General features: G+C 34.4%; 5 protein-coding genes and 1 pseudogene across 5 annotated transcripts; 1 reads left to right on the forward strand and 5 right to left on the reverse strand.

The window, feature by feature from the left end:
• Positions 1-10,512: 10,512 nt before the first annotated feature.
• LOC134272633 (uncharacterized) lies at positions 10,513-11,719 on the reverse strand (annotated as a pseudogene).
• Positions 11,720-22,145: 10,426 nt separating this feature from the next.
• Positions 22,146-23,281, reverse strand: LOC134272635 (uncharacterized). Its single transcript, XM_062754844.1, has 5 exons — positions 23,257-23,281; positions 23,039-23,101; positions 22,830-22,916; positions 22,527-22,739; positions 22,146-22,387 (listed from the first exon to the last, which is right to left on the reverse strand). Exons 1-5 carry the CDS (start codon positions 23,279-23,281, stop codon positions 22,146-22,148), a joined length of 630 nt encoding a protein of 209 aa, XP_062610828.1.
• A 152-nt stretch (positions 23,282-23,433) lies between these two features.
• Positions 23,434-25,716, reverse strand: LOC134272627 (ATP-dependent DNA helicase RecQ-like). Its single transcript, XM_062754840.1, has 3 exons — positions 25,485-25,716; positions 24,153-24,175; positions 23,434-23,597 (listed from the first exon to the last, which is right to left on the reverse strand). Exons 1-3 carry the CDS (start codon positions 25,703-25,705, stop codon positions 23,434-23,436), a joined length of 408 nt encoding a protein of 135 aa, XP_062610824.1. The 5' UTR covers positions 25,706-25,716.
• Positions 25,717-27,326: 1,610 nt separating this feature from the next.
• Positions 27,327-30,835, reverse strand: LOC134272636 (uncharacterized). The gene is made up of 3 exons (XM_062754845.1): positions 30,824-30,835; positions 28,675-30,108; positions 27,327-27,398 (listed from the first exon to the last, which is right to left on the reverse strand). The coding sequence occupies exons 1-3, from the start codon at positions 30,833-30,835 to the stop codon at positions 27,327-27,329; spliced, it is 1,518 nt and encodes a 505-aa protein (XP_062610829.1).
• On the forward strand, positions 30,834-34,584 carry LOC134272628 (uncharacterized). The gene is made up of 4 exons (XM_062754842.1): positions 30,834-30,960; positions 32,984-33,118; positions 33,259-33,294; positions 34,502-34,584. The coding sequence occupies exons 1-4, from the start codon at positions 30,834-30,836 to the stop codon at positions 34,582-34,584; spliced, it is 381 nt and encodes a 126-aa protein (XP_062610826.1).
• Positions 34,585-38,872: 4,288 nt separating this feature from the next.
• LOC134272637 (fibroleukin-like) lies at positions 38,873-48,195 on the reverse strand. The gene is made up of 4 exons (XM_062754846.1): positions 48,067-48,195; positions 42,793-42,889; positions 42,319-42,486; positions 38,873-39,144 (listed from the first exon to the last, which is right to left on the reverse strand). Exons 1-4 carry the CDS (start codon positions 48,193-48,195, stop codon positions 38,873-38,875), a joined length of 666 nt encoding a protein of 221 aa, XP_062610830.1.
• Positions 48,196-72,089: the final 23,894 nt, after the last annotated feature.

The raw sequence follows: 72,089 nt of genomic DNA on the forward strand, positions 1-72,089 counted from the left end.
CAACCTTTAGGATTTTGGAGTAAGATTTACAAATATTATTTAAATGCACCACACTTAAAATTTCTAAAAATATACTTTTGTTTTTTATTTCTTAACATGAAAATTAAAATCAATGGATTTTCATAACTGGATGTCGATACTTTATACAATTATAATTCAACATCCATTATCCTTACAATGCATACTTGTATATATATTGTCCTTTCACATATAAAAGGCTTAATTTCTTCATGTAAGTGTTTTAAAGTAAACAAAAAGGGAAAATGCACTGACCCATTGCATATTCATTTACAAAACATTTTCAGGGGCGTGGTAGATGATAATGATCAATGTGTATTTAAAACATATAAGATATTTTTGTTATCATTTACATTTATGCTGCAGATTTAAATAAAATAATTTTTAAATCCCTTATTAGTCCAATGTTAGTCAAAAAATCTTAATCAATTTTAAAACACTACTGTAAGTGTTTGAATATAATGCCTCGCTGATGTTAGGGCTTGGTTCATTTAATCATATTTCTATGCTATGCAACTTTCAGTTTCCGCTGTAAAAGACATTTTGAAGAAAGGAGAAAGCAATTCATCAGTCAAGAAAAGAGTTTATTATTCTAATACATGCTCTTCATATCCACAAGAAAACATAAAAAAATATATTGAAGCCATGTTTGCAAAAAAACTTATTGATTTCTGTATAGATATTATAGGTTCAGTACTGTCACGTTCTTGCTACATGTAGCAGTATATATGAAGCTTAGTTGGTAAATTTTTATTTACATTTTAAGCCTAATTGGGGTCAATTCTCTTTTCTATATCATTCATTTTTTAACAGAAATTAAAAAAAAATTATATTCATACAAAATGTTTAGTCTATAGAAGAGTCCTTCTATTGTAGTTCTTTTTTTTATAATTACAGCTTTACAAGTGGCTAAACTTTGGAGTTTGGAAAGAAGTACAGGATATATACTAAGTGGGGAAAGTTTCCAACTTCAGTTTTACTGATACTGACTTAAGATCTCTGTATGGCAATAGATGGGTGACTGATCAGGTCTGTATTCCCTTTCATTCTCAAAAGAATTTAACTTTTAGTGGATTTATTTTTATGTGACAACTCCATATATTCTCTTATTCCTAAAGGTTGTGGATGCCTATAATAAGAAATAAGTGCTTCTGCTAAACAGAAGAGGATTTAAGGATTGTGATGGATACGATGAATCCAGCTGCTGTCACGCCAATATATAACTGGGAGGCCCAGGATCTCTTTGAGGAATGGCGCACGTCAATACAACATGTGGAATTCTGGAGAAAGGGCCCATTGAGCAAAAATAAGGAAGATGAACACTGTAATTACCTGATGATATGGATTGGCGACAAGGGAAGGGATATCTTTTCAACGTGGAGCCTGTCAGAGGAAGATAGTAAGAAATTCTCAGTGATAAAGAAGAAATTTGAAAACAATGTGAAACCGAAGTCAATTCTTTCAATAGCATCATAATATTTAGCATCTTTTAATTATTTCACGACGAGATCGTTTCTCAATTTATGTTTCTATCAGTTTCTGGATTTAAACTCTATAATATCCGGTTTCCTGTCCTGACATATCACACACAATCGGTATTGTATTGTTATTTTCATTAAACAATATCATTTACGTCTCATAAAATTTGTTAATTCAAACATGAATTCAGTGTGTGGACTGTTAATGTTGAATGCATATTACTTTGGTTTTTATTGTGCTATTTTCTACTAAAAAATGAAATCAAATATATCATATATTTTTTTGTTTTTTAAAGTGTGATTCCACGCAAAAGAACTAATCTTTAATGTATGAACATGCATGCGTGCAATAATCCGTAACAAAGAAGAGCAAAGAAATAAAAGATAAAAAAAATTCTAGAGAAAATTCGAGTTTATGGATAGCATGGATCAGATTGGACGTGCCAGGGAAATAGCCAAACGAAGACTAGTGGAACTTGAAGGAAAGGAACAGCAGAGGGAAAGAGAAGCAATGCGAGCATTGGAAAAGAGGAATCGAGAACTAGAAATGGAAGTGAAGAGACATAAAGATAGGGACACTCTCTTCTTGGAAGTGTAAACTTTGTCATAGAGACAATGACCAATATGTAATGTGACTTGGAGTGAAGTGAACACTTACAACACATAGTTGTAACCATTTCTTTTTGTTCTTATATATATTAGTTGATGTGAATTTGTTTGTACATTTTTTAAATAACTAATGTGTTTAAATATTTTACTTGCAAAATGTTAATTCTTATGTATTAATTTTAGGTAATATGTTGATAAGCATTGTAATTTCTTATCATTCTTGACTAATGTGAAATGCACATTACATGTAGATCTTAAGGGAGGGAGAGTGTGATGGTTTTGTCTTATATTTATTTTAGAGTTATTTCCCTTAGCCCGTTCGGGTTGCGTATGTGCGTGTCGGAAATATAGAGCCGGTGGGGTTATTTTGAGTTAACTTGTACTAGAACTGATTAGACGTACTTTTGGGGATCGGGGCCATATTAACTAAAACTAGTGCTAATTGTAACGGGAACCGTTACAGATGTTCCCCAAATGCTCCCCAAATCCCTTTTGATGCCATATTCCCTGTAAGCTTCATTTAATAAGACAACATCTGTGCATTTTTTACTTTAACAACGTTTTCCCAAAAGGATACCAATTATATTCAAATTTTAACATTGCGCGCGTGCTCATGTAAATGCACGTGCGTAATGATCATATAATCTTGTCTACACTTTCTATATATTTAAATATACTTTATATGAAAACATTTAGTCCAAAAGTATTTTAAAAATCACTCATTTAAGTGTATTTTTAATATCACTCGTTCCAAATGCACGCACGTGCGTGCACGTGCATGATGACCATACCCTCTTGTAGAAGGCCCTTATATCTATCTATGTTCTAAATTCCATCCTGTTTGGTTGAAAACCAAGGGAATTATAGCCATTTCAAGTTTTGGCCAATCAGATTGCATCACACGTGCATCCACGTGATTTCAAGAATCTTTTTTCTAAATCATATTGTAGAATATCCTAATGCATGACTATGTTCTTAATTTCAAAGCATTTCGTCAAAAAACAAAGGAGATATAGCCATTTAAAGTTTCAGCCAATCAGATTGCAGCACACGTGCATGCGCGTGATTTCTTGAAATTTTTTGCATACCATATTGCAGGATATCCTAATGCGTGACTATATTTCAAATTTCAAAGCATTTCGTCATAAAACAAAAGAGATATAGCCATTTAAAGTTTCAGCCAATCAGATTGCAGCACACGTGCAGGCGCGTCATTTCTTGAAATTTTTTGTATATCATATTGCAGGATATCCTAATGCGTGACTATGTTTTAAATTTCAAAGAATTTCGTCAAAAAACAAAGGAGATATAGCCATTTAAAGTTTCAGCCAATCAGATTGCAGTACACGTGCATGCGCGTGATTTCTTGAAATTTTTTGTATATCATATTGCAGGATATCCTAATGCGTGATTATGTTTTAAATTTCAAAGCATTTCGTCAAAACACAAAGGAGATATAGCCATTTAAAGTTTCAGCCAATCAGATTGCAGCGCACGTGCATGTGCGTGATTACATGAAATTTTTTCCATATTATATTGTAGGATATCCTTATTCATGACATTGTTTAAAATTTCAAAGCATTTCGTCGAAAAACAAAAGAGATATTGAGATTTTTGTTTCAGCCAATCAGAGCAAAGCGCACGTGCATGCGCGTGAGTTCGTGCTAATTTGACAGTGTAATTTTATTAACACTATTAATATATCCTCATGTAATGAGTTTCGAAGCATTTCATCAAAAAATGTAAAAGTTAAAGCTATATTAAGTATATCAGTCAATTCACTCATTTCACGCGCACGCACGTGCAGGCGTATGCGCGCAAAATGACCTTCGTTCCGCACACCTACACTACACACCTATTAACCCTAAAAAGGTTTTAGCTCAGTTGGGTGAACAGTTTCTGAGAACACTCGCGGACAAAAAAGTACCGGAGAACAAATAAGAAAAAAAATAATAATAATAATAACTAGGGCTAATTGTAACGGGAACCGTTACAGATGTTCCCCAAACGCTCCCCAACTCCCTTTCGGTGCCTTATTCCATGTAAGCTTCATTAAATAAGACGAACTCTATGCCTTTTAGACTATAACAATGTTTTCCCAGAAGTATATTCAGTATATTCAAATTTATGCATTGCACGCATGCGCATTTGAATGCATGTGCGTAATGACCATATCATCTTGTCTACACTATTTATATACTAGAAATTACAGCGTTTCATCCAAAAGTATTAAAAAATACGTTTTAATCTAGTGTATTTGTAATTTTACTCATTTCACGTGCACGCACGTGCATGCATGTGCATGTCGACTGTATCTTCTTGTAGGAGTCTGTTATGTTTGTCTATGTTCTAAATCCCATCCTGTTTGGTTGAAAAACGAGGAAGTTATAGCCATTTTAAGTTTAAGCCAATCAGATTGCAGCGCACGTGTATGCGCATGTTTTCACGACAACTGTTATATATCATATTGTAGGACATCCTAATTTGCATGATTATGTTTAAAATTTTAAAGCATTTCGTCAAAAATTAAAAAAAGATATTGCGATTTTTGTTCCAGCGAATCAGAGCAAAGCACACGTGCATGCACGTGCATGCATGTGCATGACGACCATACCTCCTTGTGGGAAGTCCATTATGTTTGTCTATGTTCTAAATCCCATACTGTTTCGTTGAAAAACAAGGGAGTTATAGCCATTTAAAGTTTAAGCCAATCAGATTCCAGCGCACGTGCATGCGCGTGTTTACATGACAATTGTTATATATCATATTGTAGTACATCCTAAAGTATGCCTATATTTTAAATTTCATAGCATTTCGTCAAAAAACAGAAAAGATATTGAGATTTTTGTTGCAGCCAATCAAAGCGAAGCGCACGTGCATGCGCGTGAGTTCGTGCTAATTTGACAGTGTCACATTATCTACACTATTAATATATCCTTATTAAATGAGTTTTAATATATTTCATCAAAAAATGTTAAAGTTATGGCTATATAAAGTATATCCGTCATTTCACTCATTTCACGCGCCCGCACGTGCATGCGTATGCGCGCAAAATAACCTTCGTGTTGCACACCTACACTACACACCTATTAACCCTAAAAAGGTTTTAGCTCAGTTGGGTGAACAGTTTCTGAGAACACTCGCGGACAAAAAAGTACCGGAGAACAAAGAAGAAAAAAAAGAATAATAATAATAATAATAATAATAAGAAACCGAGTAAAAACAATATGTTCCCAAACTCCGTTTGGGGAACATAATAATAAGAAACAGAGTAAAAACAATATGTTCCCAAACTCCGTTTGGGGAACATAATTAACGGTAATTACCAATTATCACGACAGTGTCTATATCGTGCATATAATTTCAATGACTATTCGCACGACCGTCGTGCATATAATTTCAAATACTATTCGCACAACCGTCGTGCATATAATTTCAAATACTATTCGCACGACCGTCGTGTGAAACATAAAACATGCATTGTATTTATCTTTACTTGTTTGAAGTGCGAGACGGTTCGTCCCCACAGACCGTTCGCACTGAGGCGTTTCGTCCCAATTAAGATGGTTCGTATGTACGACCAATAACTTGGTTACACGTATCCGATGTATTTAGTAATTGTCACTTGTTGACAGAAATCATTTACTTGTTATTGGCTTTTGAAATTTGTTGATTTAATTAAACCATTTGTTTCAATCAATTAAGGATATGGATTCTGAAAAAGAACATGAACAAAAGACCTGACGCACTGATTTCATGCAAACATCTCAGTGCCAGTGGTGCCGATATCTTGTATAATTTGGGAAATATTGCGAACAAATGATGCACAACCTAAATAAAATTAATTTATTTCCTAACTATATTAGGAAATAAAATCGAGAATCTCTCCTTATATTATTGTATAAAAATGACCTCAATACATACATATTGTCTGTCAAAATGCATTTGAATTTAATTTAAAAAAAAAAATAATTGTCAAACCTGTTTTTTTATGAACTTGTGTTACTTAAAAAAAACGAAACAAAATTTTATTAATTTTACTTAATTACACTGAAACTGCATGAATCAGACGCCAAATAAACGTAAAATTTATATCTGCACATGGATAACTATTTTAAATACGTATTTTGATTAATGGAAAGAAGGTGATTTTTTTTGTGAGAACCGTAAAGTTTCCTCTCTTCATTATATATATATGATCTATACTGAGTATATGGTATATATAATGATATGTACTAGAAATTTATACAGAATTTCTATCTGGTGCTGACATCTTTATTCATAAAAATTGATGATGATGATGAATTAAATCTTGCGTATTCAATTAAAGTTCTTTATTTGAGAAATGCAATAAATCAAAAAGAAAGTTCAGTTATATATGCTACGGTAAGTGTCTTTGAACTGGATATCAGTTCCTTTGCATCTCCCATAGTCGATCAGTTCATAAATTTTATTGTTGGCATTTTTCCTCCTTTCCTCTATCCTGGTATGTAATTACCGTGAAACATTATGTCAACTATTTATTAACTAAGTTGAAAGAAGAAGAAATTAAATTCCAACGGTTGTCATAGTATGATAAAATCATTATGCAGGTGTATAGAGATCTCAGTTGAGTCTCAGAATCTGTATGCAGTTGTAAATGGGAGGAGGCTAGGTCAATATCCAATCACTTTGCTTACAAAGAAGAATTACTATATCCCCAGAAATGAAAGAAAGTCGCAATGAAAGAAGAAATATAATTAATGAATATTAGCCCTTCTCCAAAGCTGTCGGCTGATATCGGGTGGCTGATTTTTATGCCCCGCCATGAATATGGCCGGGGCATATAGTGTTTGTCATGTCCGTCTTCCGTCCTTCTGTCCTTCTGTCCTTCCGTCCTTCCGTCACACTTTGCGTTTAGCTCTGTTCAAAGCTAAGTTTCAAAGAAACTATCCAAGATATTTTCATCAAACTTCATATGCTGATAGATATTGATGAGAGCTATGGTTCATCTAGGGATGAACACTACCAGACTTGCTTCGGATGCTGGATTTGACTGACATTTTCAAGACGAGTGACCAGGTAAAAGTTTTTGGAACAGGTCCATTCCTAAGGAACTATAAGCCCCACTTGGACCAAACTTGCATGGATGATGCATCTAGGGATGGACACTACCAGACTTGCTTCGGATGCTGGATCTGACCTACATTTTCCAGATGAGTGACCAGGTTAAAGTTTTTAGAGCATGTCCATTCCTTAGAAACTATAAGCCATACTTGGACCAAACTTGCATGGATGATGCATCTAGGGATGGACACTACCAGACTTGCTTCGGATGCTGGATCTGGCCTACATTTTCCAGATGAGTGACCAGGTTAAAGTTTTTAGAGCATGTCCTTTCCTAAGAAACTATAAGCCATACTTGGAACAAACTTGCATGCATGATGCATCTAGGGATGGACACTACCAGACTTGCTTCGGATGCTGGATCTGACCTATATTTTCATTTCCAAGTAACTGTAAGCCCTACCTGAACCAAACTTGCATGGATGATGCATCTAGGGATGGACACTCCCAGACTTGCTTCAGATGCTGGATCTGACTTATATTTTTATTCCCTAGTAACTATAAGCCCTACCTGAACCAAACTTACATGAATGATGCATCTAGGGATGGACACTACCAGACTTGCTTCGGATGCTGGATCCGACCTATATTTTCATTCCCAAGTAACTATAAGCCCTACCTGAACCAAACTTGCATGGATGATGCATCTTTGGATGGACACTACCAGACTTGCTTCGGATGCTGGATCTGACCTATATTTTTATTCCCAACTAACTATAAGTCCTACCTGAACCAAACTTGCATGGATGATGCATCTAGGGATGGACACCACCAAACTTGCTTCAGATGCTGAATCTGACCTATATTTTCATTCCTAAGTAACTATAAGTCCTACCTGAGCCAAACTTGCATGGATGATGCATCTAGGGATGGACACTACCAGACTTGCTTCGGATGCTGGATCTGACCTATATTTTTATTCCCAACTAACTATAAGTCCTACCTGAACCAAACTTGCATGGATGATGCATCTAGGGATGGACACCACCAAACTTGCTTCAGATGCTGAATCTGACCTATATTTTCATTCCTAAGTAACTATAAGTCCTACCTGAGCCAAACTTGCATGGATGATGCATCTAGGGATGGACACTACCAGACTTGCTTCGGATGCTGGATCTGACCTATATTTTTATTCCCAAGTAACTATAAGTCCTACCTGAACAAAACTTGCATGGATGATGCATCTAGGGATGGACACCACCAAACTTGCTTCGGATGCTGAATCTGACCTATATTTTCATTCCTAACTAACTATAAGTCCTACCTGAACCAAACTTGCATGGATGATGCATCTAGGGATGGACAATACCTGACTTGCTTCGGATGCTGGATCTGACCTATATTTTCATTCCCAAGTATCTATAAGCCCTACCTGAACCAAACTTGCATGGATGATGCATCTAGGGATGGACACTACCAGACTTGCTTCGGATGCTGGATCTGACCTATATTTTCCAAACAAGCAATTCAGCTGCATCACTATTCTGGATATTCTGATAAAATTTTAAACACATACTAATTTTCATGTTGCTTTACTGATATATCCTCGGCGGGGCATTCATGTCCTATGGACATATTTCTAGTTTTTTCTTGTGACGTTTACCTTGGGTGGCAGTATTAACAAGACTTTTGACGTTGAACTTAAATATCTTGAGTTGTTTTAGCGGGAAACTTTAGATATGTTTTAAGTTAGATAAGATGAACGAGGGAGATGAATTCAATTCATTTGAGGAGTTTCAAGACAAATTACTACAATGGTCTACAGCTACGAATGTTATCTGGGTTAAAAGCCACAGCAAAACTGTACAAAGTGCTAACCAAAAACTATCCTCGAAATCAAAAACTTTTGACCAAAAATTCAAGTTTAGAAACGTGCTGTACAAATGTAAACATGGAGGTGCCCCGATAAGATCAGGAAGAGGGTTACGACCAAATCAAAGGTAGGATGATGCTGTTTTTGTTTGCAGTTGTTTTATTAAAATAACGTACAAGACCGCGTGTGGAATAAGTTGAGATCACCACTCATAAGAAATCGATGTAGTATATATCAATTATAAATTATGTAATTTTTTTTTTATAAAAAACGAAATTATATAAGTTCTTTAATTACTTATGTGCGTTTTATTTTATTTAATACGATTTATATATGGGTGAAAGAACAGCATTTCTCCTTATCTATGAAATATTAGGGAAGGCAAAAAGTATAGCAAGACTGAATAAGAATTTCTTATAATATATACTGGTGTTTAAATCATTTATTGATTAAACAGCTTAAAAACAATATTGGGAATCAAAAATGAAAAATGTAGGGGGAAAAAAGGATATTGGGTTTTCTTTTCTTTTATGATATGTAGAAAAATGGAATTGAAACTTAAGCCACAATATCATTTTAACATTTGTAAATATAATAACCGGATTGAATTTAAAAAGATATAACCATAGAATAGTTTAGATTCGATATTTACTGTATGTTTTTTTTTATTTATAAAAATACAGCACCCCCCCCCCTTTTTCCTTGATATTGTGTTCCTGCTATTAAATTGTTAAATTGAGTATATATCTTGGCTAATATTTGTGAAACTTTTAATATATCTCGATCATTATATCTACACCATGCATCATTACATGTACATCGTCGCTAGCATCATTATTATTTTTGATTAGGCACCAAATACATAAATACCTGTCTCTATTTATACAAGAGGTAAAATGCAATTTTCTGCAGTCATGAATTAAAATTTCTTTTTGGACAAATAATTTTGCATGGGATCCGGGACCATATTTTTGGCGTCAGATTAGCAAATGAGGCACCAGTATGATTTTAACTGACCAATCAGCCGAATGAATATTGCATTATGGGTTATTACGAATACTACAGGAATTTTACAATTGAAAAAGGAGAAAATCTTATGGTAAATGAAAAGCATTTTTAAAAATATTATTTTCATGCTTATAATAACAAACAATTCATTTGTTAAATAAACGGCGGAAGTCTAGGTTTCTGAAAGTCATACTGCACAAGCGATTTGCGTCTGTTTTAATTCCTTTGTTGTACTACATGTATTTCCAAGTGAATTCCCTGGCCGAACACGTGATCCAAAACGTAAACAAAGTTTTGTCCATTTTAATGCATAAGAGGTGCTGCTCGTTTTCCTTACCCTTGAAGCGCTGATGTTTTAAACTAGACACAAACTACATAGTTTCTTATCTTTGTATTTTGTTCGTAAATACTTTTTTTCATTTTGCACTTCCATTAACATGATCGCAGATTGGCCTAAGTACGTGTTCGAAGTAAAATTCATTCAACGATTGGTTGAAATTTCAGGAGGCGTCTCCCCGCTCCATGTTCACCATCATCATGATAGTTTTCAGTCACTTTATCGTTTTCACGGAATCTGTAGACCAAGATTCTGCTGTCAACACTAGCGACATAGGGGTCAATGCAGGCCTTCTTGTAGAAGTTTTGGACACTTTCTGCCGAGTCTACCTCAGATCCAATGGCAAAAAATTCAGATTTATTTTTTTGTATATGATCTACGCTTTTTGTAGCAATGTCATCCAATTTGTGTGTTTCAGGCGCTTCAATTTGTAATACGTCTGCATTGGCGAGCAGCGGAACTTCCTCGCTATATTTATCGCCATTTGGTAAAGTGAGGCTGTTTTTTGACATTTTAACAGTAATGTTCTGTTTTTTGAAAGAGTCTGATTTGTCAAAAAGTTTATTTCTAGCAGAAACGATGGACAGGGGTTGTTGAGGGGTGATGTAAAACGGTAAGGTAACCCTCGCTATTTTTTTCATTTTCTGGGCGCTGAGAATTTCATCTTTTTTCTTACCGTCAACCAGATTGGCAGTAATAGACACTGGCCGATCCGAGTGCTGGGGACGAACTCCGTTTCTGTGAATTCTAACGAATTTAACGTATACCCCTAGTGTTTGCTTAATAATTTCTGGCATAGTAGAAGCAAGGTCTTCATTTTGGGAGTATGGATAGTTATGTATTAAAATATTGTCACGCATAGACCTAGCTCGCAAATCAGTGATTTCATTGTCCATCACAGACATTTTTCTGTCAATCCTAATAACCACTGATCGCAGCAGCTCTACCTCTCTGCGCAAGAAGCGTTTTCCGACCTCAGTGTAGAAATTTCATCATAATTACATTCTGCTTGTTCACAGACATACTTAAGTTGAGCATTAAGGCTGTGTTCTTCAGTGTCTAAACCGTCAGTTTTGTTCTTATTCACAGACCGTGATCTATCTACACTGCTCTTTTCACTATCTAACGGGATCGACTCGGGAAGACCTTCGCTTTGTTGTGAGCTCGTATTGACTGCGTTGCCTGTCCCCTGAAGTGAACTCTTATCAGACACTTTCTTTGTATTATTTGATCTCCCTCTTCTTTGCATTTTCGGGGTATAAAATTCACAGAAAATTATACAAAATATATCCAGACACTCACAAACATATGCTATCCAAAATTCAGGTAAACGGAATCAAAATCCCAACAGATTAGCACCCAAAATAGACCAAAACACCGGACAGAAATTTTAAGCGTCCATCTCGGTGGGTGTCACCTGATCTCTGAATTATAATGATTCAGCACAGAATAAGGAGTTTAATACTATAAAAATAAATGCAATACAAATATAACATAATTCTCTAATTCCGCGGCCGAAGCCCACAATTTCTGTAACAGGATGGTGGTTACTTTAGTTAAAATAGTCCCGAGTGTAACAAGATTCCAAATCATGATATAAATGAATAAAGAAAACCATTTTTAAATTTATATATAATTTATTTGATGATAAAAATAAACAAAAAAACAACAAATAGAAAAGGGCGTGCAGTGGACATTTCTTGTAGACTTTGAAGATGATGGAAATTAATTTCAGGAATGAAATGTGGGAAACATAATAGGTGAATGAGACTCTATAAAGAAGTAATCAATGAAATTGGAGTCAAGTTCCCGTCGATATAATACTTATAAGACGATATACTATTATATGGAAAATCAGGCGGACAGCGTCGGGAACTTCCGGATCCTAGCAGAGGAGAACGGGTTGGCAAGAATAACTCCTGGACAGTTCTCCTGATTTGTATCGATTCCAGGACAGTTCTCCTGACTTGTATCGACTCCTTAACATTTCTTCTGACTTGTATCGACTCCTTAACAATTCTCCTGATTTGTATCGACTCCTGGACATTTCTCCTGATTTGTATCGACTCCTTTACAGTTCTTTGACTTGTATCAACTCCTTAACATTTCTTCTGACTTGTATCGACTCTTGGATAGTTTTCCTGACTTGTATTGGCTACTGAACAGTTTGGCATTTTTTATGAGACTTAATATTTGGTGAAATAAAAATCAATTTTCCTTCTTAATTCAGTTTGCACCTAGAATTGCTATAGCATAAAATTACACAATTGAAAAAGCCCCCTCTTCTCATATTTGAAGATTCAATCGTTAATAATCTACTCTATATATTACATAATCATTACATATTAAACAATATACAATCAATGAAGCATTCTCCTCCAACATCCTGCTAATCTGTGCCATCGACGAAAGGAAAAAATGGAGGACACTGCTCCCTTTTCCAGTCTTGAACGTTCACCTGAAAAACGTGAAGCTGCTTAAAATGTTTTCTGTCTAAACAATAGTATTCTCTTAAGTTAAACATCTTATACTGTAACCAAACTTTTAAACGCAGCGACTTTTATTCGCGAATTAACGGGGGTAAACTTATTCCCGACGATTATATTTGCGATCAAGCCTTAAAAAAACAGCATCTGCATAAGAATATATAGATGATCACCTATGTTGCTATCAAAACTTGTACGGTAGTAAGCTGTTCTTACTCAACAATTTTAGGTACCAGACCATGTTAAATCATGTATGACTGGTTTTTTTTTAAATCAATATTTTTCACTGCCTTTGCAGATATATTTCAAAACGTATGAATAACGGACAGTGTATAAAAGAAGAATCGACTTTATTCCATATCCCCACCCTGGAAGACACACCAGAAAAAAACCATAGAAACTAATGGAACGGGATATTCATTATTCCGAAAACCACTGGTCTAACCAAGTTACAATGAGTAGATTTACAGTTGTTCTGCTGTATATCAACACGATGCGCGATTCCTTGGATCTACCTTTGCATTTTGTGTGTTTGATGTTTTTGCAGCTCACAGAATGGAATAATTTCCTAAAAAGTAAGAAGAAACATCATTAAAATGCATACTGGGGAGGTGTATTAGCTAAAGGGAATTGCAGCCACTTGATTTCTGGCAAATAAGAAGCTCACATCGGTGAATGTTATTCATATGTTATGCAAATTTTATATCATACTTTATTCTTTAAATAGTTAGTATTTACCCAGAAAATACTTTTCTTGCAAGTTCTATATAAATTTAATATTCTGATTTGAGAGACAGCTGTTTTTTAGCTCATCATTTATCCTGATTTTTCGTAAGAAAATATCAGTAATTATTTTCATATCATCTCGTTTTTTGTCAATTCTTATTGAAAAGGAAGTTCTTATCTCTGAGTTTTTTGTTTTAAAGGTCTCTGTCAGGAGGTGTCGATCTGTTCTTCAAAAAAAGTTTTAATTTCAATTTGTTGTTCTTTGAAAGTATTTTCCATGGACTTGATTGCCATATTTGCAGTCCCTGTTTCAAATGATTCCACTATTGACCATTTTACAGAATTTGTGGTGCTTACTGGAATTTCTTATTGTAATGCTTCAAATAATGTTATGTATTATCGATTATTCTCTTTAAATTTTCATTTTTTCCGTCTCAATTTCCTACTAAATGCATCTGAATTAGGTAAATCGGGATAATTACAACCACCGTTTAATTTCGACCACAAAACACAATTCTGCACAATAACTTACGGCATTATTGAATTTAGTTGTCAATATTAACGAAAAGCAAACACATGTATTGAAATGGCATCAAGGTAGTTTTTGGGCCTCCATAATTCTGGTACTGTTACAAGCAGTTGAGCATGTTTTGTATCTTTCAAAACTTTAGAAAATGGATATTCTGAAAGATTTCAAGCATCTCTGAAGGAGTTATGTCTAGAGGAAAATTACTTTGTTATATGCCTTACATATTTTTGAAATCATGCACATATCAATTTTCATATGTAATCTTTATGTTTTTAATATTAAAAACTTGAATTTACTTGTATTTATTTTCATCTACGAATTTTCATATTGTGTATTTGTCTGTAATTGTAAATGATGAGGTACTAGTATCCAACAAATGCATCATTCCCAAAAAACCTATTTGTCTTCAAAAGTTATAGAAACTGTTTTAGTTAGGCACAACTCCAAAGTGTTTGTAGTAGTACAATATGTAACATTTGGCGACTTGTTTATACGACTTGTTTCTGCTTGACGACTTGTTTTTCTCCGAAAAGTATGTATAATAGTAAGACAAAACCATAAAAACTTTGACGCCTTGTTTTTCACCGAAAAGTATGTATAATAGTAAGAAAAAAAACATAAAAACTTTGACGCCTGGTTTGTCACTGAAAAGCGCTTGACACCTTTTTATGTACCTGACATTTGATGTGGGGAAGGGTTTAACACACATTTTTTTATATTGGCACACCTGAATACACACCAGACGTCTCGTTTCAAAAATGTTTGGTATCTAGTTTTTTCATGTACTTTGATATCCCCAAGTCATTGAAACATGACATTTCATCAGTGTTATAAACATAGAAAGGGCACGTCTCAATTAATTTACACAACTAAATACACACAAGAGTATATATATATATATATATAGATAATCTTTAGAGAAAAGGTAAAGACGCTGAGAAAAGTTTCGACCATTTATTTTTTAAGTAGAAGAAACTTTGTTTTACAGTGATCTTATTTTTGAAGATGTCTTTTCTTTTAAGATACGGTGATATTTTAAACATTCCTGACGCGGATTGTATTTGTCACCAAGTAAATTGTTAGACAGTGGAAGCGCATGGATTGTCATAACAAATAGCAGAGAAATATCCCTTCGCAGACATTTACCGAAAACGCTATCGGAACCTGGCCACAGTAGAAACGAAAGGAAATCCGGGGACTTTAGAACAAAGAACTATTTCCTTGTATAACCTATGTTGAACCCAAATGTGGTTTTATTCATTTAAATTACTGATAGTAGCGTACGTTCCTCAAAGGTGCTAACTGCATATATTCAGGTTTTTGAATGAATTTTGATTTAGGACTAGAGGGTAAAGAGAGTTTAGTGTCGTTGATAAAAGTGTCAACATTTATATCATTCATCCATGACAATGAGACGGTATTGAAGTCCACTAAAATACTTTCTCTTTAAATTTCAAAATTCGAAGAAACTTATACAAATGCTTTTTAATGCAAGCGTACACATTCCGTAGTTTAATCACTATGACTTTAGACTACTACATGACGTCATTTGATTTTTTTTAACAGATAAAACATTATAAGAATCATTTGGCAAAAGCACCCGTCGATGATCCGCGATCAGACAGTTCAAGTGTCGATTTAAAAGTCGGATTTGGATATCTTAAAGCATTTAAAAATACCCCCACCCCCTTTCAAGTTGGTGTATGATAAGATACGTCCCTAGCGTCCCATACAGATAAGTCAAAAAGTGATATACCAGGTACATGTATTTCTCAGGATCAAATTTCATGCACTAGTAAATAAACTCACTAGGTAGTTTCCTCTATTAAGACGTCCACCGTTCTTTTTCTTTCAGCATTTACTCCCCAGGAATAGGAAGTGTTGAAACATTTGGGTCTTCTTCAGTGTCGACTTCTGATCTAAAATATCTAAAACATGTATAGTATTATTTAATAATTATTTAATCATTTCCAATCATAAACCTCTTCTTTTTTGTATATAACAGTTGAAAAAAAGTCATGAAATATACAAACACATCGGGAAAAAATTATGAATCGAAAAATATACTCCCATTCTTAAAAAAAGAAACCTTTTACCGGTGAAAAATAAGACTGGGATTGAAGTTCTCCAAAATGTGTCTAAAATATAACGCTCAGCTCGAATTGAATTGATAACTTACATTATATTCTAAATGGGTGACTACAAGACAGACCAATAAGCCTGTCATCATCTGCTAGCACTGAGCCATTTTGTATTGATAATTTTACACGTATACCTTAGTGTTTTTCTTATCACCTTCTGTTCGTCGCCTGTCCGACTGTAAACTTTTACATTGACAACATCTTCTCAAGAACTACTTGGCCAATTATTACTTAACATAGTACAAATCGTTATTGGGTAAAAAGGAGTTATAAGGAATCCAAATATTACATTTATGTATCTAAGAAAAATCTTTGAAAATCTTTTTAACAACCATTGAGCCAGAGAAATTGAAACACATAAAGAAGCATCCTGGGATAGTGTAAATTCTTGAAATCAGGACCCTAGAGGTATGGCGGGATCACTTTAGATATTACAGAGGTAGAATCTTGTGAGGAACAGCATGGCAAAGGTTGCTCAAGTGAGCAATGTGACCCTTAAGCATATTGTTATGTAACCTTTATTTTTTTTATCATATCTGATAACTGTTATGATATCAAACTGAACCAGCATCATAGCTGCACTCCATTATGTCAGACATCTGTACTTCCTTCTGGACGGACCTTGTGCAGGATTTCTTGGCCTCTTTTTCTATAATATCGCCTATGATATTACCTTTTTGCGATGGTTTTCTGATTGGTGGGTGGATTATCGCAGCCATTCGCAGGTTGTTAAAAATTCATTGAAGTGGCTTGGTCCCATGCAGGAGTTGATCATACCTGAAGGAAGAAAAATGCAAGATATTTAGCTACAAGATAAATTTTAAAGATAACCTTACTACATAAGAAGTTTGAGATGACAAAAGAAAGTGGTTGTTATTAAATATTATTTTTACAGATTGAATCAATTGCATCTGTCAATATTTACTAAATCGTTATCAATATTGAAAAATGAGGAAATTTATAGAACACTTGTGATTTATAATCACCGTCCTAGTAGAGACAAGGGAGAGATAGTGACTTCTTATGCCTATTTATAATTCATCCAAATAAGGGTAGTGGCCAACTTTTTCAAAGACAACTTACTATCACTTCCAATTTTTTTTTTTACATTCCTTGCTTTCACTATGCTATGGTAATAAAGTGGAGGGGCCAACCATTCTATCATTGCACATTTACTATAGTAAAGGTTATGTTTGGGGCACCCCCCCCCCCCCTTGCTTTCACTATGCTATGGTAATAAAGTGGAGGGGCCAACCATTCTATCATTGCACATTTACTATAGTAAAGGTTATGTTTGGGGCACCCCCCCCTGCCCCCCGGATGCTACGTCCCTTGTATTAACCAAAACTATATAAATACCTTATTGTTGAAGGTTTCTGATAGAATGTTCGTTGAGATTTGCTCTTGTGAAAGGCAAATTTTCGAAAAGATGGCGGGTTTGTCGAGCTCTGTGCATTGGTTGCCAGCGACGTTTGAGATGACTTGTCGTCGTTCTTTGACTAACTACCCTAGAGGCTAATGTTGACATCACGTCTTCATTCAAAATTTTGCTTATGATTTCTCCGGCTTTGTCCAATTGCATCCGTTGAATGCATTCAAAACACTGACTTGAGTGCCTCATCAACATCGACCCAGGTGACCAACAGATTGTTTCAAAGGCTATCAGTCCCAGTCTTTGTGATTAATAAAGGGGTATTATAAATTTGTTTAATTGCTAACATCGATAAGTGTACAGTTGTATTTACTTGAAGAACCAGCAGGAGTGGGCATCTGCATGATACCTGTCATATTCATTCTTGTTCACTTCGTAGGTGCGCGCAACGGGCGATCGCAGAAAACAGTTTGACATGTCTCTTTTATAGAAAATAAAACAATATTTTTTTCCAAACAAGGCCCCCCGAGAAGCATGAAAGATACATTAGTAGATAAAGGCATTGCATCATCAATAGGTAGATAAAAAAAAAATCTTAAAGTAAATTGCATTTAAGAAAATTAAAGTAAAGTATTTCAATTTTAATGCTAGTATATCTATCAGTTATACATTAATCGCAAAATTTGCTTTCAATTGGGTCTTTTAATTTTGTGTAAAGTTGGTGAAAAATAAAAAAAAAATACTGATTTTTTAAACCTGGATTTTCATTAAATTGTTTAAATTTATTTAAAATTTAATATGTTGTATTCACATGTAATGCTCTATTCTCGTTCTACAGTTGTCGTTCTTGCTACTGTACGAACGATAACTCTTAATTGTTTCAATTATCTGAAGCAAAAGAACTGTTAAAGGTACTTGGACACAGATTTGAAGTTGATATTTTTTCTATAATATTACGACTTATATATTTTAATAGCATTTCACACAAAAATTAATTAAAAATTTTATTTCGTTTAAAAGTTATTAAAAGTTTAATTTTTTTGGCGCGTTTGATTTACACATCTTTGCACTTTCACAAATTTTAACTTTATTCTTAATCCTTATGAAAATTGACATTCTAGTTGTTTGTTAATGAAAAATATTAATACTATAATCCAGAAAATTCAGAGTAGACATGTTCGAAAGCAAAACAAACACACAATATATTGTCAGTCCGTGTAGTTGTTGTGAGCAGACTTTGGCGTTTAAACGCACCCGGTGAACCAAAACACCAAACAATAACAAAACTTTCCCGCTGTTTACAAAAACTGTGTACATAACACGAGTGTGCTCGATATGCTAAACTATGTACACAACGGAATGACAATACTTGTGAAGGAGTTTTGCTTTCTAACATTTTTACCCTAAATAAAATTATTTTCCGGATTTAAGTTTCAATGTTTCTCATTAATACACAACAAGATTGCCACTTTTCCTAAGGATTAAGAATAAAGTTAAAAATTGTGAAAGTGAAAGGATGTGTCAATCAAACCCGCCAAAAATTTAAAGTTTTAATAACTTTTAAATGAATAAGGATATGGAAATAACGAACAGTATTCAATCTCAACGTCCATTAAACAAATATACAAAACAAGAGCAGAGCAAACACGGACCTCCGAAACATCAGAGGTGGGATCAGGTGCCATGGAGGAGTGAGCATCCCCTGCTGACCGGTCACACCCGCCGTGTGCTCATTGTCATAATCAGGAAATAACGGAAAAAAATCCGTAGTCAATTCAGTGTATAAATAATGGACTAACAATTGGTATGAAAAACGTCAGTCAGCATTTCATTCAATGATAAATTGTATTTGCTGACAAGGTAATTGTATCGACCATAGAATTTACGAAATGATGACTTTAAACGAGACTTTTGATATTCTTGTTTCATCAACTTGCTTGTCAATAATTTACCTCGTTTAAGAAATTGTTCATACGTAGAGCATGCTCTTGCGTATCGAATCAACTGAGATATAAATACTCCGTATGCAGGTGATGAAGGTATATTGCTGCATAAGTAAGGGAAGTTGACGATAGAAAAGTTAAAGTCATCACGTTTATCATATAGCTTGGTTGTTAGATTACCATTTGTGTCTTTTTCAAGTAAAATATCCAAGTATGAAGCAGAAGTGTCGGACTCTGTGGTGTCTTTTATCTCAAGCTCACCAGGATATATCGTGTCGACGTAGGAATGGAAATTATCATTATTAATTGACAATACGTCGTCGATATATCTAAATGTCGAGTTGAAGGCCACAGCAAGTGTTTTTTTCTTTTCATGCAAAAGATTTTGCATAAATTCTGCTTCATATGAATATAAAAATAAGTCTGCTAATAACGGAGCGCAATTTGTACCCATGGGAATTCCAATAGATTGTTGGAATACTTGGTCTCCAAAAACCACATAGATATTGTCAATCAGAAACTCAAGCATCTTCTTGATGTCAACTTCAGAGTACTTATGTGTACAATCAGAATCTGTTTTAACAAAATAATTTTTCAAATGACCAATGACGAGGTAGGTAAACTAAGATTTTAACTAAGATGAAATAAGATTTTTAATTAATTGTTGTGTGAAATGCTATTAAAATATATAATTCGTGATATTATACAGAAATATTCAGAAAATATTAACTTTAAATCTGTGTCCAAGTACCTTTAAGTACCCCGGGTACTTACAGTACATCGTCGCTTTTACTGTAATATCCCCCCCTCCTCCCCCACAGCCACTGGCCAGAATAACCCTTTGGGAGTTCCGGGCATTTGTGCCCAAACAAATTGTCTGAAAAATAAAACAAATTTCATTTAGATATTTTTCATTTACATTATATTTGCCCACGTTTTAATTTAGCCCTTGAGCAAATTTAAAACTGGGCAAGTTCTTAAGATTACAACATCGAACATGAAGGGTAATCAAACGAAAACAAGTATTATATCTCATTCCAAGGGATTTCCTCATCTTATTAATATTGCCAACCAATTTGACATTGTTTCTCAAGTTAGAACACGAAAAGGCTTTCAAAGACTCCCAGAGTACAAGGCTGATGTACAGAAAGTAATGAAGGAGTTGAAGGATATTGGCGCTTTGGAATTAAAGACTGGTCTAAAACTTGGCTGCAAGGGCCTGAAATGTAATAGGGACCCTTTTCGTGAAACCTATCATAATCTGCCTTCCTTGATCAGAAGACACAAACCTTCGGTTCCATTAAGCAGACAAAGAAATCCGAATTACTAATAGAAGTGTATAAAATGGTATTAGTGAACTTATTTTTGACATAAGCATATTAAGGTTCATTGGTACTCTGATAAGAGAGATAAGAGAGACAACTCTTAATGGCATAAATGTCTATTATTATAGATTTGCCAAAGTTAAAGTGCCTTTTTTGTCCAATTTTGCCCTGCAAGCTATGATATAATTGTTTGTAATTTAGTTATAAAATACATTTTTGTTGGAAAATCATTAAGGTTCAAGCAACATTTTATAGGAGCAGAGGGTTTATGAACCTGAATATAAATATGAATTATGAGTTTTTAAATGCTTGTAATATTGTCTTTCATTGATTGCAAACAGCAAAATACTGCATTTAGCTAATATTGTACCTTCAAAATTTCATATGAATGCCAACTTTCATTAAACATAAATATTTATGTATCATGTATTTTTTTTTTTATTGGAGAAGTTGAAGGAATATTAAAGCAGAAGGCCTATGAGTCACAACACTCATTAGAGTTACTATGGTCCTTTTTAATCATCATATTTTCCCCTATATTTTCTTAATATGCACAACTGTGACAGCTCACCCTACCAAAATAACTGATAACACATAGCTGTGGAAATTTTGACTCTGATCGAGTTTCAAAATGAATGAAGGAATGAATGAAGGAATAATCTTGATAGTACAAAGTCAGCGAAAATTTTACATCTCAGTTGGCACATTTACCTTTGGAAAAGCCAGTAGTTGTGTATCCTGTGTTTGAAAAATCTGGTAACCAAATTGGTAGACATGAGATGGAAAATTACATTTATTGAGAAGTCATAACAAACTTAATGGAATGTACATAAATATTTATTAGGAAATCAATATTACAAGAATTGGATATGCATTTTTATCAGGACAAGGTTGTACATATGTCATCATCTAATGCTTGACGTCTCTTGTGATGGGTCAGGATGCAGGCAAATTCATAACTGAAATCTGACATCTTATATACAATACATTGTATTCATAAAAAAGTGCTGAGATAATGCAGAATGTAAAATACAAATATCCAAAGTTAGGTATGAATATATTTAACTAATATCTATGCCCATTCCAAATGCTGATGTAGCAATAATAACTCGAATTCACTTTCTGATTTTGCGAGTTCTTCAATAATACATTTTTTTTGGCAAACTTATAGTACTAAAATTACCAGCAGATACTAACCAGTACATGGCCGAGGCAATGTCATTGTCTACCTTCTTTACACACAATTTGGTATTATATATTCACATAATCTATAGAAGCATTAAAGCCATCATCTGAAAATTCATCTTCATTATAATACAAATCAGTGTCGGTGTCACTATCTTCCACAGCATCATCACAATTAGCACATTCATTTACCTCTAATAAAGTCTCTAACTCGCCCTTCTCACACCCGCCACAGTCACACTTCTCCTCACACATATCACAACAAAGATGAGTGGTTGTTTTAATACAATTAACTAATTCTGTTTCTTCTAAAAAATGTGACAACAGATTCTTCCTTCTACAAGAATTACAATCCAAAGAGTTTAACCTCCTTGTCAACATGTCTAACTTGCTGAGAGTTGTATAAAAGAGTGGCACATGATGGTTGGCCATCCCTACCTACTCTACCTAATTCTTGTACAAAATCTACAATGCTTGTAGGTGGGCCATACAAAATAACAGAATGACAAGAACTAATATCTATGCCCATTCCTAATGCTGATGTAGCAATAATAACTCTCAATTCACTTTCTGACTTTGCAAGTTCTTCAATAATATATTTCTTTTTTACACTCGGCGTTTCTGAATGAAACATCTCTATTTGATTTTTCTTGTCTAGTTCTGAGTACACATAATGATACACATTAGCAACATCTGTGATAGATTTACAATAAATGAGAATTTTTGGCAAACTTATAGTACTAGAATTACCAGCAGATACTAACCAGTACATGGCTGAGGCAATGTCATTGTCTACCTTCTTTACACATAGCTTAATGTTCGGTTTGTCCGGACAGACTGAAACAAAATTTACATCGTCTGAATTTAAACATAAAACTTTCAAAACCCTTTTCTTGATCTTTTTTGTACATGTTGCGCTCAATGCTAATATGGTAGTAGATGGATGTAATGTCCGAAACTCTCCAATATGACGGAACCATTTTCTGAACACGCATTCCTCTTCATCACTCTCATCTCCACCCCTGTTCAAAAAAAAAAATTGTTAAGAATGATTCAGTTAAATCAGCAATTGACTGGTCTGTATTATGTGGTTTTAAATTTATTTACATGTAATCAAATTCATACAAGTTTACCCACAGTTACAGTATGCAAGCATAACTCTACCAGAAAAAATTACCCTGGTACTTATAAAATGTGTCCATTGTTGATAGATAAGATTTAGAAGTAATATTTTTAAGAACATTGAGAATGATAGGGAAATTAATGTCCACATCTCAGCAAATTTAAATTTACTGCCATAAATTCTACCATTATACCTGGAAATTTTGTAAAACAGAAAGTAAAAAATAAATACCTACCATGTAGCTATTGTATGAAATTCGTCTATCACCAGCAAACCAACATTCAACTTCTGCATGTGACATCGCCACTGAGGGTCTCCAACAAGGGCTTCAGGTGAGGCAAAAATGATGTCAACATCCCCAGCCTTGATCCTCTCATCTCCTTCTATAGAATTACCTGTTCAATAATGTTTGCAATGATCAATATTATTGTTAAAAATGAAACACAACACACTGACGAAATGTAAATATTTGTCAATATGCTGCTGCTGCAAGAAAAATATTCATCTCAATAGGACCAAGCGACTTTAGTTGATACCTCTATTGAGAACTTGTTGCTTTATTTATGCAGTTGTGGTGTAATCACAAAATCACTCTTAGATTAAGCAATTACTGGGGCTTAAATCACATACATAACTGTTTTTACCTACCGGTAATTGAGGTTGATTTTTTGTAGCTATTCGTTTGCGGGGGGTATAATCTAACTGTGTCTCGGTACAAGCCCTCACCACATTTACAATGTGTCCCATATACTTGCAATGTAGCAAATCGGAGGGGATCCGCTCCGAAATGATTTTGAAGAGTATAAAAGGATTTGCACAGGAAATAACTACCAAATTATTCAAAACAAACCTTTTTGAGATTGCATATGCCTTTTATCCCAAAAAATAATCCATTTAAAGACGAAAATCCAATGAATTTTTTCAGCATTTTTCTCTCGCTTTAAATTTACCTGCCATGCTTACAATCGGAACTCTCTGGATTGTTTGTAGTAAACAGTTGTAAATGCACTGAGTACGAGTTATTACCCATGTTTATTTTGCTACATTACAAATACACAGAACAAATTCTATATTGAACCAGGTCCTTAGGACAATATCATTTTAATGATAGAACGTTCTATATAATATATCCTACCTCGTGCGTGCTCTGAGGCATGGCTGAGAATGATTTACTTCACATTGTGCTCAATAATTCATTAACAACATATTAATAATTGTGTTAAACAGAACTGAACTTATTTGTCATTTTATTCAAGGAGTAACTGTTCTGTTCTAACTGTTTTAGATAGCCCCAAAATTTTCAGAACTTTGATTGCAATTGAGCAGTAAAAGACACTTCTCTAAGTGGGATTTTTTCATGAATTGTTTTCAGACGAGTTCAAAGTTGAAAATGCTCACTGCATCATTATAATATTTTTTGTACATCCTAAGAAAAATTATTTTTCATAGAAATAAATTGTTTTGGTAGCTTAATAAAGCTACCTCAGGTATAAAGCAATTACCGGACCTTAAAAATAGTAACTGATTGCGATGGACCTGTTACTGAATGCATTATCTATTAAATACCTTTATACTCTACTCTGAGGCCTGCCACCCCCTTTAACAGGTCCAGTACAATCACTAGATTTAGCTACGTAGGTAGAATTACCTACGTAGCTTTATTTACCTACCTCAGGTAGCTTTATTTAGCTATTTTTAGGTAAATTTTCAAAAGTTTTCTTTTTATTAAAAAGAGACAAAAAGTCGCAATTAAATGACTAGTGATATTTTTAATAGGGTGGCTTTAGAAAACAATTCAAAGCAGAGATAGTTTATACATTGCTGCGTTTGGACAATTTAGAGCAAAACATGTAATTCCATTGTTTGGTTATCTGACCATACGGTGAGGGTCGGTGAGGCATGACTGAGTATGATTACTTCACATTGTGCTGAATAATTACCGACCTATTATCATGTTAACCGGAACTGGACTTCTTTGTCATTTCATTCAAGGAGTAACTGTTCTAACTGTCATACATAGCCCCAAAACTTTCAGAACTTTGATTACAATTGCGCAGAAAAAGACTCTTTTCCAAGAAGGATTTTTTCATGAGCTGTTTTCAGATGAGTTCAAAGTTGAAAATGATCACTGCATCAAAATGATATTGTCTGCAGACCCCGAGAAAAATACTTTTTAATAGAAATAGATCAATTTGGTAGCTAAATAAAGCTACCTCAGGTAGGTAAATAAAGCTATGAAGGTAAATCAAGCTACGTAGCTAAATTTAGTGATTGTACCAGACCTGTTTAAACGATTCACTTGGTCCTCCATCAAAGCCACAAGAGGGCAACAAACCACCACCTTGGGTGTCTCTGCATGGCTCTCTCTCAATACAGGGATGTACATCTGATATGGTAGAGACTTCCCATAACCTGTAGGCAAAACAGCAACCGTGTGCTTCTTACTTAAAATCGAATCCAGTATCTCTTTCTGTTGGTCTTTTAATTCATTCACATTAAACATCTCAACCACGTTGTCGTATGACGCCATCTTGAATGTTATACCGACTGGATAAAGAAACAGACAATTTCATTGGCTGAATTTTAATTAGGAAAGGTTATGACATGAGGTCACCAGAACGTGACCTGAACCGGCTTGCGTTAGATCCTTTCACGAAGCGACATATCAATATAACGAGGAGCGAGATGAAAGGTCTAATTTTAATTAGATTGTAAAGAAAGATGATAGTTTAGGGTAATGTAATTTTCATGAGAAAAGTATACTCACCACAAGCAACTCTAAAATTCCTACCAAGGTCAATTCAGTCTTCAAACATCTTAAAAAATGCCGCCTCATATACTTTGGAGAACATGTGTTTGTATTAAGTTTAAATAGAATACCAAACCCGACTTAAATTAGATTTTGTAAGCTTTTGCTGTTTGGATGTAACGAACATTTAAATAACGAACATTTTTACCAGTACGCTTTTTGTGTAAATGCAAGGATTGAATGGGTAATTTTTCTTTTGGTATCAGCAATTATTACTGGTTTTATTTTTATTTTCATAGACCTTTAACACTTTTCACATAAAATACTATTATTGATTACAAAATGATGGTAACGGACATTTAGAATTTAACGTATTTTAGATAAGTTTTAGCAATATATATTCCTCATAAGAAAAATAAAGAGATAAAAGACAACAATGATACATAAAATGCTTCTACTATATTGGCATAGTTTATTAAAACTAACGATGAACTTATTTTTCATAACATTAATAACGCCCAGATTCCTTTTAAACCACTGTAACGGACATTTACGATTTTCTTCCGAAATGAAGACACGTATAAAAATAGCTAAAATTTTAATCTGCATATATATTGTGGTGTAATTTACATGGTTTTCATTAATACATCATAATTTTAAATATTCTAATGCATTTTGAATCTTATAGAATCACTTTTAATGAAGAAAAATAGATGATGAATTTTTATAATCAATAATGAGGACAGTAACGAACATTTAAAATTTCATATTATGAAACAGAAATTTCGGAGTAAAAAAAGTTTATGGGAAAATGTAATAGATTTGAAACATTGCTATAGATGTTAACTTTCTTCTGCCATATCATTTTAAAGTGAATCTTTTTAGTAGCTCTAGAAATATTGAAAGGACATTGATTGGTGCTCACTAGTGAACTTGAGTGTGTTGTCAATATAGTAGTAGTATTCTTTTTTCCTCCAATAATTTTTAAGAAATGGATTAAAATGAATTCACGGGTGTTTCGTCCTACTTTAACAAACAGGGATTTTACTCTCCCTTTGTAGTCCAACTCATTTTGGTGAAATACGTCTTTTTAATGTCCCTTTATGGTACTCTTCTATGTTCTTCTAGCCATCGTTTGAGGATAAGCACAAAGACAGGATGCAATGATATACATAGTGAAGCTTTGTCTTTGATATAATGCCTAGAACTGAATCGCAGGTCTCCTTCCACATCTTCGATTTATAGGCGTGAGGTGAAGTCTTTCTTATTCGGTCATTTTTTTTCGTAGCTCTCTTCTGAATAGAAATAATTCTTCGGCCCATGTGGGTTTGCTAGTTCATGCGACATATTATGGTCAAAGCCAAGCTGTAGTGCCTCAATGTCCGTTGAATTTTTGTACAGCTTTACAAGTACCCCCGTCCTTCAGCAGCCCCTCATCAAACAGCTCCTGAAAAGCAATTTTTGAATGGTTTCAATCTGATTTGAACCAATGTTGTTCATGTCCTTTAATTCCATATTTTCATCTAAAACAATCCCGAAAAAAATGACGTGGTTTTCTGGTCTCATTTTGAAGATTCTTTTAAACTCTCGACATGCTTCCTATCAATACTCATCAAGCATCCCGGTGTTCTTTACATGGACGTCAACATAACCATTTATAAAAGAAGTACAACTCCAATGAAGACAGATAGCAAATGAAAAGAAATTAAACATTTGTTCATCCAAAGTGAAACACTTTTAGCTCTTTAATATGTACACGATACAGTAAGATCAGATATATATAGATATTCAAGTAAAAATTAGATTAATATTACATGAAGTTAGTTTAAGATGTCTGAAAAGATATCAATTTAAGGCTATCTTCAGGCACGTAGCAACAACAAAGTGTACACGGGCAATATTCTAGCCCTCGTTAAAAATATATGATTTTCCATTATCTCTAAATATGCAAATTAATATAAAAATTACTATGGATTTTATTCAGTTTTTAAAGATATATCATGACTTAGGATTCTACTAACAGAAAAAAATACTCTTCATAATTAGATATAGCGATAAAAGTATTTTTTCAAAGCTGACTTCAACACAGATCGTAAATTCCCGTCAGGAACTGCTGCTTGTCAAAAAGGTTGTTGGACTTTTTTTCCATGTAAGGATTGTTGTAACAAATCATTAAATCAATCTTATAATTAATTTTTATATATTATCTATCTAATGACATACTTTTATTATTTAAGATAAGATGTGTATGGTTCGAATGAAGCGGGTTTAACATATATAAAACAGTAGCAAAACAAAATATTAGATAAATACTTGCAAATTTGGTATACAGCATGTATGGATGAAGGGAAACAAAAATCTTGAGTTTTAAGTCCCTGCCACCTTTTGGCCTGAGGAGCAAGGCAAAAAACCAATAACTTAATGAAATCTTTAAAATATTCCTATCTTTACTCCTGGACATCAGGCAAACTGTTGCCATAAATGTTATTAGGAAAGATGAAACTCGTGTGGAATCATCCTCAGGTAGTGAAAATTGAAATGATGCCATGTTAGTATTTGGGTAGTCCTTTTTAACTTAAAAAAGTATTATCACCACTGCCACCATATTGAGTTTGACAATAACTTAACACAGGGTTCGGTATATACATTTATTTATTCTGCTACAAACTACATCCAGCAACGTGAGTTACAAGATATAAGTGAGTGTCCGAAGTTCCTTTTACCATCTGATTGTCCAGGATTCCTTCTACCACTTGAGTGTCCAAGGTTCCTTCTACCACTTGAGTGTCCAAGGTTCCTTCTACCACTTGAGTGTCCAAGGTACCTTCTACCACTAGAGTGTCCAAGGTTCCTTCTACCACTGGAGTGTCCAGGATTCCTTCTACCACTGGAGTGTCCAGGATTCCTTCTACCACCCCAGTGTCCAAGGTTCCTTCTATCATTGGAGTGTCCATGGTTCCCTCTACCACCCGAGTGTCCAAGGTTCCTTCTACCACTTGAGTATCCAAGGTTCCTTCTACCACTGGCGTGTCCAAGGTTCCTTCTACCACTGGCCTGTCCAAGGTTCCTTCTACCACTGGCGTGTCCAAGGTTCCTTCTACCACTGGCATGTCCAAGGTTCCTTCTACCACTGGCCTGTCCAAGGTTCCTTCTACCACTGGCGTGTCCAAGGTTCCTTCTACCACTGGAATGTCCAAGGTTCCGTCTACTACTGGAGTGTCCAAGGTTCCTTCTACTACTGGAGTGTCCAAGGTTCCTTCTACCACTGGAGTGTCCAAGGTTCCTTCTACCACTGGAGTGTCCAGGATTCCTTCTACCACTGGAGTGTCCAGGATTCCTTCTACCACTGGAGTGTCTAAGGTTCCTTCTACCACTAGAGTGTCCAAGGTTCCTTCTACCACTTGAGTGTCCAAGGTTCCTTCTACCACTGGAGTGTCCAGGATTCCTTCTACCACTGGAGTGTCTAAGGTTCCTTCTACCACTAGAGTGTCCAAGGTACCTTCTACCACTTGAGTGTCCAAGGTACCTTCCACCACTGGAGTGTCCAAGGTTCCTTCCACCACTGGAGTGTCCAAGGTTCCTTCTTCCACTGGAGTGTCCAAGGTTCTTTCTACCACTGGAGTGTCCAAGGTTCCTTCTACCATTGAAGTGTCCAAGGTTCCTTCTACCACTGGAGTGTCCAAGGTTCCTTCTACCACTGGAGTGTCCAAGGTTCCTTCTACCACTGGAATGTCCAAGGTTCCTTCTACCATTGAAGTGTCCAAGGTTCCTTCTACCACTGGAGTGTCCAAGATTCCGTCTACCATTTGAGTGTCTAAGGTTCCTTCTACCACTGGAGTGTCCAAGATTCCGTCTACCATTTGAATGTCTAAGGTTCCTTCTACCACTGGAGTATCCAAGGTTCCTTCTACCACTGGAGTGTCTAAGGTTCCTTCTTCCACTTGAGTGTCCAAGGTACCTTCTACCACTGGAGTGTCCAAGGTTCCTTCTACCACTGGAGTGTCCAGGATTCCTTCTACCACTGGAGTGTCTAAGGTTCCTTCTTTCACCTGAGTGTCCAAGGTTCCTTCTTTCACCTGAGTGTCCAAGGTTCCATCTACCACTGGTGTGAACAAGGTTTCTTCAACAACTGGAGTCTCCAAGGTTCCTTTTACCACCTGAATAACCAAGTTACTTCTTCAACATGAATTTTAAAATGTCTGAACATAATTATTTAAAGACACAATTTTTACTACACCCCCCACCGGTCACGGTAGCATAGTGGTAGAGCGTTCGCTTCGTGATCGGGAGGCCCGGGTTCGAATCTCGTTCGCGATGCCGCATCATACCTAAGACGTAAACAAAGGTAGTGACTGTTCCTTCGCCAAACGCTCGGCACTAGAAGTGAAAATCACGGATCTTTCGGTTATGGCCTTAAAAACGTAGGTCCCGTGTCACCGTAGGCGCTGGCACGATAAAGAACCCTCACTGCTCAATGGCCCTGAGTGCCGAGTATAGGTCTAAATTTGAAGCCCTTCTCCGGCATACGGTGACGTATCTTTATGAGTGAAAAATTTCAAGTGAGACGTTAAACAATAATAAATCATTCAACACCCCCCCCCCTAACCAAAAGTACTAGTTGCTAAAAAATCTTCTTCTGCAGAACAGCCAGGCAAGACCCTGAGGCAAAGGGCGTGGCCTCAAGGTCACTTTGAAGTTGACCTAAATCTACAATTTATAAAAATATTTATATTTTGCATACTTCCACAATAATTATGATTGTTTCCCCACAATAAAATGAGTACTAGTAATTATGTGTTTCAATGTTTAGTAATTTGGTAACTTTCATTTGTAGCTGAATAAATCTCGTTCTTTATCATCCGGTACACATACCTTGAGACACATGAGACGCAAGGATGCTAAGCTGAAACGAAAGCGCCTGAGAAATGCACAGCCAAGCGTGAAAAGAAGAAGACTGGAACTGAAAGTTGAAAGGCAATATAAGAATACATCGCAGTCTGTTCTTGAAGGTACATGTGCAAGTACATCTATTTAATATTGGCTAATTTTTAGCGGTTTCATTATCTTTAATATATTTACTCGTACATGTATATTGATACAATAAGGATATGGAAATAACGAACAGTATTCAATCTCAACGTCCATTAAACAAATATACAAAATAAGTGCAGAGCAAACACGGACCTCCGAAACATCAGAGGTGGGATCAGGTGCCATGGAGGAGTGAGCATCCCCTGCCGACCGGTCCCACCCGCCGTGTGCTCGTTGTCAAAATCAGGATATAACGGAAAAAATCCGTGGTCAATTCAGTGTATAAATAATGGACTAACAATTGGTATGAAAAACGTCATTCAGCATTTCATTCAATGATAAATTGTATTTGCTGACAAGGTCATTGTATCGACCATAGAATTTACGAAATGATGACTTTAAACGAGACTGTTGATATTCTTGTTTCATCAACTTGCTTGTCAATAATTTACCTCGTTTAAGAAACTGTTCATACGCAGAGCATGCTCTTGCATATCGAATCAACTGAGATATAAATACTCCGTATGCAGGTGATGAAGGTATATTGCTGCATAAGTAAGGGAAGTTGACGATAGAAAAATTAAAGTCATCACGTTTATCATATAGCTTGGTTGTTAGATTACCATTAGTGTCTTTTTCAAGTAAAATATCCAAGTATGAAGCAGAAGTGTCGGACTCTGTGGTATCTTTTATCTCAAGCTCACCAGGATATATCGTGTCGACGTATGAATGGAAATTATCATTATTAATTGACAATACGTCGTCGATATATCTAAATGTCCAGTTGAAGGCCACAGCAAGTGTTTTCTTTTTTTCACGTAAAAGATTTTGCATAAATTCTGCTTCATATGAATATAAAAATAAGTCTGCTAATAACGGAGCGCAATTTGTACCCATGGGAATTCCAATAGATTGTTGGAATACCTGGTCTACAAAAACCACATAGATATTGTCAATCAGACTAACAATTGGTATGAAAAACGTTAGTCAGCATTTCATTCAATGATAAATATTGTAATCGCTGACAAGAGGAGCGCAATTTGTACCCATGGGAATTCCAATAGATTGTTGGAATACCTGGTCTACAAAAACCACATAGATATTGTCAATCAGAAACTAAAGCATCTTCTTGATGTCAACTTCAGAGTACTTATGTGTGCAATCAGAATCTGTTTTAACACAATAATTTTTCAAATGACCAATGACGAGGTAAGTAAACTTACGAGTTCCATTTTTGTTGAAGAAGCAGCTGTCAATGATATCAAAAAGCCTGGATTTTAATTTGTCGTGGGGAATTGTTGTGTATAAAGTTGAAAAGTCGTAAGTTTTTATGCTGTTGATTTTTGTAAAGTCTTGTGATTTCAAATTGTCCAAAAGTTCTTTAGAATTTTTAAGTATCCACATCTGATTTACACCACTTCTTGAATATATTGTTGTACAGTACTCTTCAAGTTTTTCCTTCACTAGTGTCAATATTTTAGTGAGAAGTAACGAAAGAGGCTTGGTTGAACATTTACTGGAACCTGCAATGTATCTTTGTTTGTAAAGACTCTTATGAAGTTTCGGAATCCAATATATATAAGGTAGTTCAAATTCATTTTGGCTCTGTGGAATATTAAAAGTATTCAAAACTGACAGGTGATTCTGAAGAATTTCTTCCTTAGATAGAGAAGAATATGTATAAGTAGGATTACCACTTGTAGAATTAAATCCAAGTTCTTCTAGAATGCAATTTATATAATGAGCTTTACAAACGAAGACAATGTTGTTACCTGCTTTGTCGGCAGGAACCAGTACGTACTGATCGTGTATTCTATCTAATTCTTTTTTCACTTCTGGTTTATTGAACACAGAAGGATAGATGGTTTTCACTTTGCCCCTCAATCTTTTAATACGTGACTTTAACATGGATCTGATACATTTAATCCATTCTGACAAGGTGTCAATGTCTTCTTTTTCATATCTATCCCATCGTCTGGAAAAAAAGAATTGTTTTTCAAGGAGATATATATAAGCCAAACATCTGTTTAGAGGCTGAAGAGAACATAGACATAGATGATATTGAACTGGATGCCCCTGTTGATAATATGCATACACGTCCGATGGTGTTCTTTGATTTGGAAACGGGAGGATTACGTTTGTTTATTTTTTGAATTTCAGTCCATGTAAAATTTATAGATGTTTGTTAATCGTACAATATATTATCAAAATCCTCTGTTATCCTAACATTGAATATTCCAATATCATAAGATCACACATTTTGATTTTTACTATAGGACGAACATCTGATATACTCCTAATGGACATTTTCGGTTGGGTGAACTTCTACAGCTGTCAGCGACTATGGATAAAGAAGTGTGGAAACCATGTTGTGCCAAAATAAACAAACAAATGATATAATTAATTGATCAATCAAAATGGTTACAGTGCAGGGAAATAATTTTGTTACAGCATAAATGCTGATTTTGGTGCTTCCTTTGCTTGCTGATTTTGATGCTTCCTTTGCTTGCTACCGGAAGTAGGATTATCCTGCTGGAAGTGGATAATTCAAAAACAGCATCGCTATTTTAAGCCATTAAAAATAATTTTGGGGGTAATTTTAATTTGTTATTTGTATTAAATGACTTTCATTTGTCTGTTTTCACTTTGGTCAATGCTAGCTTCTTGCTGATGCTGATCCAAGTAATGCTGTTTTTTTAAATGCTGATGCTGATGCTAGTTCTATCCTGATCCTACTTATGCTGATCCTGATGCTGGTTTACGTAACAAAATTAGTTCCCTGCACTGTATTAGATACATTCGATTCTGCATTTCTTAATGGTTCAAAATAACAAAAAGTATTCCACAGAATATCATGTATAAATCTGCACAATATACCGAATGCCAAAACCAGAATACTACTAAATAATATAATTATATTCTTTACATATGAACCACAGTATTTCTGACCCTTGAAAAGAATATAAAAAATCTTGCAAGTAGGTTATCAGCATTGGCTCGTGCTAATTCGAAAGTGAAATTTGGAGTTTGGCAGTAAATTGTAATGAATGAATAAAATTTAGTACTGATAGATATTGGAGCCTATTTTACTTGTCACATTTCTTCGAGCTTGTTGATTTTTATTCTTACTGGTCTATCCCCCCACCCATTTAAAAAAAAAAAACGATGCTACCTACCTGAATTAATTTTTCTTAATGGTGTTTATCGAAATGCTTGGTTGTGCCCTAAAACTGGAATAGTTTTTAGAGGCCTGGAATTCCTTGACCAATTTTATTTTATTAGCCCATCTATATTTCTAAGAAGGCAAGATGTATGGTATGTAAGTTTCATCTACATATGTTTTGTAGTTCATATTAAAAAACCAAAAGGGATTATTGACGATCTCCCATTCAGGGTGTAAACATAGTAGTTTAAATTACTTTCCATACATTGTACTTGACATAAAATATCTTTTGCGCATAATGCGCTCCGTACTGAAGATCCGTAAATGTTCACCCAACCGAAAATGTCCAATTGCAGCAAAGTGCCAAGAAAAGAAGCTCTCAGTTTATGTTTTGCCGACTCGATCCATCAGCAAGGAAGCATCTGAAGTAACCTGTTAGACGTTTGATGGAAATAGCCTTTGCTATAAGGGAGACGCAGTGGCTGCAGTTACTCCACCCGAAGCACTCACCAAGTTTCTGATATCTTTGGAGTCTTTTAACCATCCAGTATTAGTGGGGCATAACATTCAAAACTTTGACATACCAATTTTGCGACACCATTTAGGAGACTGTGATCTTCTTGAAAGATTTTATAAAACTGTAACTGGATTTTTTTGACAATCTAAAGATTTCCAAGAAGTTACTGAAAGATGTCCAGCTTCCTAACTACAAACAAGAGACGACACTAGTTCACAGTCTATTAGGAGAGGAATGTGGGGCCCATAATGCAATGGCAGATGTAACTGCATTGGAAAAATTATATTACTCTAATTAATGTTTGTCAGAAAGTGCAGTGTCTGAAAATGTTTTTTTATTTATCATATTACACATGAAAAGAGTCTTTAGAGCTATTGTTAAGAGGCAAAGTTGTGTCAGCTTCAACACTTCGAAAATTGGTTCTTTGTGGACTTAGTTTGCCAAAACTGAGACAAATTCATGCTAGTGACACAAAAAATAGTATTAGATATATATTTTCAGAACCACTGAAAGAAAATTCTAAGAGTGTAAGAATAACAAAATCATCAAAGATTATTCAAAAGGTTGTGGATTAGCTTAGTATTTAAGCATACATACTTTTATGGACATATGTATATATTGAACTGACTTGTGTTATAGAGCGTGGAGAGAAAATGTAGTCATATGGAACGGTACAGAATGTGAGGTTATACACAATTATTTACTAATCATACTGACCCCCCCCCCCCCCGAATCAAATAGTCGTCCTCTTATCTATATTTCGTAAATATTTGTTGCAGTAGACAAATTCAAAAGAAAATCAACTATCTTGGGACTTGCTACAGCAGGAGGGAATTAAACAAAGTTGAAGATTCGAAAAAGAAAAGGTTCAGGAACAGAGAATATTTACAAGAGTAAATGACCAATGTTTCAGCACCTGGATAGATTTTGAAAGCCCCATGTGAAGAAAACGAAGTGAAATCTAGGAATATGCTCGGCACTTACGACATTTCAGCAGGGAGGTATCTTTATCGTGCTACACTTATTGTGACACGGGAGCTTGGTATATATAGGGTCTCATCCGAAGGACCGCCCCATTTAGTCGCCTTTTACGACATGCAAGGAGGTACTGAGGACTTATTCTAACCAGGATACCAAAGGGGGTTTTTCCTTGGAACTGCTGATTTGAAATTTTGTAGGGCATCAACAAAAGAAATTCTGACACAATGCTCAGTGACATATTGGAAATGCTCTATAATAAGAATTATGAATATTTCATCTTCAATTTTATCGGCATTCTCAACCATAGAAATCCATTTCTCTGCCACGGCATAAGCTGCATCTCTTGCACATCTGCCATGCCTAATAGAGATGTTCATGATATGAGTGAAAATATTATTCAATTTCCATTGGGATGAAAGTGAATAAATTAAACAATTATTTTAATTGGGTGTCAGAGTTATTCTAAGATACCCTATATATATCTTTTCAGTATCAGGTGGTGTTTCAATTCTTAGTACCGATCACTGTGTGATGTACAAACATTAACGCACTTCAGATTCTCACGAATCTCAAATTAATAAGAATGCAGGTTTGTACATTATTGAATTAAAATTTAAAATACCAATGAATGTTGACTTTCAACTTATCGCACTGGATACATTGAATTAATATGCTGTCTATCACACATAAATACTAGCTGGTATTAAATGATTTAATTGCTTTATATTTAAAATTAAACAAAACAGTATACTAATTTGATGCAGGTATAGTATAACATGTATGGATACCTAACGGTCACATTCGAAGGAACAGTTTCTATGTCCCACAGTGGGATTCAAACCCGCGACATTAGGATCAACTCTCTTACATTTGACAAAATAATTAGTGGAGAGTTGTTGTTGATCCATTTTTTTAACAAAATGCAGTGCAAAGCGTCTTGGTTGGTTGGGGGGAGGGGATAACATTGATACTTAATGTTGGGTAGTAAAGTTTAATTTAAGGTATTCAATTGTTTTTCAGCTCTATTTCTTTTAACAAAATTATGGGGGGGGGGTCTGTCTATTTTTTAACAAAAATCAACTTGCAAATCATTTAACTTGGTAGGGGATTGGGGCATAATATGCATACGTAATTGGGCAGTTTCCCTTATACCTAGTAGAAACATATCACGTATGCTACATGTACAGGTTTCAGTAATTTTAATTATTTAGCTACCTTATTAGTATATTTCACAGTTCAAGGCAATATGCATTTATTTCGTTATGAAAAATGACAATGTACATTGAGAGTTTATTTGAACTTGTTGCATAGGCGTCCGACCAGGGGGGGGGGGGGCTTAGTCTCCCAATTTTTTTGCAAATATAGAATAGACAATTTCTTTGCATTGAATATTGGGGTTTACCTTTATTGTTGGCTTAACCCCTCCATTAACACACCCTTTCAATTAAACGTCCACGCCAAAATAAAATCTATTTAGCCCCCCCTTCCCCTTACACTAAAACCCATGATCCTGGGGCAATGAATTTCAAAATATTGGTAGAGGACTCATTGCTGATTACAATCATACCAACAGTTTGATTGCTTGATGTCTAGAAGTATAGAAGAAAACTTAAAAAGATTGCATAAATTTTAGTGGTTTCGCCCCCATCCCTCAGGATCCCAGGGAGCAGGAGCCATGAAATTCATAACTGTTGTTCCCCTTCACCCATAGATGCTTTGTGCCAAAATTGGTAGAGGGGTTGCAGAGAAGAAGCTTAAAAAGTTCAAATGATAACGCACGGCGCACGCCGACGGACATAAACGGATAGCAATAGGTCAAGATATAAACAGCGAAAAAACAAATCTTCTGCAAGTAAACACGCACTAACAATTTCATATATTATCTTATTTTCGATTCGGAAAAAAGTAAAAAGAAATTGATATGAATGAAAAAACAATCCATGTATCAGGAAATCTTCAACGGGATCATGAAAATGACCATCATCGTATAATCCGTTTCTTAATCCTCGTTTGCCGAGAGGGAAAAACCTATTAAAATATAAAAAAAAATCTTCATACATTCGTTTTATATGACAAATGTTATATTGATTGATTGTAGTGGTATTCCAATCATCGATTACTATCGAAAATCAGTCGATTGCTGACATAATCCAAGCAATCGATTGCATTTTTAAAATTCTGATTAATCGGTTTATTATATTATATTATTTTTTAGCATGATAGTTTTTAATCCTAATTTTCAATCCACAACATTGCTTTTGACTTATTTGTGTAACATAATGGTGCAGATAAACAAACTCTTATATTTCTACTCGGACAACAAAGCATGTTTCTGGACATGGTTGTACGTTTGGTTCAATAAAATTAACAAAGGACCAGCTGGATCATCACAGAAAATTGTCATTTACCTATTCTTATACGGTTACCATATACTTGTTTATGTTGATATAATTTTACATATCCAATTTTATTCGATAATTCGTTAGTTAGAGTAACCCAGTTATCAATTATGAAATTCTTACCGATTCCCATCACTTATTGATTGTATATAGTCTAACGTCATTCATATGGAAACGTCACCGTATTTAGACCATTGAACAGCGAGGGTACTGTATCGTGCCATAGTCTACCGTGACCTACGTTTTTAGGATCATTCCCGAAAGACCCGTTAGTTTCAGTTATAATGCCGAGTCCTCCGCAAATGAAGAGTCAGTACCTATGTGTACGTCTAAGGTATGATTTGAAGGAGATTCGAACCCGAGCCTCCCGATTGCGAAGCGAACGCTCTCCCACTACGCTACCGTGACCATGCAGTGACAAATGTTATAAGTTTCACTATTACACTTGAAGAATGCTGAATCACACCAGAAGCAGTTACGTTACCCGACAAAAGCATTTTATAAAACCTTCCCGATCAACCTCGCATGATTTTACGCTACACACTATAGCTCGGGTTCGAGATTTATGCTGTCAGTTGCTACAATCACTTGAAGAAGGGAGCGTAATTCTTAACGTCTAGAAAGCATATCTGAAACAATTATCTAAACATTAACTTTTTTTTACGAATTTTAAATCGGAAGAACTGTCAACTTTGAGTATATAATGAGGTATGTTTTCAAGCCATGTGTTGTATGTAAAATGTCTCCATCATTCGGAAATTCTATAATACAGATCCACCCCTTATGATATGATAAAGTAATTACAACATAGATAAACTAGGAGCGAATACCTAGTGACGTTTAATCATCATCTTCGTTTCTCTTATATATGTCTCCGATGTCTGATCAATAGTTTCCACTGTAGGATTCCAAGGTTTGCGCCAGTATTCCGGGTACCAGGGTCCGTTAAGGAAGGCTTCATGACATTCGTTAAACCACCAGCCTCCTCCCCAGTGAGCAGCGCAGTTACGGCCACTATACCTATCGTTATCCCTATCTTTGGTTGAAAAGTACATCCCAGACAGTTTACCCCAATCATAAGTGGTGTTTAACATACTGTCACCTGTAGAATGAATGCATGCGAAATAGTTACCCAAAAATAACTAATGTATTCAACTGAACTCAGTTGTATTGTTAACAATAGATAATGAAATCCCACAGGGACCACTGGCAATGATCCCATTATTAAGAAACACGTGTACAAAGACATATATTGAATAATTGATAATAGTTGTTTTAAGCCAGCTTAACAATATATGTCATAAAACATACTGGCCTAAATGACTTAAGGACTAATTTTAAAACGCAGGGTGATTTATATAATGGATATAAACATATGTTACGAAACATTAACGATGTGAAATATAACAATACAATGCAGATGTGATGTACTATGACACAATACAGGTGTGATGTACCACAGGAGTCTTACGTTTTATCGTAAAAAAAAACTCCTACCCTTTACTAAACCAACCCAAGGATGGCAACGTGTTTTGGGGGGACCAACCTAAACAAATAGATCTGGGCTTGGTCGGAGAAATCTCGCGACTAATTCAGTATCCGGAGTGTTTGTGCTTTTTATTCAAGTTAGGAAATCCAATCTGCTTGACGACTACGGGCTGTTCATGGCCTTTTTTTCAGTTTGACAGCTCATCCTGGACTCCATGCCACTAAACCGGAAGTGAACTCCGAGGTGAATATATGAAAAAAAGAACCAAAAATTACATGTAAAACTTCATTTACAATTTTATGTTACCTTACGTGATCAATTAAAAGACATATTTTTCAAACAAAATAGTGCTTTATAAGGGCATTTAGTTTCACTGTTTGGCTCTTTGTCGACATGGCTTTTTAGTGATATAAATTTGGCGCTTGTAAAAACAAAATCATCTGTCCCTGATACACATCGTAAACAAGTAAGAAAAGAATTAATATATTTTTACAGTTCTATTAAATAAATTTCAAAATAACTGAATAAAATAACAATAAACAATTATTTTATTTCATTTGACAATTTTTTATAAACGTCAAATATACACTGCAAGATTCTATTCCGGTTTAGTGGCATGGAGTCCAGAATGAGCTGTCAAAGTGGAAAAAGGGCTAGGAGCGACCCGTCGTCGTCAAACAGATGGAATTTTTCACATTGAATAAATAACAAAAATGCTCCGCAAACTGAATTAGTCGCGAGATTTTTCTGGCCGAGCCCAGATCTATTTGTATTGATGGGTCCCCCAAAACACGTTGCCATCCTGGGTTTTTTTTTTAATTAAGGGTAGGGAATTTTTTCCGGATTTTTTTTTTTTGACGATTTAAACTTCGGACTCCTGTGGATGTACTGAGACACAATACAGATGTGATGTACTAAGACACAATACAGATGTGATGTAATATGACACAATACAGTTGTGATGTATAACAACACAATAATGATGTGATGTACTATGACACAATACAGGTGTGATGTACTATGACACAATACAGGTGTGTTGTACTATGACACAATACAGATGTAATGTATTACGACACAATAATGATGTGATGTACTAAGACACAATACAGGTGTGATGTACTATGACACAATACAGGTGTGATGTTCTAAGACACAATACAGGTGTAATGTTTTACGACACAATACAGGTTCGATGTACTATGACAAAATACATGTGTGTTGAACTATGACACAATACAGATGTAATGTATTACGACACAATACAGGTGTGGTGTACTATGACACAATACAGGTGTGATGTATAACAACACAATAATGATGTGATGTATGACGACACAATACAGGTGTGATGTACTATGACACAATACAGGTGTGATGTACTATGACACAATACAGATGTGATGTACTATGACACAATACAGGTGTGATGTACTATGACACAATACAGGTGTGATGTACTATGACACAATACAGGTGTGATGTATGACGACACAATACAGGTGTGATGTACTATGACACAATACAGGTGTGATGTACTATGACACAATACAGGTGTGATGTACTATGACACAATACAGGTGTGATGTATTACGACACAATAATGATGTGATGTACTATGACACAATACAGGTGTGATGTACTATGACACAATCATGATATGATGTATTACGACACAATACAGATGTGTTGTATTACGACACAATACAGTAGTGATGTATTACGACACAATACAGATGTGATGTATTACGACACAATTCAGATGTGATGTATTACGACACAATACAGGTGTGATGTATTACGACACAATAATGATGTGATGTATTATGACACAATACAGGTGTGATGTACTATGACACAATACAGATGTGATGTACTATGACACAATACAGATGTGATGTATTACGACACAATACATGTGTGATGTACTATGACACAATACAGGTGTGATGTACTATGACACAATCATGATGTGAATATTACGACACAATACAGATGTGATGTACTAAGACACAATACAGGTGTGATGTATTACGACACAATACAGATGTGATGTATTACGACACAATACAGGTGTGATGTATTACGACACAATAATGATGTGATGTACTATGACACAATACAGGTTTGATGTACTATGACACAATACAGGTGTGATGTACTATGACACAATACAGGTGTGATGTACTATGACACAATACAGGTGTGATGTACTATGACACAATCATGATGAGATGTATTACGACACAATACAGATGTGATGTACTAAGACACAATACAGGTGTGATGTATTACGACACAATACAGATGTGATGTATTACGACACAATACAGATGTGATGTATTACGACACAATACAGGTGTGATGTATTACGACACAATCATGATGTGATGTACTATGACACAATACAGGTGTGATGTACTATGACACAATACAGGTGTGATGTACAACAACACAATACAGGTGTGATGTATTACGACAAAATACAGGTGTGATGTACTATGACACAATACAGGTGTGATGTACTATGACAAAATCATGATGTGATGTATCACGACACAATACAGATGCACTAGGATTTTTTTATTGTTGTCTTGAAATGAGATAGAAGAACAATGAGAACATGTGTAATGTATATATCTTTGATATACATGTATTATGGCTATTTACAATATGTACTCCTTAACTTAGGCCAGAATTCACTTTATACTTTTGTTATCTATCTTTTTCTCTCATCCTCTCCTCTATTTTCTTTCTTCGGCATGATACATGTTCATTGTCACATACCTAAAGTTCCTGTGGCAGGTCCTCCCAGAAAGAGTTGATACTTTTGTGTTTCATCAGAGACGGAGAATTGATCGTACAGCTCATACAGTGTGGTTCCATTCACCAGTGTGATGGAGACGTACAAGAATGAGTTTCTCCGCTTTGTTAATTGATTTATTGCGTCATTTCCTGTTTAAAGATTTATTCATATCAAACATTTTTATGCTGATGTAAAATATTTTTGAAATATACGTTTAGGAGGTATCTAAGATTCAAAAAGTGAATTTCAAAATGATGCTGTGTACTTTAAATATGCATAATTTTCCTTAAATGTTTGTAAGTCTGGAAAATTGAAATAGTTTGTGAATACGCCAAATACACATTTAATATAAATTGGTCTAAAATTTATAATAAATCGCTATAAATTTGTAATTTTTTATATAAATATCATTGGATATGTCCAAATTATTGAATGGATTAACAATTTATATTTACCAATCCAGACATTCTGGTCCGGTGTACCAAAACCATTTTTATACTCGGACCAACTCTGCTTAAAGCTCAGGGAACCACTTATTCGCTTTTGAATTGCCTTGAAAAAATGCATGAATAATATATTATTATGCTATGTATGTTGGGTCAACTTTAAAATAACGATTTTTTGCCCTGTCCAGACTCAGTATATAAACCAGAAGTCTCTGTCGAGACTGAAGCTCTGCTGGTTTGTACTTACAGCAAAAGAAGAGAAAAGTAGCAGTATGGAATTGAGACTTCACTACAGCAATAAATAAAACAATGATCCTTGACTGTATCTTTCTGTTCTTAGTGTAGTCTACTTGCATGCCACATTATATTACAATCAGGCAAAGACTGTATTTGGAGTAGCATTTTGAGGGAACAGACCCTGAGACGTGCTACTACCCCACACGCTCGCTGCACGAACGGTACACGAACGCTACACGGTTTGCACGAAACGCTGCACGTTTTACACGAAACGCTACACGGTTTGCACGAAACGCTACACGGTTTACACGAAACGCTTTGCACGAAAGGCTGCACGGTTTACACGAAAGGTTGCACGTTTCTCACACGCTTTGTGCACGATTCTCGCACGGTTTGGCCTCGTTTTGGATTTTTCTACTCGGAATATCCCGGGTATTTTTACCGCTTTATCATTAATTCAATGAAAATCGCTCAAAAACCACATTAAGCAGCTGTTTAAATGAAATTTAGTACACTTGTATTATAAAAACCGATAGAAATATTCAATACTCTGACAGTTGTAATTAATTGATAAATAATTGTCAGTTCGAATTTATTTATTTATTTATCCAACTGTTTAAAAACTAAATGCCGATATCGTAAATGACTGTATGATAAGATACAATTTTTATATACAGGTATAAGTCATTTATTTCAATGTAATATTTTTACGAGTATAATTTGATAAATTGATTTAATAAATTGAACACAAATTCGACTTCTCACCGCAGGAATATAAACTCATTGATTTTTAATAATATTGATTATATTGCATGTGTTTGATTTCCGTAGGCGTATTTTTTTTAATTTTAATTTTAAATTGTAAATTAAATTTGCCTATATACTCTTTTAAGGATTATTGAAACATTTTTAAAGATTTTTTTTACGCAAGCATTTGCAATAGGAGGGAAACCGGTATAGCTTTAAGGGCGTACAGGAGGGGGGGGAGTTAATGTGATCTATTAATCTATTCTATTCTCTTTTTACATGAAGCTTATCAAATTACATCAGTATACCCATCATACTGTAAAATCCTTCATTTCAAAACATGACTAAAAGTATGTTTGTATGTGTAAATTTATTAATAGTCGCGGCATTTGACCATACATTATACATACAATATAGATCGATCTTTATACCGGCATTCAGGTATGTTACAAGAAAACTGAAACATCTTAGATAAATTAAATAATACGTGATTTATTAAACAAATAATATACAATTATTCATGATTTACTCCTAAGCTTTTCTTACGAAAAAAAGACGTCCATATCAGTTCTGTTTATTTTACTGTTTACGGCTAGAAATTCGGATTTACAAATAAAAGATGAAATCTGCTGATTCATAAGTTGTACCCATCAAATACTTGTAGAACCATTAGAACCGTTTTATTTAAAAAAAAATCCAGTCGTAATTTCCAGCTGTCATTAAGCCGTGAACTTAACATGTACATATAAAAAAACAGGTTTTCATTTGCAATGCCCTCGGAGCCCGTGATCGCTGTTGTAAATGACCTTGATGACAGTTGAAAGGCGGAAAGAAGATTCCAATACATTTATAAGGGGTGTATCTGTGCATACATTTAACAACGAATTTTAAAAAGAATAGAAAATAAAGCATTTAATTAAACTAACATTAGATTGAAAGCTACAATAAAAAATGAAAGACAGAACTGTCTAGTAATTTAATTCACCCCCCCCCCTTCTCGTTTATAAAGATATGGTCGTCAGTGCACGTGAATTAAAATTATAAAATCCATTTTTTTTGACAATAATAAGCAACAAGTTTTATTATTAAAAGATACTAAATGGCACATCGTTTAAAATGTAAAGACAAGAGGGGAGTCCTGATATATTTTTGATTTAAATTAAAAAAAAAGAATATAACCGGTATTTCTTTCTTTCTTTGAGAAAAAATGTTTAAGAAGCCACGATCGCGTTAATACATGTAGTATATTGAATACAATGCACTTAAAATCGTTGTACATAGCTGATTTATTTGAACACATTTTCTATAGAAGGAAAAGAAATCAAACAAATATAAATCATGCATTACCGTTTAATTTAATTTGGTTGTTCCATGTTTTTTTTTTTTTTGCTTTTACTCCTATAATATCACAAGCATAACTAATTCAATTATAAAATACTAATAGAATTTTACATCCTGACCCATCGATAGCCATATTTAAAAGGAAATGACTTCCGAATGAATCTTACACGATTCTTGCACGAAAGTCGCACGTTTCTCACACGCTTTTCGCACGCTCGCTACACGGTTTGCACGAAACGCTTTGGAGCTTACACGATACGCTGCACGGTTTACACGAAACGCTACACGGTTTGCACGAAACGCTGCACGGTTTACACGAAACGCTACACGGTTTGCACGAAATGGAAAGCGCACGAAAGCCACACGCTTTTTTGGGGTAGTTGTACGTCTCAGGGTGTGTATATTACAGAAATTTCTATTTCCAAGGCAATGTTTATCGAAATCAAAAAATGATATACAGGATTGGGTATGTTAGTAAAGTTTACTTCTATGTAAAATTACATTGAAATCAGACCAAAACTATTGGAGGAGTAGCATTTGGAAAGAATTTTACAGAAAATTCTATATTTAGTAACCACGGCAACACTGTTTATTCAAACGAAAACCAATAAACAGCATTGTGTATCTTAATGTAGTCTGTTTCTGTGCCAAGTTATATAAAAATCAGACCAAAACTGTAGGAGGAAAAGCATTTTGAAAATATTTCTTTAATTTTTTAACCATGGCAGCATAGTTAATTCAAATCAAAAGCAGATAAAACTAGTGCTAATTGTAACGGGGACCGTTACAGATGTTCCCCAAACGCTCCCCAACCCCCTTTTGGTGCCATATTCCCTGTAAGCTTCATTAAATAAGACAATCCCATGCATTTGAGACTTTAACAACGTTTACCCAGAAGTTCATTCAAATTTTAGCATTGCACGCGCGCGCATGTGAACGCATCTGCGTAATGACCATATCATCTTGTCTACACAATCTATATATTTCAATATACTAAATATTAAAGCATTTAATCCAAAAGTATTTTAACAAGAGATGTTTGTAAAACACTTATGCCCCCCTCCCCCCAAATTGGAATTTTTCCAAGTCCAAGGGGTATAACTCTGTCAAAAATTAAGCGATTGTACCCAAAACAGAACTCGACCTAGATATTTATTTGATATATCTGTATACCAAATTTCATTTCAATATGTACAACGGTTGCAAAGAAAATGAACGGAAACGGCAAATAATTGGATTTTTTCTAAGTCCAAGGGGCATAACTCTGTCAAAGATGGTGCGATCGTACCCAAAACAAAACTCGTCCTAGATATTTATTTGATATATCTGTATACCAAATTTCATTTCAATATGTACAACGGTTGCAAAGAAAATGAACGGAAACGGCAAATAATTGGATTTTTTCTAAGTCCAAGGGGCATAACTCTGTCAAAGATGGTGCGATCGTACCCAAAACAGAACTCGACCTAGATATTTATTTGATATATCTGTATACCAAATTTCATTTCAATATGTACAACGGTTGCAAAGAAAATGAACGGAAACGGCAAATAATTGAATTTTTTCTAAGTCCAAGGGGCATAACTCTGACAAAAATGATGTGATCATACCCAAAACAGAACTCGACCTAGATATTCATGTGATATATCTGTATACCAAATTTCATTTCAGTAGGTGCAACGGTTTTGAAGAAAATGAACGGAAACTAAGTGGACCGACAGACCGACGGACCGACAGACCGACCGACAGACAGCAGCAAAGCAATATGCCCTCCCTTCTTCGAAGGGGGGCATAAAAATACGCTCATTCAAGTGTATTTTTGAATTTACTCATTTCACGTGCATGCACGTGCATACATGAGCATGGTGACCATACCCTATTGTAGAAGTCCATTACATCTATCTATGTTCAAAATCCCACCCCGTTTGGTTGAAAACCAAGGAAGTTATAGCTGTTTTTAGTTTCAACTAATCAGATTACAGCCAAAGTACACACACGTGTATGCATGTGCATATGCATGTGCATTTTGACCATACCTTCTTGTAGAAGCCCATTATATCTATCTATGTTTCAAATCCCATCCTGTTTGGTTGAAAACCAAGGGAGTTATAGCTATTTAAAGTTTGAGCCAATCAGATTGCAGCGCACGTGCATGCACGTGTTTTCATGAAAATTGCTATATATCATGTTGTAGAATATCCTAATGCATGGCAAAGTTCAAAATTTCAAAGGATTTTGTCAAAAAAGAAGAAAGATATTAAGACTTTAGTTTCAGCCAATCAGAGCGAAGCACACGTGCATGCGCGTGAGATCTTGCTATTTTGGCCATGTCATATTGTCTATGTTACTAATATATCCTTATATTATGAGTTTCAAAGCATTTCATCAAAAATTTAAAAAGTTACGCTTATATGCATTATATTGATCATTTCTCGTGTTGCACGTGCGCGCTCTTGCAAGCACGTGCGCGCAAAATGACCTTCGTTCGGCAAATCTACGTAACATGTCTACTGACCCTAAAAACATTTCACCTTAGTCAGATGTGTAGTTTACGAGATCATTCGCGGACAAAAAAGTGCCCAGGAAGAAGAAAAATAATAATAATAAGAAACAGAGTAAAAACAATATGTTCCCCAACTTCGTTTGGGGAACATAACTATGTATCCGAGTGTAGTCTACTCGAGTGCCAAGTTATATTGAAATCAGATCAAAACCGTAGGAGGAGTAGCATTTTGGTAGGTAGGACGCCGAATGCATTACTATCGCATCATATCCTGTGATCTCTAACCAGTAGAGCTAAAAATTAGATCAGTAGCTTGGTAGAAATTTGTTGTGTAGCAAATTTCAACATCAATGTTGAATTTTTATATTCTAGATGCACAACAAATTATCAACCTACATCCTGAAAAGCATAACCAGAGATTCAAAATTACATTAATTGATTCCAAAACTACATACCGTCCAGCCTCCTCCCATAGTACTCATATCACAGTAAGCCTTCAGCGGAAGAGATCTCGTCCCAGGAGGATATATATCGTACACACCTGATTGCCACTGGCCATTTTCATGAAGTTCCTTACAATCCATAGGGAAAACTTAAAATAAATAAAAGAGTGAATTTTAAAAGATTTTTTTTTGGTAAATAAAAAAATCAAAAAGCCATGCAAAAGCAGATGCCTTTTAAAATATAAAGAACCAGAGTTATTCAGAAGTAGGTCACTGTGACTTACTTTATGGTCAACATTCTCCGAAAATCTAAAAGTCGAATATATTTGGTTATGGGACAATGAGCCTAAGATACTTAAATATAGCCATAAAATATCAAAAGTAGGTCACCAGCTTTTTGTTCGACATTTTCCGAAGTTTAAAAAAAGCAGCCAAAGTTGGATGATTATAGGCTGAACTTTATACACAATTTGAAACAAATTGAAAACAAATGCCCGTAAAATTTAAAACATACTTTTAAGTTGATGTTGTTCGAGGACATAAGATGCATCCACTGACGAAGTTTGATAATCATAAGCTAAGATATGCATCCAAATCAATTTGGCCTACTATTTTGTTTATATGATGTGAAGTCCTAAGATTACAATATTTGATGATCCTTATCTTTATAGTAACCAAAATTACATTTCACTTAAGTGTAAATGTTGGTCAACTTTGAGGTGACCTTGAGACCACGCCCTATGTACCAGGGCGCCAGCTTGCACATTTTTTAATCTTCGACATATCATGACCCTTGGATGGAAGATTGTTGAAAATCTGCCTGGTAGTTCTAGAGAAGATTTTTATTTAACAACCAGTACTTTTGGTTTTATTTTTTTGATTATCTCCCCTTGTTTCAGGGCACCAACCCTAGTTCTCGAATACAAATAAATAGTAGCCCTTGGGCCAAGAATACTCCCTGACAAATTTGACAATAATTGGCCAAGGGGTTCCTGAGTTATGGCCCATTTTCTTAAAAGTTTACGCACACTGCACAAATGGCCATAGCATTTTGCTCTTTGAGCCTTTGGCTTAGAAGAATAATCTCTCTTTAAGAAAAATATCTCATTAACCCATTTAACAATTTCAATATTTAATATCGCGATTACTTAACTAAGCTAAACTCTTTCGCGATGGACGTCTGTTGGATTGGGACAAATGTGCTTTTGATTTCAATGCAGTATCAATAGTTGTGGAATGTATAAGGACAGATAAGTAGAGAGTCCTGGTGGAATACCTTGCCAAACAATTGCTGAATCAACCTAATCAATTTGTGAATGAAACTAATGTATAACTGTTACATTTTTCCTTCATTTTTTTACTCGAACTCTTCTCATTTATTTTATAAAAAACGTCATATTTTAGAGTTGATAAAATACTGAAGACATACATTTTTACAGGGTTATAATTCTGCAAAATCTCACTTTCTATTAGATCTGCGATTTGAAATATGCGCGAATTTATCAGACTGTCACTATATGCCTTGCATTTATATTAAGTATTCTGTAGAAAATTTGTTACCGCGTACATAGCATTGAAAGACAAACCCAATAAAACAATTTTAGACTTCTAAAGAGACAACTGAAATATTTATGGTAAAATAGTCTGAAAGCGTGTAAAGTATTGTGCACTTCTAGAAAATTTCAAAAATAGCAAACTAAAATTTTATGATTTCAGAAGATTAATAAATTCGTATTTTCCACAAACAATGATTTTGTTAGTGTTATAAATTGTTTCGACGGAAGTATTATTTCTTTTTTTATATTTTAAAAATCAATTATATGTTTTCATCTTGTGTAAAATAATATGTATACTTTCTGAGAATATAAGGATCAATAGAAACAAATTACTTGTGCCTCGCCCTCCTTTTCAAAAAAGATATGGACGTTTGTGAGTACAAACAATGACATACTGTTCCAAAAGATTTGATATGAAAGTTTAATGTTTTTAAAAATGTAAAGATATCCCACGTACGCCTAATTTGTGGGGGGGGGGTGGGGGGGTTGGGTTTTTTTTTTTATATTTTGCCGCATTAATTATTTCTACACTTGTGATCTCTCTGTCGTGCTCTTGGAACGCCAGGGATCCAGTATTCTGTATTTCCACATCCACTATTCCTGACCAGAAAACAACTTGTGAATAGTTAACGATAGTGAGTTTGAGTCTCACAGTGCGTAATTCGTAACTTCTACTTTATTCTTTTTTCTTTCTTTGCATTTTTCCTATGTTTTTTCATATTATGTTATAATACAAGTATAAATAATGTGAGAAAGATATAATACAACATAACACCTGGAAAGTATCTCGGAAAAAAGTCTTAAACTATTTTAATGACCCAAAGTCATAGCTGCTTGCTTGTTTTATTTTAAAATGTTCTGTTAATCTTGTTTAGAATTAGAGTATTGAACAAGTAGAAGTATTGTCATGCAACAAACTTGCAACCATGAAAATATAAGTGTGGTCCACAAATGATTACATACATGATTTTGAATAAAAAAGGTACATGTATCTATAAATAGAAACAGGTGATTTCATTTAAGTCGCTCGAGTCGGCCGAGTCCTCGGTAAGGCAGCTGTCTTGTTTATACATGTATACATGTGCTTATTTTTTCCACACTTCAGTTACGTAGGAGTTTGTCAAATAGGATTGGATGAAACATTTAACCCATTATTTATAAAATTTCAATTTTTTCTCTTTCTTGATATTCTACTACATGAATGTGAAATATATTTTATTCAAATTGCTCTAATTCTGCAGAAACGCACGCCGACTTAAAACTTTCATATCATATAACCGACCGCTTCCTGGCAGCCGGTAATTAAAGGTTTGTTATTAACGATATTGAAGAAAACTACAAAGTATTTAATAGCAAGTGAACGTATTTGCTACCTCAGGTACTTTTGGGAGAGAGGGAAAAAGCAATACCTATGATCAGAAAACATATATCTCCAGCCGGCCTCCTGAGAAACTGAAGAAGTATTGAGATTTTTGTAGGTCCGGCACTTCTTCAGGTAATTATTGTATCCAAACACCCCGCATTCTTTTTGACAAAACATGGCACACCCAGGCATCGTCTTAGCGTTGTATTCTCTCAAAAGATCGACATCTGACTTTTTATCATCAAAGTTTGGGTTTCTAACATATCTCCGACAACACATGGTAACTCGAGCCACCGTAAAGTAGACAACAATTAAACAAATGCCGGAGAGAAGGTCCATACTGTTCTTTTTGTGTTGTGTTACAGGGCTCCTGTAAGAGATTGTAAAAGTCCTCAGGCCGACAAGTATAAATATATAAATATCAGGCCCTAAGCGTCATCGAAATGTGATTGGTTGTTTGGTATGTGTTCTATATGATGCCTTTTTGAATTCGCAGAAATATATCGATTTTGTGAAAAAAAAAGACATGCATCTTCAGCTGGAAGATCGAAATTTGACATCGAGTTACATTAACTAAATTTGACTGTATATCGTATGTTTTGCTATACAGAGCTGAATTTTAAATCGAAAATGGTATATATGATATCTAATAAAAATTTAAACGGAAAAAACTGTCTATATACATCATCCATGCTTTTATTTCAAAGTTTGTGAAAGGGGGGTGTCAAAAAATATATACCTATCCAGACATCCTTTTTTTATTAAATCATGTCCTTAAGAAATTAAAGACAACATGCCATATATGGTTGTGTAAATAAAATTATTGTAGAAAACATAGGTGTAATCAATTTTAGTATACATTTCTTCTGCAAGTGTAAATGCGATTCTTGGGGAGAGGGTACTAATCTGTTTATATGGAGTTACATACCTTGTGTTATTATAATTTTACGGGTTAAAACCATAGGCACTTGGGGTATGGCCCCCCCCCTTTCCATTTTTTTTTCTTTTTAAATCTGGGTTCGATTCACCTTTTACCTATTTTTCTATTCTAATATGCACTATATGTTATCAAAAATGCAACTCTCTTGTCTCTACAAGCTGTTTTTAAAAATGCCGTTTTTCACTGATACATATAAAGAGAGAAGGCTTGCAACTCTTTTAGTCATTCGCCTCACCTCGCTTAAACTTCGCTCGATTATTTATCTAAATCAAAATAAAACATGGTATATGCAAACATTAATAATTTTGTTATTCATTTCTCTTCCTTTTCATATTTCCAATTAATTTTCATATGCCCCCGATTTGTAAATATTTGTAAATTTTGTTCATGTGCATCAACCGGGACGGAAGTACCAAAGAACGATAACTCTATTTTACAAATGTTCTGCATTACAAAAAATCCAGGATTTGTAAAAACAATATTATGACATTTGGTTAATTATATCGTGCGTTAAAAGTGAATCTGTATCTATAAGAATCTATTAGTTACAGCTTTCTAGTTATATATCGAACTTACTGTTACATATTACATAAAGAGAAAATTCGGGATTCAATCTCTCTCGAATTTGATGTTCCGAATAAGATAACACATTATGATGACGCCAGAAAATACCGGGAACTTCCGTCCCGGTTGATGTTGAGAGTTGCAAGCCTTCTCTCTTTATATGTATCAGTGAAAAAGGGCATTTTTAAAAACAGCTTGTAGAGACAAGAGAGTTGCATTTTTGATAACATATAGTGCATATTAGAATAGAAAAATAGGTAAAAGGTGAATCGAACCCAGATTTAAAAAGAAAAAAAAATGGAAAGGGGGGGGGGGGTCCATACCCCAAGTGCCTATGGTTAAAACATTATTACCGAAACCAGTGTATATGAGCAGCATTCAATAAATTTTGAAACATTTACATTCAAACTATTTACATTCAACTTATCTAGTTCCGTGGGGATTCGGGTTAGAAAAAGTCCTCAGTACCCCCTTGCTTGTCGTAAAAGGCGACTAAATGGGGCGGTCCTTCGGATGAGACCGTATAAACCGAGGCCCCGTGTCATAGCAGGTGTGGCACGATAAAGATCCCTCCCTACTTAATGGCCCTGAGTGCCGAGCATAGGCCCAAATTTGCAGCCATTCACCGGCAATGGTGACGTCTCCATATCAGTGAAATATTCTGGAGAGGGACGTTAAACAGTATACAATCAATCAACTTATTTATGGTGAACAATTATAGCATATTTATATCTCTGTAATCATTAGGTATATATACACTGTATTAATAATTTTAGGAAGTTGTATAGAAAAAATGTGGACCCATTTCACGGTCAGTATGCACTGATAATGACACAGGAAGACATATGTTGACCTCAGATACATGTAGAATATATACCTCGGGCTAGCACCCTCGGTTGATATATTCAATGTATCTTCGGTCAGTATAGGTCAATCTGGGTCTTTATAAATTCATATTGACCTACATTGAGTATATTGTATAATAATTTGATAAGTTGAAATAATTTCTTCACGTGCTAAAACTGTCTTGATTTAAAAGAAAAAATTTAGGTGGTTGGGTGGGGGTCATAAACATGAAGGCATACACAAAAAAGAGAAAGTGAACCTTCTGAGAAGAATTTTTAACAGCAAGAAAAGTTTTCCATCGAAAGGAACGTTGAAGCTATATATATTGAAGTAAGGAACTACTTTTTATTTTGCAACATTTTGTAAATTTAAATCATTGATAAATGATTTTTTCTTGGGGCGTGAAATGAATATAAAAAATTTCATAAAATTTTAAATTTAATGGCAGTTTACACTTTAGTTTAAGCATCATAGAGTTACTTCAAACGAATGTTATAAGGAAGCAATTAAGGTATTATAAATATTATATTAGCAGATCCGTTATTTCGAAAAAAAAATCCATATTTTCAAACTTCTGCTTTCATAACCAGTCAGCACAATTTAAAATTTACCATGTTTAATAATTATTTAAATTCCGTGTATGTTATTTGATTAAGATGAAATATATTTATAAGTCTAGTGCAAGGGTTAAAACTGCAGTGTCAAGAATTAAAAAACCGGGTCTTGGAGCAGACCTAAAATTAGAATCCGATAGTTTTTTTTTCTCAAGTAGATGCTGGCATGAGAAATATCCATAAAATGTCCTAAGTGCAGAGTTTGCACAAGAAATAAACTTCAATCACAAACCTAATGCCGGTGAAAACTTGCTCTTCTTTAAAAGCTTTACTAACTACATGTACATGTATCTCTGTTCGTTGAGTGGCGTTTCTCATTATGCGTAGCCTGTCGTTTGCCCAGGGCATCCGGTTAAACTTCTCTTATATATTTACTGCGTGGAGCGCAGGGTCCACGCAATAGGGTATTTTCATTACATTCAATTTAAAATAATATGAAAATTAGACCGGATACCTATATTAAATTTGATATTATTTTAAGGAAAGGGCAATGAACATACAAAGGATGAGGTGACTTGCGGCCCCTCGTATATTGACAAAAAATTAAATGTCTTAATTTTACTCAAATTTTTGTATGTAACTAATCACTGATATGTGTACCTTTATAGAATACTATTTTTAACAAAAACAGAAACGTGATTTGAAAGATATAGATATTAGATTTGGGTAGGGGTATCATGTTTACATTCAATTCCCATTGCATTTTAACCCCGCCCCACTCTTTGAAGCCCTTAAAATATACGAGCGCAGATAGGTCCAATTTTCTCCTTTGGCTGGTCACTGTATTTTATTGAAATCTACCTATATGTGAAAGGAAAAAATTGTACCTAACTGCGCTCACATGCTATTTTTTAAAATATTGTAAAATCTGGTTGGCCTTTCCTATTATAAACAGATCGACGGAACTAGATTTTCTGACGTAAGAATGAATTCATATGCTAATCGAGGCACAGGCGATACTTTCTAACTGACCAATCAGCTAAATGAAATTCGTTACGAGTGAATACCTCAAAAATACTATGGAAACATGCTGGAATTTTACTGCTTTCCGATATTTTTTATGCATTTGAGTCACAGATTAAACACGGATCTACATATGTACCATTTCCGAGACCACAGTAAAATTTATATACAGTTACAAACAATACGCCAGTTTCGAGATTGTAACTCTCCTGCAATAAAGGCGCAAAAAGTACCCATTTCAGCATTGAGGTGGGACACTTTGCTTATGTATACAAACGTGCATAAATAAATGAACGATTTCTATGGCTTTTAAAATTTATGTAATGTTATAGAAAGATAAAGATGTTAATCAGTAATGCATTTTTGATTTGGTCAAGCTCAACTGTGAATATTTATAAATCTACTTTCAATTATCGGGTACTTAAAAACGAAATAAACGTCGTGGTCTTCATAAAAGTAAGATTTTCTTGATTGTACAAACATTCCCTAAAAAGTTAGTGGGTTTTTTTTAAGTTATGATAAGGTAAAAAATCAATGTGCAGATTGCCGACATGTAATGATCAGCTTCATGTTTACCGTATTTATTAGAGGTCCATATATCTCTTTCCTCGTCTTAAAAGTCTCACATCCACTGAATTTTCTTTTTTGTTCCGAATTTTTTTGCTTTAAAAAATGACACCTTTACTATAATTCGGTTGTTCTTGAGTTGAACAGTGCATCCTTATATACAATTATATAGTAACGATAAACAAGTATATCGATGATGCAATATATCCAATATTTAAAAATATCTGTCCCACCTGTTTGTATACGCGGCAACCAAACTCCCCTCCTCAACGAAAGAGCGCATCCAAGGGAGATAATCTCGAAACTTGCGTATTGATGGAATATACGTGATATACATTAGTTTGAAGTTTTGTAGCGTGTTTGGTGAGCAATGCGCTAGGTCTATACGTATTCCCGAGAATCGGTGAATACTAGTACATGTGTCATGTGCATTTCTCGTCCTAAAAATCATATATGCTGAAAATCCATGCGTATTGTGTGTATAAACAGAATTGGCTGACCATTATAAAAGTTTGAAATGTAGAAAATGATGACAGGTAAATTGACCTAAACCACGTGTCTGCGATAAAATATAAACGTACAAAACCAGCATGTTTTGTTGTTCTGTCATCGGATTGGACAATTACTAAGTGCTAAATAATAACAATAGCCATATAAGGTCTTCTCAGACACGCATACTGTAAAAGTGGAAATTTTGACGATGTGCTAATTTTGACTATATTGACGATTTTCGTCAAAATTTACACTCGTCAAACTTAACATCATATATATATATATATATATATATATAGCGTCATCCAGACATTGACCATTGTACAACATTAACGCTTAGTTTTCTCGGCTTTCCTCTATTAAAACTAGATCAAAGTTACTTTTAATATCTTTTGTAATTAGTTATGAAAACATTGTGATATATAATCACATATTTTAAAAACAAATCATTGTATCCAATCCTGCATGTCTAACTTAGCGTAATCAGGGTAATTATCACACCGTGTTTGACCTAGTTTGTCACCTCAGGCAATTGCCCGCTTGTAATGAAAACGATTTACAATTACGAAGGCAGTTTATTTAATCAAATCTTACGCACTTAGATAGTTTGTGCAATCTTACACACTGTAGATGGTCTGTACAAAAATTAAATTTTAGTAATTCCGACGCTGCCTTTGTATCCCTGTGAATTTAAAGATACATAACTCTTGATTAAATGTTTCGTCAAAATTAACACTCGCCAATTTTTGTAAACAAAAAATCGTCAATTTTTCAACTCGTCAATATAACCACGTTTACAGTATCCCTCTATTGTACTAAGACCCGCCCATTTTTTGCCATAAAAGAACATATTCTCACAAACCTGGCCGAGTTTAGCTGTGATAGGGTCTCAAAAATCAAAGATAATGCAGTATTCCTTATAATTAAAATGTGTCTGAACTATTGAAACTATTCAAAAGGCGTTGTATTTATTCACTCATGTTTGAAAACTACCAACATCGTTGTGAACTAAATATAATTCGTCGTGGAAAAAGGGGCCCCAGATAGCAGTTACATGTATGTCACATCATCCTTTAAATTTTAAATGTCCTCATATGCAAAACATTTTGATGTGAAGATTTTTTTCAACGCAGGGGGAATAAGGAAGCATACAAAATATTCTACCTTGGTTAAATCAGTGCTGCATAATGACATCATAGTAGGCAAGATGACGTCAATTTTAGAAATCAGGTTTTCGTTATATTGGTATTGTAATTAAACTCTAGAAAATGATAAGAAACGTGTAAACATTAACAAAAATAAAATATTTGTATTTTGTTAATGCTGTAACAGTCATTATGATTGAAATCTAACACCGATGACGTCATATGTCTACATGGAGTAACTTGAAATGAATCATGTCGTGATGAGAATTTGGCTAATACGGCATGTTCAAAGATACGTAAAATGGAGTTTAAAAGGAAATATCAGAAATATTTTGTTAAATTCAAATGGAGTTCAATTAATTAAATAGGTATGCTAATTTATTTTCTTCGATTATATTCTCTTTCGAAGACAATCAGTGTTTGGCCTATCGTCCGTCATTCTTGACCCAAAAATGCAACAGAACAACAATAAACTGGATATTTCAAAATATACAGTTTGTACAGATTGAGAGTTTGCGTACTGACAAACTTGGAAAGTGCTATTAGAATCCCGAGTTAAGGATGTTTGTACAATTTTTATGTATGCACTTTTTAGACAAAAAAGATGTTTTTTTTCAGCTATATTACATACTCAAAGAAATTATCAAACTCCGGGGTATCGTTGTTCTGTAGGCCTTTCTATTAAGGTAAATTTTGTTAAATAGAAGTCACGTGATGCCGTGGTGGTGATGCACGGCTTTGTGTTAATCACGCTTTTAACTGTTTGCGATAGTAAATAACAGTTTACGTTTAACAGTGGTTTTGATAATTTATTAAACTAAATTTTTTTCAAAAAGTCCAAATTTCCCTAGAAATTACTTATATGCTTCCTTAACATACCCGCGAATTATTGCCCCTTTTGATCCATACTATGTATTTAAAGTGCACTGTGCGTTTCATTATGTGTTTCACCATTCAGTTTTGGGGGAGCGTGGGGTATGTGAGCTAGCGCACTTTTTCTTTCATTTTTCATTTGTATTTTTCTTACTGTTGTGAGGTGTGTATTGGTTCATCATGTATATTACAGCAAAACTCGTTTAGTATGAACACGGACATAGCGAATTTACGGATATAGCGATGTCATTTTGAATCCCAAGCTTTATAAATTTAATGAATTTCTTATACGGTTATAACGAATTACAGATATAGCGAAGTAATTTCATAGGTCCCAGTGACTTAGTTATAACCGAGTTTCACTGTATTACTAACATTAAGTTTCTCAAACGTTCCAGAGTGGTCAACATGTTCGGTAATTTTCTAGAACATTCTTGAACTTTGTGTATGTCAAGAACTTTCCAGTAATATCATGTACTTACAACTTCTAGAATATTCTAGATTTATATTACTGTAGAAATATCCTGTCAATTTGATGCATAGAGACCATTGTCGTAGAAGCATCATTGAGGTATTACTGGGATATAATTTCACTGGGACATTGTGTGCTGCAACGGACACTCTGATGTATGTATTTTTAGATTTTTGTTTACTTTGTACTTAATGATTTGTATATTACTGTAAACAAATTATTGTTCAGTTTAAACTGTGTGATTGATCTTTGCTGGCATTTAGGGTAATTCTGACCATACTCTAACCAATTGGGGGCTCGTCCGGTATAAAGAATTTTTATTTTTGCACTTTTGCAGTTTATTGTAAAAATTTTTTTTATTAAACCCTTAAATTTGATTATAAGCCAGCAAAAATCAACATGATATTTTCGGTCACAGACTTTCTTAGTTCACCAAGTGTTCAGGTTTTTGATACGTTAAAAAAGGATAACTTGATCGCATTAGGTTTGCATTTTGGGTTAAATGTTAAATCCTCTCAGAGAAAGCAAGACATTAGAATTAAGATTGCAAACAAATTAGTAGAAGAAAACATCTTTGAAAAATACGATCTTCCAGATTATACAGTTAAATCAGAGTTTGGCTCTTACAAAATGGCAGAATATCAGTTTCAATTAGAGTTGGAGAAAATACGATTAGAAAGAGAAAAATTAGAAAGAGAAGATCGAAAAAGAGAAATGGAACGAAAATTTGAATTAGACAAATTAGAAAGAAGGATATGGAAATAACGAACAGTATTCAATCTCAACGTCCATTAAACAAATATACAAAATAAGATCAGAGCAAACACGGACCTCCGAAACATCAGAGGTGGGATCAGGTGCCATGGAGGAGTGAGCATCCCCTGCCGACCGGTCACACCCGCCGTGTGCTCGTTGTCATAATCAGGATATAACGGAAAAAAATCCGTGGTCAATTCAGTGTATAAATAATGGACTAACAATTGGTATGAAAAACGTCAGTCAGCATTTCATTCAACGATAAATTGTATTTGCTGACAAGGTCATTGTATCGACCATAGAATTTACGAAATGATGACTTTAAACGAGACTGTTGATATTCCTGTTTCATCAACTTGCTTGTCAATAATTTACCTCGTTTAAGAAATTGTTCATACGTAGAGCATGCTCTTGCGTATCGAATCAACTGAGATATAAATACTCCGTATGCAGGTGATGAAGGTATATTGCTGCATAAGTAAGGGAAGTTGACGATAAAAAAGTTAAAGTCATCACGTTTATCATATAGCTTGGTTGTTAGATAACCATTGGTGTCTTTTTCAAGTAAAATATCCAAGTATGAAGCAGAAGTATCGGACTCTGTGGTATCTTTTATCTCAAGCTCATAAGGATATATCGTGTCGACGTAGGTATGGAAATTATCATTATTAATTGACAAAACGTCGTCGATATATCTAAATGTCGAGTTGAAGGCCACAGCAAGTGTTTTCTTCTTTTCACGTAACAGATTTTGTATAAATTCTGCATCATATGAATATAAAAATAAGTCAGCTAATAATGGAGCGCAATTTGTACCCATGGGAATTCCAATAGATTGTTGGAATACCTGGTCTACAAAAACCACATAGATATTGTCAATCAGAAAAGAACGAGAGCGTGAACGAAAATTTGAAAGAGAAGAGCGAGAAAGAGAGCGTGAAATGAACTTTAAATTAGAGAAATTAAAATTACAAAACCAACCAGAACCGTCAGTTGTCAAAATTCACTACTGGACGAAAAAAGTGCTGAGAATCCCAAATTGTACTGATAAAGTTTGATAATTACTGATAATGTGCTGTTGTTGCTGATAAATACTGATATTTACTGTTATTATTACTGTTCTTGCTGATATTTTTTGTTGTTCCTGATAAATACTGCTAATTACTGTTGCCTTTTACTGTTGAGTCTGATAAATACTGATAAATACTGTTGAGGTACTGTCGCTGCTGAGAATTGCTGATAATTACTGTTGAGGTACTGTAGATGCTGAGATTTACTGATAATTACTGTGGTCATTGTTTTTAACCTGGTAATTGGTTTAAAATAAAACAACGGGCTATAAAAACCTTCAATTATTACTTTCTTTTACTTGAATTATCATGGCAAAATTTTCATATTTTTTTTAAATGTTCTGCTTATGGGAAAATTACATGACTGTATGTATTTGTATGCTGATCTCAATTTCTACATTACGTTAATTTTGTGAAAATTTTGACAATAATCAAATGAATTATTAATAGAATGAATATATAGAAATAGAATTAATAAAAAAAAATTAACGGCAGAAAAAACTGGAATTTTACTTCGCATAAGATCATATTGAAAAATAAACTGTAAACTAGTGCTAATTGTAACGGGAACCGTTACAGATGTTCCCCAAACACTCCCCAACTCCTTTTTGGTGCCATATTCCCTGTAAGCTTCATTTAAATAAGACAAACTCTGTGCATTTTTGACTTTAACAACGTTTTCTCAGAAGAATGTCAATTATATTCAAATTTTAGCATTACACCAGTGCGCATGTGAATGCATGTGCGTTATGATCATATCATCTTGTCTACACTATCTACATATTTTAATATACAATATATTAAAGCATTCAGTCCAAAAGTATGAAAAATCACTCTTTCAAGTGTATTTTTCATTTCACTTGTTCCAAATGCACGCACGTGCATGAATGTGCATGATGACCATACCTTCTTGTACGAGTCCCTTACATCTATTTATATTCTAAATCCCATCCTGTTTGGTTGAAAAACAAGGGAGTTATAACCATTTCAAGTTTAAGCCAATCAGATTGCAGCACACATGCATGCGCGTGATTTCATGATTTTTTTTCTAGATCATATTGTAGGATATCCTAACGCATGACTATGTTTTAAATTTCAAAGCATTTCGTCAAAAACAAAGGAGATATAGCCATTTAAAGTTTCAGCCAATCAGATTGCAGCACTCGGGCATGCGCATGCTTTCATGAAAATTCTTATATATAATGCTGTAGATCTTCATAAAGTAGGTCTATGTTCAAAATTTCCTAGGATTATGACAAGAAAGATGTTGAGACTTTAGTTTCAGCCAATCAGAGCAAAGGGCACGTGCATGCGCGTGAGATCTTACTTTTTTGACCATGTATTTTGTCTATGCTTCAAATATATACTTATAATATGAGTTTCAAAGCATTTCATCAATAATTTAAATAGTTACGTCTGTATCAATTATATTGGATATTTTTCGTGTTGCACGTGCGAGCTCTTGCAAGCACACGTGCATGCACATGCTTTCATGATAAATTTTATATTACAGGCTGTAGATCTCCCTAATGTATGACTCTATTCAAAAATTCAAATGATTTTATCAAAAAACAAAAAATATATTGCGACTTTAGTTTCAGCCAATCAGAGCGAAGCACACGTGCATGCGCGTGAAATATTGCTAATTTGACCATGTCATCACGTTTATACTTCTAATGTATACTTATATTATGAGTTTCAAAGCATATAATCAAAAATTAGAAAAGTTACGGCTATATATATTATATTGGTCATTTCACGTGTTGCACGAGCGCGCTCTTGCAAGCACGTGCGCGCAAAATGACCTTCGTTCCGCAAATCTACATAACATGCCTACTAACCCTAAAAAGGTTTTACCTTAGTCGGATGTGTAGTTTACAAGATCACTCGCGGAAAAGAGTTTCCCAGGAAGAAGAATAATAATAATAATAACTAGAAACTCTTGTTGCTACAGCACCAAAGAAGGTCTTCCGTTCTCCTCTATTTATCTGTAAGAAGGATATTTTTCTATTTAAAAAAAAAATGCAAAAAAAAAAATTCCTCCATCTGGGCTCGATACCAAAACCATTAGTTTGAAAGTCGGACACGCTAACCACTGAGCCACCAAATTCCACAACATTTAAGGTATTTTGAAAGCATTTATTTTAAGGTTGAAGGAAATAGTTTGAAGTGAAGAAATAGTTTCGTAGTAAAGTCCCGGTCAAATTTCTTAAAAAAATGAGATATTGGCTGTTTGATGTGATATTGTATGTAGGAAAATGATTAGAATAATTATGGGACACATTTGCAGTGAAGCAATGACACTTAGCATATACAGAGTTGTAAAAGCGAAACTAATACACGTGGTCAGTTGCAGAGGAATTCAAAATCCCGGAAAAACAGTGAATGAGTCATGGGCATTTTTTCAACACCATATCGTATCAAGCGGGGTAACTGCAATTAACCTATCTCGTCATTTCCGAGTTTCAGCCGATTCATATTTAAATCTAAATAAAATTAAAATAAATTCCATACACCTAAGAAAGCAAGAATACTTGGTATTAAAATGTCGTAATGGAGCAGGAGAATCGAATGATATTAACAATAATTGCAGAAATAGCCAATACGAGTTTTAATTAATTTTTATGCTAAGCAATAACTTAATTTCAGACAGAAAAAAAATGCAGATTTTGCCGATATTCACTAGAATTTCAAAATACTTCAGAGACTCGCCTTAAAACTCTCAGGACACTTTCTTTCAGGTCTCTACTTTCTTTTATTACGAATCTTATGCCGATATTTCGTTTCGTTTGACTTGTTGACATTTTCTCTAAGTTGGTATTGATTGTTTTGTTTTGTTTTTTTTTTTTTTGAGAAGGGAGGGGATATTTTATAAGAGAGTTGCAAATACCTCCACGACCGTAAGCTTGATTGTGACCTTTGGGTCAATGGGACCAAAGAACAAGGTCAAAGGTCAAGGTCATCAAAGAGAGAGAGAGAGAGAGAGAGAGAGAGAGAGAGGTAAACTTGAGATAAACACTTGAAGCTGAATCTAGATAAAGGTAATGAATATTTCTTTATTACTTTTTGAGTAAGGGTCAAAGGTCTCATTTTGAGGTTTCTCTAGACATTTGCAGTCTGAATAACATGTCCCAAAATCATTTCAAATACTCTTTTTATAAAAGACATTGATGGGATAGTAAGAAACTCAATTTATGCAGTTTTTCTCTCATAACCGGAAGTCGTCGTTTTTGTTTCCAATGGGACTGACATATTTCGAAACTACTAGTAAGAAGCTATAAGGTAATACTAAGAAAGATTCCATAAAGAAAAAGTTTAAAATTTTGATTTCTTTGATCACTTCCTGTGACAACCGGAAGTGACGGTGGATGATCTTAAACTCAAAGTATTTGTCTACTCATCAAGGTCTACCACCCCTAGTAGTTTGGTGTCTTAATCTCTTACCGTTAACGAGATCTAGTAATGATAACTTCTGATTTTGAGGACAGGAAGTCTCGCGACCGGAAGTGAATTTTATTGAGATATTAGGCATTACTGTAGACATTTGAGGTCTGAATAACATATCCAAAAATCATTACAAATACTTTGACTATAAAAAGTATTTATGGGAAAGAAAAATATTCAAATTATGTAGTTTTTCTCTTTTAACCGGAAGTTGTCGATTTTGTTTCCGGTGATACTATCATATTTCAAAACTACAAATAAGATGTTATAATGTGATGCAAAAAGTTTCTATAAAGAAAAGTTGAATTTTTCGATTTCTTTTATCACTTCCTGTGACAACCGGAAGTGACGGCGGACAATGTTATCCCAACTGGTTTTGCCTTCTCATCAAGATCTACCACTTGAAACAGTTTGGTGTCTTAATCTCTTATCGTTTACGAGATCTAGCTATGATAACTTCTCAATTTGAGGACAGAAAATCACGCGACCGGAAGTGAATTTACCAAAGATATTTGACCTTCCTGTAGACATTTGCAGTCTGAATTACATATCCAAAAATCGTTACAAATATGTCATGTATAAAAAATATTTAGGAGAAAGAAAAATACTAAAATTATGCAGTTTTTCTCTTAAAACCGGAAGTTGACGTTTTTGTTTCCGGTTGGACTGATATATGTTAAAAATACAAAAAAGATAGTTTAACGTCATGCCAAAAGAGTTTAATAAAAGAAAATTTGAAAATTTTGATTTTTTGGAACACTTCCTGTGACGACCGGAAGTGACGGCGGACAATCTTATCCAAACTGAATTTGCCTACTCATCAAGATCTACCAATTGTATAAGTTTGGTATCTTAATCTTTTTCCGTTTACGAGATCTAGCTATGATAAGTTCTCATTTTGAGGACAGGAAATCACGCGACCGGAAGTGAATTTTACAAAGATATTTGAGGTTACTGTAGAAATAAGCAGTCTGAATAACATATCCAAAAATCAATACAAATACTTGAAGTATAAAAAATATTTATGGGAAAGAAAAAAACTGAAAATATGCAGTTTTTCTCTTATAACCGGAAGTTGTCGTTTTTGTTTCCGGTGGGACTGACATATTTCGAAAGTACAAATAAGATACTATAATGTGATGCAAAAAAGTTTCATAAAAGAAAAAGTTGAAATTTTCGATTTCTTAGATCACTTCCTGTGACGACCGGAAGTGACGGAGGACGGATTTAAACGGATTGCACAAATTTACTTATCATGATCTATTATTCCTGAAAGTTTTATGTCTTAATCTGTTATCGTTTCTGAGATATCGTCCGGACATGATCACTTTTGGAAAAACGGAAATCGGACATATTTGACGACCGGAAGTGAATTTTGAAAAACTGAAAACTACATTTGAAAGATATTTTGACCGTCTATCATCTCTGAAAATTTCATAAGAATCCGTCCAGTCATCTCTGAGAAATCGTCAAAAAAAGAAATTACAAAAGGGGAAAAAAAAATAATAATAATAACTAGATGAGATCTCGTTGCGAGCAACGAGTAGGTCTTCCGTTGAATTACTCGATAAGATGAGATGTGATTTTGACTGAGATATATGTTTAAAGAGAATGCCATTAAGAAATCCTTCATTAAATTTAAAGTTTCTGATTTTCATCATGTTATTCTGAACATCTTTTGTCCAATATTGCTTATAAAAATGCTCCCTTTTTAGAAACATAAAGCATAGCAAATATAGCATTTTAGTCCCTTGCAACCCTTATTACGTAAAACATGACCAAAATTTTATAATATATTGTTGCAAATCATTAAGATGAATACTTTTGCTTCATTAATGTATAGTAAGATATAGATCATTAGAAAGTTATAGATAAAAGTCTTTTGGCCCCTCTGAGCCCCTTATTTTAGGGGTCAGCCCCTTTTTCTTGATATCAAATGAAAGGTCTCCTGATTTTGAAGATTTTTCGTTCAACACTTATTCAGAGATTTCTATTTGTTGTGGAGATATGCTAAATCGAAATATTTAGGGGCCACTCCTACAAGTCCTTAACGGGGCCGTTTTACAAAAATTTGAAGTTTGCATGTTGTCTAGATCATCATTCTGACCATATTTTGTTCAATATTGCTTATTAAAATATTCCTCCTTTTTGAGATATAGAGCGTCAAACATTCGACACTCTGGCCCCTTTTGACCCCTAATTACGTAACATATGATCAAAATCTTATCATATATTGTTGCAAATTTTTAAGATGACCACTTTTGCTTCAGTAATGTACAACAAAATATTGATCATTAGAAAGTTATAGATAAAAGACCTTTTGCCCCTCTCAGCCCCTAATTTGAGGGGTCAGCCCCATTTTCTTGATATCAAATGAAAGGTCTCGTGATTTTGAAGATTTTTTGTTCAGACTTATTCAGATATTTCTATTTGTTATGGAGATATGCTAAATCGAAATATTTAGGGGCCACTTCTACAAGTCCTTAACGGGGCCGTTTTACAAAAATTTGAAGTTTGCATATTGTCTAGATCATCATTCTGACCATCTTTTGTTCAATATTGCTTATTAAAATGTTCCCCCTTTTTGAGATTTAAAACGTCAAAGATTTGACATTCTGGCCCCTTTTAACCCCTAATTACGTAACATATGATCAAAATCTTATCATATATTGTTGCAAATTGTTAAGATGAATACTTTTGCTTCAGTAATGTATATCAAAATATTGATCATAAGAGAGTTATAGATAAAAGACTTTTGGCCCCTCTGAGCCCCTAATTTGAGAGGTCAGCCCCTTTTTCTTGATATCAAATGAAAGGTCTTGTAATTTTGAAGATTTTTTGTTCAACACTTATTCAGATATTTCTATTTGTTGTGGAGATATGCTAAATTGAAATATTTAGGGACCACCCCTACAAGTCCTTAACGGGGCCGTTTTACAAAAATTTGAAGTATGCGTATTGTCTAGATCATCATTCTGACCATCTTTTGTTCAATATTGCTTATTAAAATAGTCCCCCTTTTTGAGATTTAAAACATCAAAGATTTGACATTCTGGCCCCTTTTAACCCCTAATTACGTAACATATGATCAAAATCTTATCATATATTGTTGCAAATTGTTAAGATGAATACTTTTGCTTCAGTAATGTATATCAAAATATTGATCATAAGAGAGTTATAGATAAAAGACTTTTGGCCCCTCTGAGCCCCTAATTTGAGAGGTCAGCCCCTTTTTCTTGATATCAAATGAAAGGTCTTGTAATTTTGAAGATTTTTTGTTCAACACTTATTCAGATATTTCTATTTGTTGTGGAGATATGCTAAATTGAAATATTTAGGGACCACCCCTACAAGTCCTTAACGGGGCCGTTTTACAAAAATTTGAAGTATGCGTATTGTCTAGATCATCATTCTGACCATCTTTTGTTCAATATTGCTTATTAAAATAGTCCCCCTTTTCGAGATATAAAGCGTCAAAGATTTGACATTCTGGCCCCTTTTAACCCCTAATTACGTAACATATGATCAAAATCTTATCATATATTGTTGCAAATTGTTAAGATGAATACTTTTGCTTCAGTAATGTATATCAAAATATTGATCATAAGAGAGTTATGGATAAAAGACTTTTGGCCCCTCTGAGCCCCTATTTTGAAGGATCAGCCCCTTTTTCTTAATATCAAATGAAAGGTCTTGTAATTTTGAAGATTTTTTGTTCAACACTTATTCAGATATTTCTATTTGTTGTGGAGATATGCTAAATTGAAATATTTAGGGACCACCCCTACAAGTCCTTAACAGGGCCGTTTTACAAAAATTTGAAGTATGCGTATTGTCTAGATCATCATTCTGACCATCTTTTGTTCAATATTGCTTATTAAAATATTCCCCCTTTTTGAGATATAAAGCGTCAAAGATTTGACATTCTGGCCCCTTTTAACCCCTAATTACGTAACATATGATCAAAATCTTATCATATATTGTTGCAAATTGTTAAGATGAATACTTTTGCTTCAGTAATGTACATCAAAATATTGATCATTAAAGAGTTATAGATAAAAGACTTTTGGCCCCTCTGGGCCCCTAATTTGAGAGGTCAGCCTTTTTTTCTTGATATCAAATGAAAGGTCTTGTGATTTTGAAGATTTTTTGTTCAACACTTATTCAGAGATTTCTATTTGTTGTGGAGATATGCTAAATTGAAATATTTAGGGGCCACCCCTACAAGTCCTTAACGGGGCCGTTTTACAAAAATTTGAAGTATGCGTATTGTCTAGATCATCATTCTGACCATCTTTTGTTCAATATTGCTTATTAAAATATTTCCCCTTTTTGAGATATAAAGCGTCAAAGATTTGACATTCTGGCCCCTTCTGATCCCTAATTACGTAACATATGATCAAAATCTTATCATATATTGTTGCAAATTGATAAGATGAATACTTTTGCTTCAGTAATGTACATCAAAATATTGATCATTAAAGAGTTATAGATAAAAGACTTTTGGCCCCGCTGAGCCCCTAATTTGACAGGTCAGCCTTTTTTTCTTGATTTCAAATGAAAGGTCTTGTGATTTTGAAGATTTTTTGTTCAACACCTATTCAGAGATTTTTATTTGTTGTGGAGATATGCTTAATTGAAATATTTAGGGGCCACCCCTACAAGTCCTTAACGGGGCCGTTTTACAAAAATTCAAAGTATGCATATTGTTAAAAACATTATTCTGAACATTTTTTGTTCAATATTGCTTATCAAAATGTTCCCGCTTTTTGAGATATAAAGCGTCAAAGATGTGACATTCTGGCCCTTTGTGACCCCTTATTAAGCAAGATATGCTTAAAACGTTATAACATATTGTTCCAAATGGTTTAAAATTTAAAAATATCGAAAAATCGAGCAGAAAAAATGAAAAAAATTTTGGGTCATATGGGGGATCGAACCCGGATCGCCTGCGTGACAATCCAACGCGCTAACCATTCGGCCATTGGGATCGCCGCTTCGCGTTTTCAAATGCTTATATCTCGAGATTGGCTTTTTCGATTTTCAAACAAATTACATATTTGGCTTCTGCAAAAGGGTCTCTATTCAATTCTAAAACAAAAATATTAAAAAAGAAAAGTTGAAAAATTGCGTTTCTTAAATTCACTTCCGGTATCGACCGGAAGTATTGACGAAGCACGAAAAGGCGATTCTGCAACGCTATAAGTCACGAACTATCATCTCCAATTAATCTTCAGTTCATATCTTAAGCAGTTTTCGCTATTAAATCAAGACAAAATTGCATTTTAAAATCATAAAATTGTCCATATCTCACGACCGGAAGTGACGTCATAAAAACGATCAAAAACCTATCAAGATCGATTGATAAGCTACAACATATGAAAATTTCATGTTAATCGGCCGAGCCGTTTCCGAGAAATCGCGTGCACAAAATTGGTTGGAAGAATAATAATAATAACTAGAAACGATCTCGTTGCTAGCAACGAGAGGTCTTCCGTCCTATTCAGGAAAAGAAATCTCGTATAATCGAGCTGAAAAGTTATTCAAAATTTTGGTCGCAAAGAGGATTGAACCCATGTCGCCTTTTTCTGTTTTATCCCCAACACGCAAACCATAAAGCTTTTGGGAGTACTGCTCTAAATATACATGTACTTGTGTGTATACTTTTGCAACAGTACACCTGTCTAATAATCATAAAAGGCGAGTCACTATCAATAATTTGCGCCAAACGCCACAAGTAAATATTCGTGCATTTTCATACATTTTATTTGTTAAAAACTCGACTCTGCAGAACCAGAGAAGGTTTTCTACAGGTCCATTCCCCATCACGGGGATGACCTTACTTGCACATTGGCACCATGTGTATTATCGGCGCAGCCTATTTATGAGAAAATGAAATGAATATTTTTTAGTGTTTAAGAAAACGTTGAACCTACGCTTGCGAAAGTTCTAAGACATTAAAAGATAATTAATTTCTTCTTTATCAAATCAAGAAACTGATTATACGTTAAATCAGCAAATAGGGACCTTTACCTATGCCATGAATATCACAGAAAAAGATTCAAAATTTTGGTCGCAAAGAGGATTGAACCCATGTCGCCTTTTTCTGTTTCATCCCCAACGCGCAAACCATTAAGCTTTTGGGAGTACTGCTCTAAATATACTTGTGTGTATACTTTTGCAACAGTACACCTGTCTAAGAATCATAAAAGGCCGGTCACTATTAATAATTTGCGCCAAACGCCAGGAGTAAATATTCGTGCATTTTCTTAGAACTTATCTATTAAATTGGTGTGATAGCTACAATGAAATAAAATAAATAAAACGTTCTTATCGCCTTTATTTTATTTCGACGTTTAAAAAGTCTTTGTACACATTACATTTATCGTATCTAGCCCAGTTACACTTAAGTAGTGAAACGGAAATTAAATGTTAAGATCGACACTGAATTGCAACGCACTACTACGTGAAAGTCCAAGTAATATTGTTTACATTTCATGCATTCGTATGTCAGAATGGTTTAATCAAACGCTCAGCTGCCTCCATAAACCCCAATTGCGAAATGGCGGAATTCGGAATTGACAAAGACAGCCGCCATCTTGGGCCCGCTTCAGATTTTTAAATATTAATATCTAGAATTCGGATAAACCAATTTTCAAACAACTTAGATATTTATAATCTAATTGTTAAGATGAATACTTTTGATCAATAATGTATAACAAAGAATTGATCTCTAGAGAGTTATAGACAAAAGACTTTTGGCCCCTCTTAGCCCCTAATTTGAAGGGTCAGCCCTATTTTTTTTATATCAAATGAAAGGTCTTGCGATATTGAACATTTTGTCTTCAATATGTTTTAACAAATTATGAACAGGAGTGAAGATATGAGACAAAATATGTCAAATTTTGTGAGATATTTCTGAGACATTTTTTTGGCCCCACCGAACTTTGTTGCCTTTTGCGCTAGAAAGATTTGGAGACCCAATTACAACTCACCAAACCTTTCTCTATTTTCCCTGAAAATCTCAAGTCCATATCTTAAGTCGTTTCGGAGGAGTTTCCCGGACAAGCCGACCCTCTAAAAATCACAAAATCGTCCATATCTCACGACCGGAAGTGAGATAATCAAAAACGAAAAAAACCTATCAAGACCAATTGAATATCTTTCAGATCTGAAAGTTTGGTAGAAATCGGACGAGCCATCTCTGAGAAATCGCTTGCACAAAATCGGTTGGAAGAATAATAATAATAATAGGGAAAAAGAAACCGAACGAAAACAAGAAGGTCTTCCGTTGGAGACGGAAGACCTTAATAATAAAAAGAAACAGTAGAATCACTATAAGGTCTTCCGTCTGAAACGGAAGACCTTAATAAGAAACAGAGTAAAAACAATATGTTCCCCAACTTCGTTTGGGGAACATAATAAAACGAAAAGTATGCTATCTTAAAAAAGATCCATCGCCGCCTTTCCCGACTCCAAAAAATTATGTAGGGAGATCGGTGATCTTTTTTTCAATAATAAGAAAAAAGTTCGTAATGGATGCGAAAAAAATCGGGATAAAAAAAGTTTCCTGCAGGTTAGAAAAGTTGGATTTGTACCGTTTTCACTAGGTCAACTGGTCGAGTTTGGACAACATTTTGTTTTTAAAGGCCTTTTTTCTCGAAAACAATTATACTTATCTTGTTAAATGTTTAGTTTTCTGGTCTCTTTTTGTCGAAATATTTGAAAAATTTGCTCGGAAATTAGAAATTTTATCCCTTTTAAAAAGTAACTAAAAGGTGAAAACAGGTTTGAATATTTTCAGTCTGTGGGCACTGATTTTAATTAATAATTTATTTATTTATTCATTTATTTTAATGTTATGTAGACGTTTGTAGATCGTCCAAAAATTAAACTCCTCCACAAGTACACACTTTATGCATGTGCAACCGCAAATGGGACGAGCTGATTAAAAATTAGAGGTTAAGAATCCCTAGAACAAAGGTACATGTGTTAAGTTTGTCTTAAAATTTAAATACAAAATCATTTTTATTCAGTCAGTTTTGAAATCTCGTTAATTTTTTTTTATTTGATTTTATGGAATGGGAAATAAGAAATTAAATGAGACTTAGTGTAATATAAGTATATGATCAGATTAATCGATTTTACTTTTGCATGGTAAAAAGTTGAAAGGAAAACACCTTTAAATTGATTTCAATTGATCAGAAATCGATAATCGACCTGTGATTTGGCTGTATTGTGTACATGTCTTCAGCCCCAGGGTAGAACGGGGTACAACTTGTATATTCCATGCAAATTGTAGTGGTCAGCTTAACAATGGGCACTAATTACCTATTGTTCTTCGTCTGCGGCTACCGGTGTTTCAATAAA

The sequence above is a fragment of the Saccostrea cucullata genome, unplaced genomic scaffold (assembly GCF_032062105.1).
Source record: "Saccostrea cucullata isolate Sc308-1 unplaced genomic scaffold, CSIRO_AGI_Scuc_v1 ctg2148, whole genome shotgun sequence".
NCBI lineage: Eukaryota > Metazoa > Mollusca > Bivalvia > Ostreida > Ostreidae > Saccostrea > Saccostrea cuccullata.

Excerpts from the sequence above, each read along its gene's own strand:
- LOC134272635 (XM_062754844.1), bottom strand. The coding sequence starts at position 23,281 with ATGGACACATTTTATAAGTACCAGG. Across the intron at positions 23,102-23,256 it reads CACATTTTATAAGTACCAGG|GGGTGGAGATGAGAGTGATG; the intron begins GTAATTTTTTCT and ends TTTTTTGAACAG. Across the intron at positions 22,740-22,829 it reads GTACTGGTTAGTATCTGCTG|AACTAGACAAGAAAAATCAA; the intron begins GTAATTCTAGTA and ends ATGTGTACTCAG.
- LOC134272627 (XM_062754840.1), bottom strand. The coding sequence starts at position 25,705 with ATGTTTAATGTGAATGAATTAAAAGACCAACAGAAAGAGATACTGGAT. Across the intron at positions 24,176-25,484 it reads CAAGTGAATCGTTTAAACAG|AGTTCCGATTGTAAGCATGG; the intron begins GTCTGGTACAAT and ends AACAATCCAGAG. Across the intron at positions 23,598-24,152 it reads TCCGATTGTAAGCATGGCAG|GTAATTCTATAGAAGGAGAT; the intron begins GTAAATTTAAAG and ends ATTATTGAACAG.
- LOC134272628 (XM_062754842.1), top strand. The coding sequence starts at position 30,834 with ATGAGACGCAAGGATGCTAAGCTGAAACGAAAGCGCCTGAGAAATGCA. Across the intron at positions 30,961-32,983 it reads ATCGCAGTCTGTTCTTGAAG|GAGATATATATAAGCCAAAC; the intron begins GTACATGTGCAA and ends TTGTTTTTCAAG. Across the intron at positions 33,295-34,501 it reads ACTCCTAATGGACATTTTCG|CAAAGTGCCAAGAAAAGAAG; the intron begins GTTGGGTGAACT and ends GTCCAATTGCAG.
- LOC134272636 (XM_062754845.1), bottom strand. Across the intron at positions 27,399-28,674 it reads GAATCCTGGACAATCAGATG|GAGCTGTTTGATGAGGGGCT; the intron begins GTAAAAGGAACT and ends ATTGCTTTTCAG.
- LOC134272637 (XM_062754846.1), bottom strand. The coding sequence starts at position 48,195 with ATGGATTGTAAGGAACTTCATGAAAATGGCCAGTGGCAATCAGGTGTG. Across the intron at positions 42,487-42,792 it reads GGACCAGAATGTCTGGATTG|GAAATGACGCAATAAATCAA; the intron begins GTAAATATAAAT and ends ATCTTTAAACAG. Across the intron at positions 39,145-42,318 it reads ACCTGCCACAGGAACTTTAG|GTGACAGTATGTTAAACACC; the intron begins GTATGTGACAAT and ends TTCATTCTACAG.